Source organism: Eucalyptus grandis, chromosome 9 (assembly GCF_016545825.1).
Source record: "Eucalyptus grandis isolate ANBG69807.140 chromosome 9, ASM1654582v1, whole genome shotgun sequence".
Lineage (NCBI taxonomy): Eukaryota > Viridiplantae > Streptophyta > Magnoliopsida > Myrtales > Myrtaceae > Eucalyptus > Eucalyptus grandis.
Window position 1 is genome coordinate 41,231,054 of NC_052620.1, and position 72,089 is coordinate 41,303,142.

The 72,089-nt window shown below is 39.2% G+C and overlaps 3 protein-coding genes, 1 non-coding gene and 1 pseudogene across 5 annotated transcripts; 1 reads left to right on the plus strand and 4 right to left on the minus strand.

The window, feature by feature from the left end:
• Positions 1 to 18,338: 18,338 nt before the first annotated feature.
• Positions 18,339 to 21,932, minus strand: LOC104419837 (protein trichome birefringence-like 12). Of its 2 annotated transcripts, none has more exons than XM_010031628.3 (4): positions 21,285 to 21,932; positions 20,457 to 20,594; positions 19,383 to 19,632; positions 18,339 to 19,128 (listed from the first exon to the last, which is right to left on the minus strand). In XM_010031628.3, exons 1-4 carry the CDS (start codon positions 21,848 to 21,850, stop codon positions 18,847 to 18,849), a joined length of 1,236 nt encoding a protein of 411 aa, XP_010029930.2. In that variant the 5' UTR covers positions 21,851 to 21,932; the 3' UTR covers positions 18,339 to 18,846. The 2 variants fall into 2 exon arrangements, with proteins under 2 accessions (XP_010029930.2, XP_039157423.1); XM_039301489.1 differs by having other exon boundaries at positions 19,014 to 19,105.
• Positions 21,933 to 27,967: 6,035 nt separating this feature from the next.
• Positions 27,968 to 35,535, minus strand: LOC104419842 (fatty acid amide hydrolase). The gene is made up of 21 exons (XM_039302090.1): positions 35,069 to 35,535; positions 34,627 to 34,717; positions 34,367 to 34,476; positions 34,207 to 34,265; positions 33,493 to 33,682; positions 33,274 to 33,403; positions 33,051 to 33,128; positions 32,816 to 32,963; positions 31,883 to 31,995; positions 31,729 to 31,804; positions 31,541 to 31,612; positions 30,783 to 30,834; positions 30,505 to 30,585; positions 30,329 to 30,412; positions 29,989 to 30,092; positions 29,762 to 29,854; positions 29,386 to 29,454; positions 29,027 to 29,091; positions 28,786 to 28,847; positions 28,427 to 28,522; positions 27,968 to 28,337 (listed from the first exon to the last, which is right to left on the minus strand). Exons 2-21 carry the CDS (start codon positions 34,703 to 34,705, stop codon positions 28,278 to 28,280), a joined length of 1,821 nt encoding a protein of 606 aa, XP_039158024.1. The 5' UTR covers positions 34,706 to 34,717; positions 35,069 to 35,535; the 3' UTR covers positions 27,968 to 28,277.
• A 2,016-nt stretch (positions 35,536 to 37,551) lies between these two features.
• On the minus strand, positions 37,552 to 45,294 carry LOC104419841. The gene is made up of 21 exons (XR_005546617.1): positions 45,036 to 45,294; positions 44,748 to 44,947; positions 44,496 to 44,604; positions 44,334 to 44,394; positions 43,236 to 43,423; positions 43,021 to 43,155; positions 42,804 to 42,876; positions 42,567 to 42,714; positions 41,525 to 41,636; positions 41,372 to 41,447; positions 41,185 to 41,256; positions 40,305 to 40,356; positions 40,023 to 40,103; positions 39,845 to 39,928; positions 39,479 to 39,582; positions 39,233 to 39,325; positions 38,921 to 38,988; positions 38,551 to 38,615; positions 38,305 to 38,366; positions 37,937 to 38,032; positions 37,552 to 37,848 (listed from the first exon to the last, which is right to left on the minus strand). It is a non-coding gene; the product is annotated as a fatty acid amide hydrolase (transcript).
• A 1,858-nt stretch (positions 45,295 to 47,152) lies between these two features.
• On the minus strand, positions 47,153 to 54,754 carry LOC104419839 (annotated as a pseudogene).
• Positions 54,755 to 60,757: 6,003 nt separating this feature from the next.
• On the plus strand, positions 60,758 to 62,073 carry LOC120288561 (NAC domain-containing protein 100-like). The gene is made up of 4 exons (XM_039302625.1): positions 60,758 to 61,016; positions 61,123 to 61,199; positions 61,320 to 61,439; positions 61,792 to 62,073. The coding sequence occupies exons 1-4, from the start codon at positions 60,758 to 60,760 to the stop codon at positions 62,071 to 62,073; spliced, it is 738 nt and encodes a 245-aa protein (XP_039158559.1).
• Positions 62,074 to 72,089: the final 10,016 nt, after the last annotated feature.

The following is a 72,089-nucleotide window of genomic DNA, read 5'->3' on the forward strand; positions in this document are numbered from 1 at the left end:
CCATGTTGGAACCAATCTCGATCTCCAGCTCCGAAATACTCAATTTGGTCCTTCTTAGTAATGTTATCGAGTACTAGAAGGATCCTTTTATGGCAGAGCTTAGCTTTTATCTCGTTGATGTTGCTGTGAAGATCAAACGTTTCTAGACCTTGTACCTTCAGAACATCGTGGAGAAGTCTCTTCTGAAGAAGTAAAGCCTTATCTTGGTTGGCATCTCCAACATTTTCAAGTAAGCTAACACCTTCAAATTCCCTAATAACACGATCACAGACGACTTTGGCCACCGTTGTCTTGCCAATTCCTTTCATTCCCCATATTCCAATCACACGGACATCATCCTCCGACAAAATTTCCAGCGACGATATCACATCCTCTACAAAGGAATCTACCCCGATAACATTTTTGACCAAATAGGGCGAGATTGCTCTAGGACTGACCGTGAGGAGATGTTCTACGATTTGCTCGATGAAGTTTGATTGAACCCTGTAGTTACATGGGAAGAACAAGTCCAACATGAGTAACTATAGCATAGAAAGGCCATCAGCAGATGAGCGGTAAACCCATGAACTAGACTCGATCAACAGCATATTTCAAATCGACCTCTAATACGAGCTTTTTCAGGAGTGAACTTATTAAATGCTTTACCCATTAGCATCATTATTCAAGTGCCATCCTGACAACTTCCCAGCTTCTTTAAGCGCATCCCTCCACTTCTGCACAAGTAATTCGCCAGTGTGGGTGGCCAAATTTTTGAAACCATCCCCGAATTGCCCACTTTGTTTCCGAACGTCCCCTGGCTCGACATCAAAGAAAATGGGCAGAACCGCGTGACCCTGATGATCTCTGAACCTCCTGTTGCACTCTAGGATCTCCACCAGCTCGTTCAAGCACCAACGCGAGTCGGCGTATTTGGTGGTGAACACGACGAGGGCAACCCTAGAATTGCGAATCGCGTCAAGCAGCTTGGGCTCGATGAAAATCCCAGTCTCCACTTTGTCATTATCCCTGAAATAGTAGATACCCGCCTGCCTCAGCGCACGGAAGAGGTGGGACGCGAAGTTCTTCCTTATGTCCTCACCTCTGAAGCTCACGAACACATCATACTTCCACGGATGGATCGAAGCAGGAGACGAAATGCGTCGATCGATCTCTTCGGTTCCCATGGGGACAGCGCGTGATTGAGTGAGAGAATGGGAAATAGGCTGCAAACTTTTCTCGCAGGTGAAGGTATGTATCAGAGAGAGAGAGAGAGAGGACAGGCTCTGCTTCTCCAATTGAATCCTCGCACAAGCAGGCGAGCGAGACTCGATTCGTTCGAAGGACTGAAGAAAGACTTACTCGTTCGAGGACGGCTAGGTGTGAATCGTCACGCAAACCACATCCATGATTCGTACTCTCTTGAAAGCTTGACCTCGGTCTCCGTGACGGTAGACTTCAGTGCAATCTACACGGCTGCATGTACATGGCAAACGATAAGCTGACCGCACCGTCCATGTATTTTGTCAAGGACATTCGATGACTTACTTGTCTAGTCCAGGGGGATACCAACAGAGATCCCCTTGGGGAAAAAGATATTGAATACTTTGAAGCCCCACATCTGATTTTCCTTGCTACTTCGCACTACACTGCACTGCTATGCATAGGGGAGAAAAAGAGAGAAAGAGAAAGTCCGTGACGGTCTTTGTCTAAATAGCATGGACACACGATACAAACACACAATATGACATGTGGATACGTCAATACGTCATTCCTTAAAAATAAAGAATTTTTGACACATCGTTGAGACACATTATAAATTAAATAAATATTTTAATAATTAATTTGATTCAAATTCATATATATAAAAAAAAAAAAAAAAAAAGCTTACAATGAATTTACACTAATAATATTAATAAATCTATTCATAGGAAATTTGAAAGATATATTCATAGTTAATGCATACCTATATTTGAGAACATATTTCTAAATTTAACAAAAATTATAAATGAAACTAATGACTAACAAAAGATTATAATCAACCTATATATATAAATCTATGATCTTTTATAATGATCAAAATTTATCATTATTTAACATTCAGTATTTTTATTTTTGGAAACTATTATCAGCCAATTTATTTATTTTTCTAACAAAAATAATCTTGCCACCCAAAATTATTTCCCTCCCTCCTTTTTTTTCCCAAACCCTAATCCTCCAAAAATTATTTCCCTCCCTTGTTTCTCTCTCCCCCACCCCACCTCACCTCAATCCCCCTCTCAGTTTATTTTCCTCCTTTCTCCCCCTAATCATCTATCATTTCCCTGGATTCTCTCTCCCACCCCCCACACCACCCCCATAATCACCCTTTGTTTCTCCCCAAGTGCCACCCCAACCCCTGGGCCCCTTCTCCACCTCCGGTTCTTCCCCTTTCTTCCCCCTCCCCCATCACCTATTAACTGCGACCTCCTCCTCGCACGATCCTTTCTGCTCTCTTTCAATTGCCTCATCGCAATCGCTCACCGCCTCGCCTTCGGCCCTTCCTTTTTCGCAGTCATAGCCTTGCCATCAACCCTCCATCATAGCATCGCAATCGTGACCCTCTAGATCATCTCGATCTCTACTCTTCCTTTGACCCTCCCTCGCCGTCACGGCCTCACCTCCACTCCCTCGCCCTCACCTTCCCCCTCCATTGTCTTCTTTAATAATCCTCTCTCGGACACACGTGTTAGAACGTGTTGAGAAAAATTGATCATTTGTCGAAAAATTCGACACGTGTTGACCGCAAGTCTGAGCATGTTAGACATGTCAACACATGTCAAACACGACACAGAAGCTCCGACAGCATGTCCGTGCTTCATAAGTCTTTGCTCAATGATTCTATATTTGTCGAATGTCTTTTATTTTGTCTCTTTTGGTTGTCAATTGCATCTCCACTTAGTGTGGGGTCAAAACGGCACTATTATTCACAAGGAATAATGGTACCATCACCTTAGTAACACCTTTTTCTTTTCTTTTCTTTTCTTTATTTCATTGGAAACATCTCTTTATGATCCTTGCCCTTTTCTCAATGGAGAAACAATGAGTGTCGAGATAGTTGTTAAGGACTAATGAGTCTCCCATCATCTACTGTGCTCAAGCGTGACAACATATAACCTAATTTTACATAAAATTTCATAAAAAATTCCACCACATATATCCCGACATCTATCAAGTTATATATATATATATATCACCCATTGCGTGAAAAAATTAGAGATCGAACTTAATCCTTATACAATAATATGAATTTGTATAGTTTTGCATTTTGTATCCTTTATTGTATTTCTTTGCATTTATAGGTATTAATAGTAGGGGCAAAGCTATTTCCAGCTCATAAATAAGTACATCCACCCCTATTTATATTGAAATGACAAAACTACCCTAATTGCAGTTTAAAGTGATGACCCACTATTTCTTTTCTCAATTTTTAATTTTTCTATTTATGATAGCCACCATAATTGAACATTGCACATGTATTTTTTTTTTTTTTAGTGTACTAAAGAAAAGTGCATGCTCTCGTATTCCTATAACTAGGGGTGAGCGTGGTTCCCGATTCTAAGGGGACCGGTTCCGGTTCTCGATTCTTTTTTCTGGGAACTAACGGTTCCCAGTTCCCATAGGATCCGAAATTGGAGGAACCAGAACCGGCCAAGTTATTAAAAAAAAAAAAAAAACCCCTACTATAGCATTGCAATCGTGACCCTCTCAAGATCTCTACTCTTCCTTTGACCCTCCTTCGCCGTCACGGCCTCACCTCCACTCCCTCGCCCTCACCTTCCCCCTCCATTGTCTTCTTTAATAATCCTCTCTCGGACACACGTGTTAGAACGTGTTGAGAAAAGTTGATCATGTATCGAAAAATTCGACACGTGTTGACCGCAAGTCTAAGCACGTTAGACATGTCAACCCATGTCAAACACGACACAGAAGCTCCGACAGCATATCCGTGCTTCATAAGTCTTTGCTCAATGATTCTATATTTGTCGAATATCTTTTATTTTGTCTCTTTCGGTTGTCAATTGCATCTCCACTTAGTGTGGGGTCAAAACGGCACTATTATTCACAAGGAATAATGGTACCATCACCTTAGTAACACCTTTTTCTTTTCTTTTCTTTTTTATTTCATTGGAAACATCTCTTTGTGATCCTTGCCCTTTTCTCAATGGAGAAACAATGAGTGTCGAGATAGTTGTTAAGGACTAATGAGTCTCACGTCGCCTACTGTGCTCAAGCGTGACAACATATAACATAATTTTACATAAAATTTCATAAAAAATTCCACCACATATATCCCGACATCTATCAAGTTATATATAAATATATCATCCATTGCGTGAAAAAATTAGAGATCGAACTTAATCCTTATACAAAATATGAATTTGTATAGTTTTGCATTTTGTATCCTTTATTGTATTTCTTTGCATTTATAGGTATTAATAGTAGGGGCAAAGCTATTTCCAGCTCATAAATAAGTACATCCACCCCTATTTATATTGAAATGACAAAACTACCTAATTGCAGTTTAAAGTGATGACCCACTATTTCTTTTCTCAATTTTTTTATTTTTCTATTTATGATAGCCACCATAATTGAACATTGCACATGTATTTTTTTTTTTAGTGTACTAAAGAAAAGTGCATGCTCTCGTATTCCTATAACTAGGGGTGATAACTAGGGGTGAGCGTGGTTCCCGATTCTTAGGGGACCGGTTCCCGTTCTCGATTCTTTTTTCTGGGAACTAACAGTTCCTAGTTCCCTAGGATCCAAAATTGGAGGAATCAGAACCAGCCAAGTTATTAAAATAAAATAAAAACCCTAACCCCCCCCACGTGATTTCCCCCTTCTGTTCATTCTTCCCCCATTTCCCTTTCTTTTCTCTCTCTCTCTCTCTCTCTCTCTCTTCTCTTTCCCCCTCTCTTGGCCGAAGCCCCCTTCTTCTTCTTCTTCTCTTCTTCTTCTTCTTCTTCTTCCTTCTTCTCGCTGGCTGCTGCTTCACCCACCACCACACCGCCGCCCCACCCCACTCACCACCACCTCTTGGCCATCGAACCCTCACCACCCACCGCTTGCCCGACGAGCCGTCTCGCTGTTGAGCCTGACGAGCTGTCACACCGTTCGCACCACGGTCCGCACCGCCGTGAGGCACCACTACCATCCCCAAGCCACCATCACCACCTCTTGCCGCCACTCGCTCGGCCGTCCGGGCCGTCGTTGCTCCGAACCGTCACCACCTCTGCCCAAACCAAGCTCTTCCCCTCTTGACCGTGGGTTGAGCCGCGACCGCCATCGTCTTCGTTGCGTCGTTCGTGCTGCCGTTGGTGGCATGAGACTCGTGCCTTCGTCGTTGTCGCGCTGCTGTTGCCGCGTGTTTGCCGTCGCCGGACCTCCCTCGACACCGTTGCTGGACGCCATCACCCCTCACTCACTCGCCGCTCAAACGTAATTCATATTCCCTATATAGAGCAGAAAAGAATTGAAATCTAAGCTGCCAGATCTGTGGGGGAAAAGGGTTCTCTTGTGTTTCACGAGAGGAAGTCGCATTTTAACATCATGTCTATTCTGTTTTAGTAAGCAATTCCAATACTTGCAACAGTTGATGGAGTGAAATAATATGATATCATTGAGGGAAAGGGTCCAGTAGCTACAAAAGGATTGACAGTCCAAGTTTGTTGATGTTGGTTTTCTTTTTATATTTCCTTGAGCAATATATGAACTGGTAACATTCTGTGTTCAATCCTCTGTTACAGGTGCATTTTGACTGTATCTATGGTGGTATTACAGCTGTATCAAGTCAAGAATCTAAGCTTTTAGCTGGAAATCGCATCATTGCTTAGGTCTTATACTTTGGATTTTCTTTTTTCATTTCATTTTGTTTTTTGTTACAGAGAAATTTCCCTCATTTTTTACTTGTGCCTTATCTGGACAAATGCTTTGCTAATGTGCAAGCTTACTTGGCATTATTAACCATATGAATTCAAGGTAGGATCTCCTCCAGGAAAGGAACGCACATTGACTTGTTAACACTATCATATATCTAACCCACTGCACATTCTGGAATTCCCACTATGATATGTCACTCTTGTAGCCTTTCTTTACTAATTGGCTTGTTAACAACTTTCCCATCGATTGATGAATAGGGTGCCGAACTTGCTGCTGATGAAGGGAAAAGTGCAGCAACTTTAGCGGCTTACCAAACTTTGGTTGAAGAACTCACAGAATCACGATTTCCAGCTCCTAGAATACTGTCATTTAAGGTTTCTCCTCCTTCACACTTTTAATGTTTAATTCATCTTATGTTATTCATGTGATGAGAAGCTCATATTGGTTTTCCTGTTCAACAAGAAGGAAGCTCTCAAGCCCGGTATTTTGTTTCCCGTTTGAAAAAAATCCTTAAACACTATCCTCTATGTTCTCTGTTGAGGTAAGCTAGTGTTTTCTATTATGTCAATCTGGGATACCATGAGTCAAAGAACTTGAGGTGGAGACCACCGCCAATAATGTTAGGGACGAAGCAGGATTGGCAGGACAGATTGAAAAAACATGAGAATAGGGAGAAAAGGAGCCGATGATATTGAGAAATCTAAGAATTCGAAGATGTCCTTCCCAATTTTCAATGAAATCCTGTACATAGTGAATGAGAAGAATGATTCTGAATCAAGGGTGAGAGTTTTTTTTTTTTTTTTGGGTGCTTTTTACTCTTTTACACACTCAAAATGTTTATTTTATGCGTGTGTTATAGTAATTGAGTTTGGTGACCTGCTGGCTAACTCATTTGTTGCTACTAGCTCATATTATCATCAGTCATAGATGTCTTAGAAGTCATTGATGTGACAACTCGCTTACATGTATAAACATGGTGCATCAGATGTCCCTGAATGGCCAATAGAAAATGGCAATTCTGGGACAGCAGATTGATTAATTTTAAGCTGTGTTCTTGTTGTATAAATATCTACTATTGCACCAGCAAAAGATCATCATAGGAAAGGGCATGACTAAGTCTCTCTGCTGCGAGGTCGCTTGTGTTTCGTGAAAAGGAAGATAACATATCCAAGTTTCCAAATGAAGCGAAGCTTTATTCTTTGATTAGTTTGTTGTTTAATGCAGGTAAATCAATAATCAGATTATCAAATATACTAGTCCATGAAATAATACTCGTCCATTATAAAAAAAATTATCGGTTCTTTTTAAAAATTATCCTATGATGATCTTTCACTTTTGTTGTAATATCTGCAAGATATTTGTAGAGGGAAAGTTTCTTAAAAGAAAGATCAGTTCTGGTTCAGAAACCACTACTGCAACATTGCCGAGAGATATTCATGCAGTTCCACGTGAAAGCTTTGTTACTAAAGTTGCTAAAGTCATTGGAAGCTGTAAAACAATGAGGGATATGGCTTTATTTTGGTCCAGGGTTGTTGCTAAGGTAAGGCTGGGCTTTGTGAAAAGAGAAATAGTTCACATTCTAGAATATTAAACGCTTATGAGTATTATAGATTGTGTTTGTGTTATATTCTCTTTGATTAATGACAAGTTTGTTTATTATTGCTGCATTCATTTCCATTTTTTTAAACTAAAAATGAAAAAGAAAAAAAAAAAGAACTTGTTGGAACTTGGAACCGACCCCAGAACCTGTGATATGGTAGGTTCAAAGTTCTTGGTTCTGACGGATAGGTTTCAGGTTCCAAAAAATAAGGAACCTGTACCCGATGGTAGGTTCCAAGTTCCAAGCGGAACCTGTAGGGAACCGGGAACCGCTCAACCCTACCTATAACGTTCACATACCCTGTCTAAAATGATCTCGTTAATAGTAAGGTAAAAAGACATTTTTTGTCTCTTCTTTATCATTGATCTCCCAATAATTTATCTATTTTTTGTCCCTCTTATCTTAAAAGCTTACTTTCATGGTGAACTTTTTATTAATTTCATTAGTCCACAATTTTTAATCAAGTCTCTTTATTTACTATAGGGTTAATACCCTGAAAAACTCCAAACTTGTACACTTATGACAAATTTACCCCAAACCGGTATATCTTTGACAAATTTACCTCAAACCGGTACACTTGTGACAAATTTACCTTCTATTAGTTTTCGTTAAATTTTATTATCAAATTATTAAGTTAAATTATACGTGATAGTTGACTAGTATATCAATTTAAGATTTTACGCATCGTTTGTTACAGGTTTACAATTTTCTTTGATTTTCTTGTGATATTAATCTAATTTAGCGGAAGGTATATTTGTCACAAATTTATCAGTTTGGGGGTTTTTGCAATCGAATAAATTAGTTTAGGGTAAATTTGTCGTAAATGTACTAGTTAGATTTTTTAAGGTCAGTCAGGGTAAATTTGTCACAAGTGTACCAGTTTGGGGTTTTTCATGGTCAAAAAAATAGTTTGGGGTAAATTTGTCACAGGTGTACCAGTTTTGGGTTTTTTAGGGTATTAACCATTTACTATATAATGTTTTTTAATGTTTTTTCCCTATTATACTGGTGAAATAATTTTATACATAACGTGTAAAACATTAGAGGAATATATAGGAATACACTTAAATATTACACACAATAACGAATTTTGAAATTCTTTTGTTAACATTTCATTGATGATATTAATTTTTGTCAATAAAAATAATAATATTTCACTGGCATTTTCAAAAAGAAATTCTTACTTTATGCAATATTTTGATTTAATTAAATTTCATCTACTTAACAATTTATTCATAAATAGGATTGACAACACGAAAAGAAAACTAAATTTCTTCGAAATTTCTCTTTTCGACAATTTTTTTTTTTATGGAAGTAATATCTAACAATAAAAGAATGACTTTACCACCGCCTGCGGTGGCTCAGTTGGATAAGGCTCCCATGATCCTTTGCGAGGAGGAGAGGAGTTCGAATCTCGCTAGCCGCACGGAATCTTAAGTGTGACGTCGGGGTGGTGGATCCTTCGCTAGCGTTACCCCGGGTTTACCTCGCCGATCGCCGGCCAGACGGGGTTCCCGGTCATAAAAAAAAAAAAAAAAAACAGAATGACTTTGATATACATAAAAAATAAACATATGAAATTCTTAATTATGCAAAGTAGATCATACATAATACAGAAAAACTAGAAAAAAGGGAAAGTAAATAAATTTGGGACAACAAATTTAAATTAAAATTGAATGATAAAGGGTAGTTCTATATTTTAGGTTAAACAAATGGGTGAATTTAGTTATATAGGGAGTGGAAGTAGTGCCACCCTAAAAGTATTTAGGACTAATTTATTCGCATCAAGCGTGTCGCGTGGCAAGGTGAAGACCAAGCTTATAAAAGTAAATTTTAGGTGACAAGTTTCAAGATAAATTTTAGGACTTCAATCTTTAAGAACATTTGAAAATAAAGAGCTTCAATCTTTAAGAACATTTGAATGGCTTTGATTTTCCCTCAAGATGCTTTCCAAGCCCCATACGTTAACCTTGTACATTATGTATACGGGTCAAGAAACGTCAAAGCAACAAGTCAAGAAGCAAAAGTGAGATATGACAATTCTTAGTGTATGACCCACTCTCTTGACGATTGAGATGATAGTGCACGATCTGGAAAACAGTAGATTATCTTGCCTACTTCAATATCATATCAACATATATTAGATGAAATAAGAAAACGACAACCTACCAGTTTCTTTTTCTTTTCTTTTTTTTTGCGGTCAATCGATTATTCAAAATTTATTTTGTTAAAATTAATCAAATATATAGCTTACAAAATTGAATTAACGAAAATATTATCATCATCAATGAAAATATTTAAAAATAAATTATTATTGATAATGAAAATTCATTGACTAATTTTTATAAGCAATATAAATAATTATTATATGAACATGTCTTCCAAATTATGAATTTGCCACAACAGAAACGCACTGAGGTTGCAAAAATATATCTTGGACAAGTCCTTGCTAATGCTCCTTTGTCAGAAATAAAACTCGTTGTTGGAACACTATGCCCAGAGAGAATAAGTAGATTTGGTCTTACCGACCAAAATCCATAGATGGAGAAGAACAGTTGATTCACTGTCCCTTATCCATCGTTTCAAAATGCAAAACTTAAGAAGTGTTCGATTTAAGACGAATTTTTTAAACAAAACATTTTTCTATAAAAACTTGCTTCCTGTCGATGGTGTCATCCCTAAGCTACAAGGTTACTTGATGAAGATTTGATTCACTATAATAAATGCTTTAACACACCTTATTCTTAGAGGATACATCAAATAAACCTATTTGAGGTGGCTAGCAAGTATCACTTAAAGAGGGGTGAATAGGTGATTAAAAAAAATGATGATAAATTAATGTGGAATAGGATGAGTCAATATTAAAATCTGAATAAGGGTCATATTTTGAAATGCCGTAGAACAATCTATGAAGCACCCAGCAAGTGTGCGATAAATAATAGGAATGAATAGTGAGTGCATGCATGATATCCATTTTATATCTATTCTAGAACTAATATTTTGTTCCAGAAACAAGTTTAGAATAGGAATCCGTTTGGCAATGTAATTTCATTTTTCTATTTCTAGAACAAATTTTTAGTCCATAAATAGGTTTAGAATAGAAATAATAAATAAAAATTTGCTACTTCTCTATTTATGGAACATAAATGAAAAATAAAAAAAACTCTTCTCGTTGCTCATCTTTGCTACTAGCTGACCACCCACTCACCATCGCCCATCGCTACCATGCGCCATCTCGCCATTCGCCGTCGCCACCAACTGCTGCCGTCGCCACCAACTGCCACCCCACTGGCCACCCCTCACTGTCCGCCGCCACTGCTTGGGTGGGAGAAATCTTGAGTTGTTATCAAACGAATATCTATTTTAGGAATACAAATTTTGTGTCGTTATCAAACGCATATTTTTTTCTCAAAAACTCATCCTAGAATATTTCTGTTCTAGAAATCAATTTTTTGGTTATAATGGTTTTCATTCTCGCCCTAAGAATTTAGGGATAAAAAAATTGTGCACAAAATTTATAATGATTTGATTTAGATCAAGTCTACATCAACTCTTTCACAATGATAGTTTATTAGCTAGATTCCACTAGATAAGTTATGAAATGTTACGGTCAAGTTGTGCTACTTATACGCAAGTGCTTCTACTCAAAACTAGTGCTACTTATACCCAAGCCTATAAGACTTATACCAAAGCACACACTTATAACACTGTCAACAACTCTCAAATGATTACAAATCAAGGCTCACAAGACAAGTGTATATGGTCAAATTACACCCGGACTTTGAAACTATAGATTCTACGCTTTGTCTCTTACCTGTTCTTTCATCTCCTTAAATACTTCCACACTTCCAAATTAGTCATTGGACAGTATTTAGAGGATTATCTTCCAATATACTCGGACAAAACTATATCAAGAATATTGAGTAGCCGTTGAGTGATATAAACAAAATCTCCACTTGATTTTGGTCGCCTATATAACTAGAGTCTTGATTTCCATAAGTAGAGTTTCTCTATTTAGAAAGAGTTTGTCTTCTGGATTGATTGGTCAATCAATTTGATTGAGTTAATCAAATCTATTTTGCTGTGAAATCCAGACCTTAAAGTCTAAGTTTAGAAAGGACTTGTCTTCTGTATGTAAAGTCTAAGTATGTTCTAACTAAGGTAGACTTTATAATCTGGACTTAAGTCCAAACATATTTATCCTTAGAGTCTCTATCTAAATAGATTTAACCTTAAAGTTTGAACTTTGTCATAATACAATCTGAATAAGTTCAGCTTCAACATAGAGTCGAGAGAGAGAGAGAGTGAGAGAGGACTTGGGGATTAAAAAAAGAGGAAAAGAAGAAGCTGAAGCAGAATCGAGAAGGGGAGAAAGAGAAAATGAAGAAAAAGGAAAAGAAAGTTGTCACGCATAGTTGCCCTGGATACATTGACTGGTCAAATCAATTGCGAATCATAACCCTTGGTAAATTTTCAAGCCAATTATTCATCTAATCGAAGTAATTTTGGAGGTTAGGGTGCAAACTTTGAGTTATGTAGATCTTGAACTTTGAGGTTCAAACAAGGAGTTTTTGAGCTGCCATTTATATGGAAAGGTAGTCTGAGGCATTGTGGAGCTTTGGGGTTTGACAAACTTCGATTCCAAAGTACAATTTGATCATAACAAATTTTTGAAGATTCGCATTCAAGTTATGCGTAGTGGATAATTCGTGTAATGGAGAATGATGACGTTTGCTATAAATGAGCTTCTTTCATAGCGTGTAGGTATCATTTTATCGATGTATAAGAATAGTTTAGTCAAGTTGTTAATTAGACTAGCATATTATTTGGTCTTAATATCTTTTTTTCGATTAATTGATAATAATATGAGTGCATTGGCTCGAGTAACCACTTTAGGCTGATTTTGACTTTTCCAGGTGAGTAGTGCAATCTCTTCGAGAATTTATAAACTCATGTCTTCAAAATAAAGAATATTTATTATATTATGAATTATGAATAAGCATATTTGTTGCACAAAAATTTGGATAGGGCATTTACTACGTTTTGGTATTTGTGAATGATGTGAGATTTGTTAGTGAAAATATATATTATATATATTTTGTTTGATGAACGAAGTTAATAAATATTGTACATATCAATTTGTGAAATACATTATCACATGCATTTGATTTGATTCGGTTTACAAAACCGGGGTATGAGAAGAGTCTTGAAATGGTTTGAGAATGTTTTATGAAAGTGTTTCTGGTAGATGAGTCAAGTTGCGAAAGTTGTTGGTGATTGATTTGTGAAATGTATTTTGATATGTGAGATTGTTAATGGATTGGATTTCTCATATTAGAGGATGAGGTTGTGCTCAATATTGCCACGAGCCTAATGAGGGCCTTGTGGGTACATGCATAATAGTCTAGGATATCCATGTGGGCTGAGGCACTAGCTAATAATAGGTGAACACCTTGCCAAGATGAGAATTTTCATCACATTATCACTAGGTGTTATGTTGTGACCATGGTTTAATATTGAGTGTAGGATTGGTTGATGGATGGACCATTGACATGTGATTTCATAAGAGATGAATCAATGAAACAAAATATTGATATGTGGCATAGGATTAACCAACGGAACGGACCATTGGCATGTGAATGATGGGATTGATCAATGGATTGGACCATTGATATTTGTTACAAAATTATTGATTTAACAAGTGTTTTATGATATGTATATGGTTATGTAAAAGCTATATAACCTATTTTTATCTACTATGTGTATTATATTCTGGATTTGAATTAACTAAGCTGTGATTTGGTTTCGAACGTGCATAATGGATACTCAATCTGTTTAGAAGAGATACACACTACTTACTGAACTTGTGGTTGTTCACCTTCTATTTTCCGATTCTTTTCAAGTTCTTTAGTTAGCAACTAGTAGAGCAAGAGTTCTATCGATGGGGACATTATGGAAGTGGACTTTAGATATGATTTGAGGTTGCATCCATTTGGTGAAAGGATGGTCATGTCACCTCCGTCTCCACAGGATTTAGGGAGTGACAAAGTGAATCAACCCATAGTTTAGACCTCTTATGAAAACCGATCTTTTTACCAATTGATGGAAAAGAAATGTACTTCCCTCCCTTCCCGGCATTGCCAATGCCTTGTGTGCCATCGCTACCCGCCACCAACCACCACCGTAACTGAGCCACTGTATAGGGTAGTATGACAGCTATTTGCTAATTCAACATGCAGGGAAATATGAGGGTGTTACCTTTATGTTTTTGGATGTTGGGAAAGAAATTCATCAGGATTAAGCAATTTTCCAATGATTATGCGGACAGGAACATGAAATTGAATTAAATACCTGTTGGAAGTTGCGCGGAATGGCTGTCGCATCAAACTTCTTGCGAAAGGTGTTTTGTAACATTCGGCAGATTAAATAACCTCCATCTTTACTAAATAACTGCATCTAATGCTTAGTTGTAACATTCGGCAGATCAGGTGCATTTCTGAGCACAGTACAAGTGTGCATCCTATAATGTTCAACGATACAGAGACTGAAATCCCTCGAGACCCTGAATCTCTCTTTTTTCACAATCTCGCAATTCTAGATATCGTAACCACTTTAAGTTTTGAAAGGTTTGGAAGCTTTTCAATGTCTTTGCACCAAGAAATATTCCGCAACTCCAACGATTCCATCTCTTCAAACCCTTCAATCTCACGTAGACTCGTGCAACTTTCAAGATACCTTCACTTTTTCATAACAAAGAATGAGAAATTTATCATTCTCCAATATCTGCTCAAGCTCTTTGATCCCCACATCGATACTTGCAAATCAGAACGATCATCATTTAGGATGTTAGAGACCAGTGCACTCTGCAAATATTCTAAGACCCTGGTGTTGCAGGGACGGCTCTCAGATGTCTGACAAATATATGGCATGCAAATGGTTCAAGAAGTTGGTTGTAACACGACCTCAGCAACATTAGTCTTACCTGATTGGTGGTGGTTGTAGAGGCAATAGGAGTACAGCACGCTAGATTGGCTAGCTAGTGGTGGTGGTTAAAGCAGTGATAAACCACCGATAAACCACTGATGATGCGCTGTGTAAATGTCATACTTTATAGTAGCAACATGTCAAATGCAGATCAACGTTCCTGTATTGCTTAAGAGTTGAATGGGATGGGATTCTACACCATTTTACCTTATCACTAAGTTACAACGACAAGGATCTCTTCCCTAAACACATTCAAGCAAACCAAGTATGCATTCACATGGCCAGAAAATAGAAATCCACAACATCATAAGTCACGCAAATTCACGAGTCGACAAATTACCCATCGACCATGTTCTTTGGTTCCCACCTTGCAATGATCCAACCACATCAAGATCATTTCTCTATCCTTGGATGGTCTCACAGTTATAGTGCTTCTCGTGCTGTGAGAAGGCTTTTGCATAAGGTCCAGATTGGTGCCGAAGTGATGGAGCGTGATAGAAGATTGCAAAGATCATTTGTTTCCTTTCTTCTCTACATTCATCCGTACGTGCCACCTCCTTGAGGCACTTTCTACTAGAAACATATTCTCTACTCTTTAGAGAAAATGGGTAGGAAGATCCTTTCTTGATGGCTTCTAAAAGATCAGGGGCACTCTCTTCTCCCGCACGGAGGTCCCTCATTGTCTTTGAAGACCTTGACACCGGCATCTAAAAGGCTATTGTGAGTATCCGATCCCCTCAAGCTTGAGAAAACCTCATAATCATATCCTGGTATAGCAGAGACGTACAAATTGCTATTTACTTGGACAAGCATGAAGACAAGTCGCTATTGACTTGCGGTGCATCCAATTTGGCATTTTTACGAATGGATTGTGCCCTTCTTCTCTTGCAGAAGTCGATTCTCGAACGGAGAAGATTACTGAAATTACCGTCACAACACAGGAAATCCACGTTGACCAAGGAAAGCAAGACGTCACCACCAAAGTACATAGTTTTGAGGTCAATTCGCGATGAATGTAGACCAAGCAGCCCAAATGGCGAATCAGAGTGAAAGTACGACTAACGATGACACAGTCAAGGAGGTGGAAATCTTCTTTGCCTGGTTCCATTATCGCTTCAGTACGATGTTAGCTTTACTTCCACGACAGCCAAACCGGGGATTCCTCATCTGAGCACCTTTCCGGTCGTTCCCACAAGTCTTCTTCAAGTTGATTGAGTTGTCGGGTCGATAATCCAAGACATGACAGGAAGCAGAGGTCAAATGCTGCACTTATCAGCCGCTCAATCAAACCTCCCAGGGGCCAGGGGGATCGTTAAACATTTGAACCGTTTCCAGTTGATTCATTCTGCGTCGTATTCAATACCCATCAAACGCTATTGGCATAGAACCCGATCAAAAAATAAAATTTATTGCCGAATCTAATTATGGTTCGTTTTACCGATGACCATTGCCAATCAACAGAATTCAACGAACAAAACTCCATTTTTTTAAGAGGGTGGGTCAGAGAAAAAAAAAAGGGAAAGCGTGAGCAATGCAGAGAAAACACAAATCAACCGAACTCGGGTTGCCATGATAATTCCTGCATAAACATGTACAATCAATTGATCAAACGGACGTCGTGCACTCCAGTAACCACTCACTACTCTGCTCTTCCCATCCGAGAAAAGAAGGAAGAAATTGCAAAGCGAATAGGCACTTACCACCAACAAAACTATAACCCCAAGACACATTCACTTGTTCTCACCCAAGCCCATCAACCTCTTCAAACTAGGAAAAAACGCCGAATCGTCCGAGAAAGACGGCTTCTTTTCTCGCCGCAGGTGCTCCTCGACCATCTCCACGACGGACCTCGCGGACAGGGGATGGAAATCGGCGCTCAATTCGACACGAACTCCGCCGCCATATCCCTCCGCTCGCCGTCCTCCATCCTCTCCCACCTCCTCCTCAGCTCGTCCTCCCCCAGGGAGAAGTAGCCGCAGAGCTCGGCGAACAGGAGGGCCCGGCCCTTCCCCAGGGCCTCGTCCTTCTGCTTCTTCTGGGCGTGCACCCTCGCGACCTCCTCCGCCAAGGCGGACGCGATCTCGGCGTCGCCGGTGGGCCCCTTGGCCCTGCACGACACGGAGGCGGGGAGCGACTTGCGGGGGTCGAAACGAAGGGGGCGGAGGCGGGATTTCGGGGGGCGGGGCAGGGCATGCAGGGAAGGGCGTGGATTCTCAGCGCCATTGGAGGGTCGGACTGCTTCGGAGACGACGAGGACTCGAATGGAGGACGACGGTCGGGAAGGAGGATTTGGGGAGGGAAAATCGACTGAGTGCGGCTCCAAGGGGTTCTTAGAAAATAAATTGTAGATTTCTAAAGAAATTAACTTCTCATTCGCGTATAATTTTCATATTCCGACCAGAAAATATATATATATATATATGGCTTTCGTATGATATGCAAGATTGTTTCTGTGTTGTATGAAAGTCTATTACTGATCATCATGTGAATGAATTCTGATCATATTAAAAATCTTAATTTTTCTTCATTGAGAAATGAGAATGTTTAGGCTATGAAATTACTACTTATAAACATTTGGTAACTTTTAGAGAGTGTACAAACACTTGTTGCTGTTAATTATTTAGACATGTTTAGTGAATTTTGATGAAAGGAATAACGTTTCATCATTAATATTTGTAATGATATATACAATAATTGATGTTCCAACAAAAAAAATTAAGAGTATTTCCATCGTTGCTAATATCATGAGGCATGAAAATAAGTATAGACTTATATTTGTCTACTTTTTTCAAAATAGAAAGTAACTTTTAATAATTTAGTCACGCCTGACTTATTAGCTAGTTTTGACTCTTCACAACTTATATAAAACAAAGTATTGGTTAAATTTCCAAAAATTGAAATAATTTTGAGGGGCAGTGTATTAATTTGGGAAACATTTCAAAATGTTCTGATTTAAATACCAGCTAAAATGTTGATCGCATAAAATATTGGAAAAGTCAAAAATTAAAGTAGAAAACCCCTAATCATTATATGCACTCTCACGGAGAGTGTTTAAGTATTGTTTTACATCGCTTAATGATTCATTCTAAATGCTCTACATATTTATATGGTCTTCCTCTACTTATTAATTTAAGTTTTTGGGTTAAACTTTTAATATGATATCAAAGTCAGTGTTATTCCTTTCACAAATATGCATAGTCAAAATTCTATCATCGAGGCGTGCACGTGATCAGGGTTGTTGAAGTATTGTCTTATCACATACTACTGCCTCACATTGCCACGAGCATGCATGTGAGTGGTGTTGTTAGAAATATTATCTCACATCACTTGACAACAGTAAATACAATTGAGTTATTGAAGTATTGTCTCACATCGTTTACAATGAGAAATATTCTCTCACATTGTTAAGAGCGTGCACATCAATGGGATTGTTAAAGAATTGTCTCACGTCACTTGACAATGAATTGTAAATGCTCTATTGTTAAAGTATTGGCATGCACAAGAGTTGGATCGTCAAAGTATTATCCCACATCACTTAACAACCGATCCTAGTAGCTCTATTTATTCATGCAATCTCCCTCCACTTGTTAACTTACCATTTTAGATTAGACTTTCTAACAAATAAAAATTCAAATAGATCAAGGGGACCAGAACCATTGACAATATATATAACACACGAATCTAATTGCTACAATCGCATAGGGCCACCAACCGGGGTTCAAAATTCCAAATAGATCCCATCCCTGTGATGGATGTGTACTAACATACAAGACAGTATCATATTGTATGACAGTATCATATCAATCTACCAAAGAACCTTTCACATCGCACCAAATCATCTCACCGTGCATGAACATTGAACGAAAGAATAAACTATGCTCATCTATTTCTTAATTCAAATGTCGTCTTTACACAATGGTCGTGTCAGAGAGACCAACCTGGATATGTCCCCTTTTCTTCACCCACCTCCCCACTAAAACAAGAAAGAGAATAGCTCATCTACAAGGAAGAACAAACTTGAGATCTATGAGCCATAAGCTTTAAAAAATGACCGCCATGGTTAAGGCAAGCACACCGGCGACAATGGAGACCCTTGGATTCGGGTTCCTAACATGTTGTGATTGAAGTGTCTCGATGGTTGACTGGTAAAGCTTGTTGCTAGCCATGAAGCAGACGCTTCACTTTAAAATCGTCAGTTCCGAGTTCGTCACAAGTCATGGAGCAGCTGCAAGTCTACCAGCAAATAATTTAAGAATTTCAAAGATAGTTTCACATGATTAGGTGTGAAACGCCTTCTCAAAATTCAACCAGCTAGCTTCATCGCCATCTTCAACAGTCACCATTGCATGATGCTTCCTAGTTCGTCACTGTCTCTCCAAGCCATGACGGATTAGTTGGGACAAAATATCGGCCCATGTATCGGGCACACCTGGTAAGCACCAGTGCATGCAATCTTGGCCCCAAACAGCTACTGCGTCCTTCTTTCCCAACCAAATTGCTGGATGGGCATCAGCTCTGTATTCACTCAAATGTGTCAAATCCAGCAACTGAATATCCGATCCTTGCAGTATGCCTTTGATCAGATCATTCAGCAGTCTTGCTTCTTTATTCACCCCATTGTTGCTGGGATCAAACCACATATCAAGCTGTCTAGTTGTTAGTTCCCGATCCCAAGTAAGAACTGATCTTATTATTGTGATATATAGAGAAGTCTCAAAGTAGCTCAATAAAGAGAAACATCCAGAGGCAGAGCAAGCACAAATTTATGGAAAGTATTTACTTAAATGTGTTATTTGACGTGCAAGATATCTTTAAGTAGGGAACTTGATCAGCTAACATGCTGGAACAGAAGCATGAGAGAGCAGTGTGGCGCAAATAGGGCAAAATTCTATTTTCGTACCTGAGAATCCAGGAGTGGCTCATTGAACAGACAACTGCCATTCTGATTCCAGTCTCCACCGTGAAAATGCCTCGGCGACTGTAACCGCCAGAACTTGAGGGTCTTATTGGGGATTTTCCTTTGTATATGCAAAACCATATTCTCAAGAACAACTCTGAGTCCATCCAACATCTTGAGTGGTGGGAAGATGGGGCGTCCAGCCTGATAAAAGACTAGAGGTGTCTCTTCCGGGAACTTATCAGAACCCCACCTATCAAAGGAAAAAGGGTTCCATATAAGAGCTTATACAGGCCAGAACAAGTGACTAATATTAACAGTTCTTAAACAGGCTATTAGCGAAATGGCGGCAATTCAGATTCATGAGAACCACAGTGTAAAGATTAGTGGACACTTTTGACTATTTTCCAACCTATATTATCTCAGTTTGCTTCTTCAAAAAACCACCAATGTGAAATATAATGCTGAGTTTAACTTTTCTCCTAAGACTTCTCTTATTTCTTTCCTTTACTCTTGTCTTCTTCACATACCATACTCACTAATCTCAGCACTGATCCAACCTGACAATAAGGCTCCTTAAACCACCCATTTAAGTACTCACAGAGTTCAATTTAGTTCATAAAACCAAAAATAAATATGGCATAACTGGAATACACCAGTTGATCCAACCTGACAATAAGGCTCCTTAAACCACCCATTTAAGTACTCACAGAGTTCAATTTAGTTCATAAAACCAAAAATAAATATGGCATAACTGGAATACACCAGTTGATCCAACCTGACAAAGTTAAAGATAGCATAAACAGTTACCCTACACATCAGGACACACAAGAAATGACATGAACTAGCTTAGAAATGAGGAGATGAAGGTTTTCACGGCAGACAAAATCCTAAAACTAAGCAGAGTAATCATGTATCACCTGCACAGCCTAAATGTTTTAGATATTTAAAGGGCAAAGCCCACACATTTCATTAGAGAATGCAGGGAAAGAAATGAAAGCATTAAGACACCGAGAATGCAAAAGCATCAAAGAGATTGATCTTAGTGAACCAAACTAAGCAACGCAGGGAAATTACCAGTGACCAGTATTGAAAACAAGGACATCATAGAAGTCATTGATGTGGGCCCAATCATCAGCAGGTATGTCCACATCTACTCGATAAAAACCTTTTGATCCTTGTCCTTCAGCCAGAGTGGGCTCTTTCGGCTGCCACCTTCAATTAATCAGTTATAAGCACGTGAGGTTGCAAGTACAATGCAGACTGATTTAAAAGAAAATAAGAAACATTGATATTTTATACACTAGGTGATCAATTAAAATTAACACTTCCAGTTCCAGCTATCAAAAAGCAAGAGATCTTTATAGCTTAATTGCAGATACTTGAGTTAGACTCAGCATCAATCAGCAACTCTTCCAGATTACGGCATTGCAATCTGCTGGTTATGCTAGTCCATCGATCGCATACCCCTCGGGCTTTTCTAGCACATTCTCACAACAATGTTGACAACTACCTCTAAGAAAAAGTCAAAAGCTCTCTCTAGAAATCTTTACACTTGTTAAACAGCAGTTTCTACAAACAAAGTCTGTACATAGGAATAAGGTGCAGAGGCACCACGTGGTAACCAAATTCCATTCCAGAAAATTGATAGAAGTTCTGATGGAGAAGAAGCTTGTCTGATGAAAACAAAAGCCACTGGGGATGAGTATACTTGGGAGCTTTGTTAATTAATTAAATATGCAACAGACATGAACATTCATCAATAACGGTCTATTACTTGAAAACATTCATCCCATAGAATATCAAAACAATGGCCACATCAATCACTCAAGATCATCTCTTCAACAATGCAACGAGATGAACAGAAAAAAAAAAAAAAAACCACTGATCAATAAATGGTCTTACTCGTATTTAGCCAATAGCACCGCTCTGTGGTAAGCAACCGTGACATTAAACTTGGGAAAATGAGCCCCTCTCCACGCCCCTTTCCTCTTCCACTTCTTGGCACCCGCATCGGCCGCCCTCAGTATACAAAGGAACGAAACCAAGAAGTTCTCGTTCAAAGAGTCCCCCACGAACCCAATGTTCTTGTTCCTCATCAGACCCAGGAACCGAACCGGGTCGATCCGGTCCAAGCTGCAACCTTTGGGGACCCATCTCCAAGAATTGATCGTGACCATGTGCTCTCGCTGGTTTCTCAAGCAGTTCCAGGCGTTCCGGTGGAACGGGCACGTCTCGTCGTACATGGGTTTCCGGGTTTCCGGGTCGCGGACCCATCGGCCGTCGAAGAGGTTGCAGGATCGGGAGACCTTCTCTTTGGGAGGGGGAGGAGGAGGGGAGGCAGGGGAAGTGAGGAAAGTGGAGGAGAGGAAGATGATGATTAGGGTTAGGAAGACGGCGTACGGGAAGAGCGAGGAAGGCGACTTGAGAGAGGGCGCTTCCCTTTTCTTGGCAGCATCGGGCGAAGGCATGTCAGATCTCTCCCTGAATTCCCCTCAGATCACTCAGAGAGAGGGAGAGAGAGATATGGAACAGCAAGTAGGAGAAGATCCAATTACTAGGACTTTCGTATAACAGTCATGTGACAGTTATATCATATGGTTTGATTTTGAAAAATGTCATCCTTTTGATCAAATTTTTTTTTTTACCTGAAATTTAAATCCATTCTTTTACCACTTTTCTTTTCCAAAAATCCCTTAATATATTTGCGAAAAGTCACCATATTTGTCCTCTTACGAATCTCTTAATTTTTCTTATTGACTTACTCTTGATGACATAGATTAATGAAAAGAAGAATCGGTGACATGAAGGCTCATATAAGTTTAATAAGTTGAAAAGAGATTTGAAATGGATCCACACAAATCAAAAGATTTGATAAAAATGACTAGCAAAATGGAAAAATTAAGAACAAATAAAGTCCTAAAATTGCTAACACAAATGACATTGCTCATTGCCTCGAGCTTGAGCATCCATGGGCATAATAATGTCGAAGCTCAAGCAAGCAGCTGTGCTACCTACCTTAAGTTTCAAGCTTGAGCTAAGCATCCAAGGTTGTTGCAAGATTCCGAATCGAATAGTCATGGCTGTGAGACTGGTCCTAAAAGCCACTTGATCATCCTCCCCATTAGGACATTGCAATCATATTGTCATTATCATATTTATCGGGCGATAGTGGCATGAAATGCTTGCCTTTTTTTGCCCTTACACGCTTTACCTCTTAATATTTCCGTATATGTTAGTTTGTCCCCGAAAGGTAGGTAGATATCAACATGGTAAGTATAATTGTTCATGTGCGAATGGATTCTATCATCTATTGGACCATAGACATTATAAGAGGTCAAGTTAGCCACTGCGCCACAGAGCATCACAAGCCAAAACAACAACAATAATCACTCAAAGCATCACCACCATCATTGCGACAGTCTACCAGTCTACCACCAGCCGACGTTGGCTACTAGACATCGTCACAAGTCGACACCCCTGCCAACATCTTCGGTTAGCCGTCAGCACTGATGCCCCTGCTCCTTTCATCACCGCCTACTGTTGCCGCTGAAAAATAGCTGTGTTTTCGCTTTACATATCAAATATCTCATAATTTGAACTGGGAAACGAGAATTATATGACCACCTTAGCAGTAACCATGCAAATAAACAACAGTGAAAATGTGGATTAATTGAAGAATTGACATCTTTGGGGGAAAGTCATTGTCTATAAACGATTTATCTGATTAAAAGCGAATCTTCGTATCATAATCAAGCTTTAGGAAAGCCAAAATCTAACCACAAAAGTATACAAATAACTAAGTCCTTTCCGAATCGACATTAAAATAGAGAGGTCTCTGCTAAATCAGGAGCAATTAAATCACCGCAAAGATCTCCCCACGTGCCTCAGAACCCATACAATCAGCAGGAGAGAAGAATCAGCAATAGGAGCTAAGCCGGATTCAGCTTGTCTTCAGAACATCATAGAATGATAGAGGCCTCTTCTTAGATCCACAGAGTTCGTGAAAGCAAGAGAAAACTAGGCAAGTGATAACATTTGTCTCTCAAATTGCTTGAAGAATTGGCGCGTGAAATGAAAAAAGATACACCACAACTACAGAGCTAGGCGCAAAATTGAAGCTTCACCCCATGGACGGCCCATTTGTTGCAAACCAATTGGAAGGCCTTGCCTATCATACCCGATCTGTAATGTTCACAACAAAAGTGATGGGATGAGCTATATATAACTGTACTAAAGTTGATGGATAGAATGGGCTTAATGCAGTAACAAAGGGTACCGAGGCTAGTGCAATTTGTTCTTCAGCTGGCTCAATGAGTTATAGCTCAATTTCTTGGCATGATGTTAGCTGTCAGCAGCCTAAAGTGAATTTTTGTGCAAATGAAAAATGGAATTCTGGGCACTAAATCACAGAAATGGTAGGAAGACCTAGAAGATTTGCAGCAATGACGAATCACATGAGATAACCTGAAATAAAGAGAGTGTGCATAAACTACTCAAGAATTTTCCCTTGTGAAGAGTGTCACATTGAGTATCTGAAAACTTGTTATTGCTACTAAAGCAAGCATGTGCACGAAACTTACTGTTTCGATGCAATTTGTGTGAAAAGATGGTTACTATCAAACTGGAGGTTAATAATGCAACTGACAAACCTGTAACCTGCAAATCCATTTCCCTATATTTAAGGGCACTAGGAGGTATTTTAGGTACTGTCATTCTGTAATAAACAATTTTTGTGTCAGTTGAAAATCTACAAGAAGAATTAAGCTAACATTGAAGGACAGAAAACCCAAAAATTAAGTAGTGTGATTCTGATTCAGTCTGCCAGGCCATTGAAGCAGAGATCACAAATTTAAATCCAATTATGCATACTACCAGCTTGCTCCTCATCATACTTGGATGATTGAAAGGACAAAAACTATGCTTATATCAGGCTTGCCAAGTCCAATTACACATCATCAAGCATTGAAACTGTATCCTCGAAGGGAAACACCAAGTTGAGCTAGTCGCACTATGACATACCCAGTAGTTGGCGTCACTATGACATCATCTTTCTTGAAGATCTCCATATGATGGCACATGATTCTTCTCCTGAAATCAGATATCGGCATTACCACCATGTCTAAGAATAATTTAAGAAAGAACTGAATGAGATAGCGAATGCATTTTCAAATGACCACATGGAAGGCGTATACCTACACAGAATAAACTAGGTTCAACGGTTGTAGCAGCTTCAGCTATTATATAGCTAATCTAAAAACTAGACATGAATAAGTACAGGTTTCAGACTTCTGCCTAGTTAAAGACAGCAGGAGGACATGAAATAGTTACATGATGGGTGTAAATATCTCATGTCGAGAATTACATGCGATTTCTCTTTTATTTTCCTTTTTTGACCCCTAAGACACTGGGCAGCAACATAATCTGATGCAGTGAATAACCGGAACAGTGCCACACTAGTCCGCAAATCATAAGACAGCGGGAGGACATGAAATAGTTACACGATGAGTTTGTGTATTTTTTAAGTTCATGTATCTCTTGAGTTCATGTAACTCTTGAGTTCATTCATCACTTTAGTTCATATATCTTTTATACATGACTTTTCAAAACTGTATAAATTTGTTTGAACTATCTTTCATTCAAAGAAGAAGATAAACCTCGCATCTCTTCACTTCAATTTTATCTAAGTGTGCCAGTTTTGAGAAGTGTTTGTCAGAGTTCTATCTGCATAGTGCTAATTCAAATAGATTTGAGGTGTCGTATCTTGGGAAACATAATTCATCAAGTTACTTAGCACCATTGGCAAGAAGTAATCACCTTAAAGAGATTTATTTAGCCATAGTTGACCTTCTATTTAATTTTGTTATATTTTTATAACAATATTGCTACTCTATATTTGGTTTACATTGGTGTACTCTTCACTTGTTGAGAAGATTTGTTCAATTTATTTGCTTATTGACATGGTCATTATCAGAGTTATTATTTTTCTTATTACAACAAGTAGTGTCATGTATTTTCCTCTAATATGTTATATTTCCAATAGCTGAAGCTTCAGCATGTGCGCATTGGATAAAGGAAGAAGATTCTTCAAATTAGTTGACGCTTCTCGACGTAACGTGATATTCATGGCCACGTCTGATTTTGCAAAAGTTTATAAAATATCCGAAAAAAGACCACCACAAGTGCCATAATTTCACGGTGCTCATTTAAGTATCATAATTTTTTTGTTATCATTTGAGTGTCCTTACTTCTAGAAAGTGTTCATTTAAGTGTCATAATTTCTAATTTATCACATGAGTATCATAACTTTTTAATAACATTCACCCAAGTACCAAAAATTCCATATGCATAGCACTTGTAAGGAAATATTACAAAAAAATTGTAAAAATATTATACTTTTACCTATTCAATCATAAATATTTTAATTGTACCAATTAAAACCTAAATGTTGTCACGTTTTTTGTTAATTAAGATCATTTGACCAATTTTTGATAGGAAATTACTGACGTACGTCAATTGTCCCATGCGGCACTACCAATGTTGATATGGATTTTTTTTTTTTTTTTTTTTAAGGAAAAATTGTTATTTTTGCTTTTCTTTCCTTTTTCTAATCTTAGCCAGCAACCCTACTCATCGAGCGATACTAGGTTATGTATAGATTCCATTTGAAACCTAGAATCTATCCATTCGAATAGATTCATCATCTTACAAAACCTGAAACTTACCCTGCATACTTTAGAACTTAGAACCTATTCTATTATAGGTTCCAAAATCTACTCAAGTTCCACCTATAATTAAATGAATGATTGTAGTGAATTAAAACATTTAATGATCATCACTTACTGCTATAATTAAACTTACCATAACATATATTTAAATACACAAAAATATTAATATTAATAAAGTAAAAGTTTCAATCATAAAATGAAAGCCTAAACTAGTACTTTCAAATTATACATTCATCATCAGACGGCAAGGAATATCACAAGATCATGCGAAAACATGAATTAAAAAAAAAATATTAAAACTTATTTCAAATTCTAGTTTATAGGTTACAAGTTCCAAGTTCCTCAAACTAAAAATTTGGAACCTATCCATCGAAAGAAGTATCTCATTTTTTTAAACCCGAAATCTATTCTGCATACTTTAAAACCTGAAACTTATAGGTTCCCATAGGTCTGATTTTTAGGTTTCAGGTTCTATCTTAGAACCATACTCAGTTCAAGTGGCCAAGGTTAAAGATTCGAAAAGGCAAAATATATATAGAAAAATTTTGAAAAAAAAATTATAAAATTTTCAACGTGAGCGAAGAAGGGTTAGGAAGAAGGCATATGGGAAGAGCGAAGGATGTGACTTGAGAGAAGGCGCTTCCTTTTTCTTGGCGGCATCGGGAGAAGGCATATCAAATCTCTCCTTCAATTCCCGTCTGATCACTCAGAGAAAGAGAGAGAGAGAGGGAGGGAGAGCTGTAGAATAGCAAGGAGTGGATCCAATTGCCAGGACTTTCATGAACAGTTATATGGCAGTCATATCATACAGTTAGGTTTTGGAAAATGTCATCCTTCTGATCATTTTATTTTTGACCTGAAATTTAAATCCATTCCTTTATCCCTTTTCTTTTGCAAAAAACCCTCCAATAAATTTTTGAAAAGTCCTACTATTCGTACTCCTATTAATCTCTTAATCTTTTTTGGACCTACTATTGCTAACGTGAATTACTAAAAGAATAATTGGTGATAGAAAAATTAAAATTGAAATAAATCAATTAGATTACAAAATTTCATGAAAGCAATATGTAGAATGGAAAAGTTAAGAATAAATGAAGTCCTCAACCTACCGACGCCAATGACATTGCTTGCTACCTCAAGCTCAAGCATCCATGGCCATAAAAATCACAAAGTGTAAGCGACCATGACTACCTACCTCGAGCTTCGAGCACAAGCTAAGTATCTGAGGTGGCGGCAAGACTCTGGATCGAGTTCATGGCCGCAAGACTCTGGTCCTGGGAACCACTCGATCAACCTCCCCATTTGTACACATGAATATTGTAATCAGATCGTCATTACCTCATTAATTGTGCGATAGTGGCACGAAATGCTTGCCTTTTTTCCCCTTGCTCCCTTTACCTCTTATACTTTCCACACATGTAATTTGTCCCCGGAAGGTAGGTAGACATCAACATTTGTGAAGTTGAGCTGTCCTTTAAACGTGTGCGAATGGATGCTATCAATCATTGGAGCATAGACATTATTTGAGGTCAAGTTAGTCGCTAGAAGTTCATTTCATTTGGCAGTGGGAAGTCACTAAACTTCTGCTAATCCTCGCCAGCGCCACAGAACATCACAAGCCAAAATAACGATAACCACTCAAAACATCGCCACCATCATTGCCACAGGCTACCAGTCTACCACCAACCGACATTGGCCACTAGACTTCGTCACATGCCGATGCCCCTGCCAACATCTTTGGTTACCTGTGAGCGCTAATGCCCTTGCTCCTATCACCACCGCCAACTATTGCCGCCTGGAAATAGATTTGTTTTCGGGTTACAGATCAAATATCTCACAATTAAAACCAGGTAACGATAATTATCTAACAACCTTAGCAGTAACCTTGTAAATAAACGACAGTGAAACGGTGGATTCATTGAATAATCAACATCTTTGTGGGGAAAGTCACTGTCTATAAATGACTTATCTGATAAAAAAACATATCTTTAGAAAAGCAAAGGTCTAGCCACAAAAGTAGACAGATAACTGTCCTTTCCTGATTGACATTAAAACAGAGAGGTCCCTGCTAAACCAGGAGCAACAAAGTCACTGCAAAGATCTCCCCGCATGCTAGAAAACCCATACAAGCAGCAGCAGAGAAACATCAGCAACAGGAGATAAGCTGCATTCAGCTTGTCTTCAGAACATCGTAGAATGATACAGGCCTCTTCTTAGATCCACAGAGTTCCTGAAAGCAAGAGACAGATAGGCAAGCTTTAGCATTCGTCTCTCGCATTACTCAAAAGAATTAGCGATTGAAATGAAAAAAAGATATACCTCAACTACAGAAGCAAGGCGTAAAATTGAAGCTTCACCCCACGGACGACCCATCAGTTGCAAACCAATTGGAAGGCCTTGCTTATCATACCCAATCTGTAAAATTCACAACAAAAGTAAACAGGTGAGCTAGAGATAACTTTACTAGAGCTGACGAATACATTGACTTAATGCAGTTGCAAAAGGTGCAGACGGAAGGCTAATGCAACTTGTTCCTTCAGCTGGCTCGATGAGCTATGACTCAATTTCTTGGCATGAGGTTAGCTGACAGCAGTCTAAATTGACAATTTTTGTGCAAATGAAAGAAAGAATTCCCGACACAAAAATGAAATTGCATAAGTAAACCCAGTGTCACTCACAGGGACAGAAATTGCAGGGAGACCAAGAAGGTTTGCTGCAATGACAAATCGCATTAGGTAACCTGAAACAAAGAGAGTGCGCATAAACTACACAAGAATTGTCCCTTGCGAAGAATGTCACATAGAGTATCTGAAAACTTGTTATTGCAATTAAAACTATGCACGAAACTTATGGTTACAATGCAATTTGTGTAAAAGATGGTTACTATCAAACCGGAGATTAATAATGCAACTCACAAACCTGTAACCTGTATATCTGTTTCGCCATATTTAAGGGCACTAGGAGGTATTTTAGGTGCTGTCATTCTGTAATAAACAATTTTTGTGTCAGTTGAAAATCTATAAGAAGAATTAAGTTAACATTAAAGCACTGCAAACCCAAAATTTGAATAGAGTGTGACCCTGATTAGGTCTGCCAGGCCATTGAAGCAGAGATCACAAATTTAAATCCAATTATGCATACAACCGGCTTGCTGAGTGATTGAAAGGACAAAAACTATGCTTAGATTTTGCTTGCCAAGTCCAATTACACATCATCAAGCATTGAAAATGTATCCTCCAAGGGAAAGACCAAGTTGAGCTAGTCACACTATGACCTACCCAGTAGTCGGCGTCACTATGACATCAACTTTCTTGAAGATCTCCATATGATGGTACATTAATCTTCTCCTGGAATCAGATATCAGCATCACCACGAGGTCTAAGAATATTATATAAAAGAACTGAATGAGATTGCGAATGCATGTTCAAATGACCACATGGAAGACATATACCTAAACTGAATAAACTAGGTCCAAAGGTTGCGGTAGCTTCAGCTATGATGCACTTAATCTAAAAACTAGACATGAATAAATACAGATATTCAGACTTCTGCCTAGTTGACGACGGGGAGGACATGATATATTTGATGGATACAAGTATCTCATGTCGAGAATAACATGAAATTTCTTTTCTTCTTCTTCTTCTTTTGGCTCACCTAAGACACTGGGCAGCAACATAATCTGATGCAGTGAATGACCGGAAAATTGCCATGCTAGTCCGCGAATCATAATTCAACTCTGTACCTTTCCTGAGAAAAGTGAGAACAGGATATTCAGTCCCAAAATGAAATATCAATTACAGAGAATGAACATAACCTTCGTGTCCATTTCTAGGCAGACAGATGATGATGCTATTTCAGGTAGATTATAGCGGCAGACTTACCCATCCTCACAGTCAGGATTCAGTCCATTTAACATAGCAGATCCAATTGAAACCAGATGAGCAGTGCGCATCTCATGCAGCTCAGGTATAACAATCTCTACCACCTTGTACACATATAAGTCAAATTAGGAACTCAGCAATCCATATGAACAAAAAGACAGAATTTTCCTTGTGCAGTGAAGTCAACAAGAGAACAAACTCATTATAAGGAAAAAGAGAGTGGGAGAGAAACACGAGACAAATATGGAGAGACAAGAGTTACTTTAAGCTTTAGAGACATGCAACTCTATGGAATAATCATGTCACTTTGGAAGGGCTATTCAATTGAAGCAGAACTTACTTCACAACCATGGGTCTTGGATAGCTGATTCAGAATATCCTCACATTTGTCAGAGATGTCAGTTGAATGAACATCGTTGAACCACTGCAAATATCAATTTGTTCATGTCATTGGAAAGGGGGAAAAGGAAAAAAAAAGAAAAAGAAACCTTCTAACATATAGGAATCTGCTATTACTGGAGTATATTTTCCGAGACGCAATGACCCCACGGCATTCAAACTTTCAATAGATGGAAAATTTGGCAAGCAAGGTGGTGACTGCAAGAGCTGGCATAGGTTAGTAGTATTATGACAATTATCATACAAAAGAGGTTTAGTCTGCTCACAACCTACATAAAAGAAGACTTGACAGTAATAGATCAATCGAGTTAGTAGCATTAACATGTACTTCTTCAAAGTGCATGTCATAAATCAGGCATAGCTGCATTTTTTGCTAATGAAGATATTACACTTACAGGTTTCAAAATATTTCTGTCCATAGGATTGGATCCCAGGATTGCAGCATACCTGATGTAGCATTGCCAAGATGAGAATTATATGATAAATAAGAGAAATTAAAGAAGTAATTGAAGTTACACAGTAAGAACATCAAGAAAACAGCCGAAAACTCAAGCCACAAACATGATGTTGTTAGAGAGATCTCTGTGTGATTGTTGCTTCTACTAAGGTAGATGAGCCCCACTGTTATGCCTAAGGACTACGTCATATGGTCCTTTTGGCGGTTGAGATTGCGGGAGAGCTATAAATAATGGCAAGTGTGACCTGCTAGAGGTCGCTGGATGAAATCTCATAAAGAAGCAAAAGTAACTGTGAAGAAATTCAGATCTTGAATTGTAAGGACTTTATACGATTACATGGAACAGAAGTCACTTTAGCTTTTTAAATTCCAAAGAATCCAAATTAATCCTTTACCGCTCCTTTCTTTTACAGTTTGAACTGTTACTACAAAGTCAGAGAAATCACATGTTTCCCAAGTCAAATAATGCTCCCCATTGTCGGGATTCAAACTCAAAGGTTTCCCTGAACAAGCTCATCCCCTAATAAGTCAAGACAAGCAGTAAAGAAAAAGTGCCCACACCAATAAATAGATGATCATTTCAATGCCTACAACCACAAAAATTGTTGATTTCTACATTGAGATTATAAACATTAAAACTCTGTTGAGCTGAGTGAGTAGCGCCTAACATCCAGCTAACAAGTACAGAATACTTACACTAGCGTGACATCTTCCACTGATGATGCAAGTGGTCCAATAATTTCCACAGTCCCGGACTCACAGAGCGAACTGCAAAGAATGGCAGAACTCTTCTAATGAACACAATATCACCATGATTCACACTTTTGCGTACTGAACCCTATACTAGGTCCCTAACATATAAAAGGAAAAAGTTAAAATCTAACCCTCTAAGATCTGTTCGCCCATATGTTGTTTTCAGTCCAACTACTCCGCAAAGGGAAGAAGGTATTCGAACTGAACCTGTCTTGTTATGTGAAGTCAGTGTCAGCAAATAAAAAAATGGTAAGCACAAGCTAAACAGTAGGACCCTAGTACAACCTCCACCATCTGTCCCGAGTGCAGCAGAACAAATTCCAGAAGCAACAATTGCTGCTGGTCCAGAGGAAGATCCACCAGTGTACCTTTCTGGATCATGAGGGTTCCTTGTGGTTCTGCAGATACATAACCAATGAATTTTACGTTAAAAGTTTGCAAATAAGAACCAAATAAGAACCATATAATGCAGTGTGTATGAATTGAGAAATAGACATGGGCCAATTCGTATATATGAAAGAGGGAGGGTAACCAAATGAGATAAATCAAATTGAGTGGTGGGTATATCATTTGTTTTGATGAATAAAAGATGAGAAGGATACGCCATTTCATGATCATTTTGCACCCAAAAAAAAAAAAAAAAAAGAGGAGAGGAGTGAGAAGGCAGACACGTTCTCATGAGAAGAAAATTATTATAGTCCCTAGGATGAGCAGTATTATCATTGACCAATCATGTGGAACGTGGAAATGAATTCTTTTTTATTCAAAAATCAGCGTATGTGACATATCCAAACAATGCAGGTATTAACTTGTAGTTACATAGACTGATAGGAGAAGTTAAAATGAAATGGCTTTAAGTATGACAAGGTCAACATAAGCAGTCTCGAAGCACTTCAGAATTCCTTCAGAAAAAGTCACCTGTAAAAGAAAGTTCCTCTGGAAGATTGACTCACATCAGACACATACATTGACAACACCTCTACATTCAATGTAGTGATCTATGTAATTAATTCTGATGAAAGATGAGGGACAATTTCTATGGAATGTCAATTTTGACAAGTTCATGATACGTCAGCAACAAGCCAGCACAGCAACTGGTGAAATGAATTGGCTGATTTATAGAACATCAACTGAATTTAAAAAATCTCTTAAGACTTTCTTGCCCCATGCCTCGTACTTAGCTTGTGAATTACAAAATTTCCACGTAATAAATCTCACCCATAATTAGGATTGTTTCCAGTTGTACCCATGCCCAACTCATGCATATTTGCTTTGCCCACAAAGATCACACCACAGCTACGTAATCGAGAAACGCAAACTGCATCTTCATTATTCGAATTAGTTTCATCCTTCCAAGTTGTTGCACCTGTCAATAGAAATTGTCATATATACACAGACTAAAGAGATGGTGAACATTTTTTGAGAAACGACAAAGACGTAAACCAATTTTTACCCTTCATTATATAGGGGTAGCAACCTATGTCATCCTTTATTGCCATGAAAATCCCATCCAAGATAGATAATGGCTTCCCTGCATCAGAAATGCCAATAATTTATCAAGCCTCCCCTCCACCAACTAATGTCAGTGCACTGCACACCAAGCAGGAACCATACTTTGAAGGTCCAAAAACAACCATTTCAATGTCTTAAGCTCATGTTCCAGTAGATCGACCTACCTTCCTCAAACCTCTTTGTGGAAGCAGCAGCTTGTTTCCTGACTTCCTCAGCGTCAAAAGAAACTAGTAAAGGAGCTGGAGGTTTGTTATGGCTAAACTCCTCGATGACAGTAATAATCCGCTCTGCCACCTAATAATTGACATTAAGACATTGTGTCTTGCTCTAGCTGATTATATAGTGCTATTATAGACTCCTCATAGGTATCAATAGGGACTTACCATGGATGGGGTTACAAGTTTAGAACGATAACCATACACATAATCCCGTATTTTCCAGTAGCGAAATTGACTGAGATCCCCATTCCAGGAGCTGGCAGGATCATAGTCCGGAAGACATTTCAATGCTAATTCCACTCGGTCTTCAGGATTTCCATCTTCATCCAATAAGATGGTACCAGGCTCCGGATCTAGACATTAATAGATTGATCATAACTCATATTTCTCATGGGAAGGATGCACTCTACTTGAATCAATTCTGAGTTGCATGTTATCTGCAAATGCCCAGTGGGCCCTCTTCTTACTCTCCCTATACATTGCATTTGCCCGCACTGAATGCACTGCAAAGCATGCATAGGCTGAAAATAATAGGGAAAGAAAAGCAGGGAGAGCAAAAAATTACTTCAGAAAATGCCTCTCTTTTAAACTTATAATGGCTTTCTGAAATAGTCAGAAAAGTGATGGGAAGAGAGGGAGGAATAGAGAGAGAGAGAGAGAGAGAGAGAAGAAGAATAGTAAAAGTAGAAAGCATGCCAAGAAGGAATTTCCTCTAGTTTCTCAGTTGGAAAAAAAAAGTTCAGCAAACTTATTGTTTGCTCAGCAGCGAGATACATTTCCCCTAAGCTATCCTGAGTTCAGTTAAATAGATTAGTTCCCACCTGTTTTATGTTAGTACACAAGAAAACCACTAAAGCTAACTAGTTAAGGGAAAACCTTGGGGGAGGAAATTCAGGTTTATACATTGGTGGCTCTGGTATCACAGTACTCCTAAGAAACTGCCAATCACAAGAAAAGCCCAGTCACATTCAATAATCCAGCATTAAAGAAAGAAATTTTGCTCGAAGAATGCATTGTGCAAGACGAAACAAAACCCCACCTCAATCATTCGGTTCTTTTTCTTCATGTAAGAGATAATAGCAGCGCCAATAAGTGGTGCCTCAAGTATCTTGACAAACAGTCGGAACGTCAGACCGGTCAGATGTGGAGCTGCAACTCAGCCAAAAGGACTCATCGAAGTTAGAATTTTGGCAAAACTCATTTTTCAGATGACCCAAAAACTCATAATTTTGGTTTGTAAAAATTGCGAGGATAAGCATCAACACTTGAAAGGAAAATGTGGTAGAATAAGGGACTGACCGTCAATAACTTCAGGCTCATACTTAACCGTAGACAAGTCGAGTTCCTCGGCTGGTAACATTACACGCTTCTTGCCCATGTCGAAGTAATTCTGCCAGAAGGAAAAAGGGAAAGACCCAACGAGTAAAACAATGTTAGTAACCAACGGATCTTGGGGTAGCCATAGGGAACATAGGATCAATCATAGCTTCACACTCCATTAATCTTTAATGAAAAAACAAACAAATTAAGACGTGAATTCTCGACCAGACAACCAACTTGCAAACCGGTAACCGCGGAGAAGGACAAAAAATGGGGCCGACAGGGGACACAAAGTGCTCGTCGGTCAAACGAGCAAATTATCAAACACCCATTACACACAAGTTCGCGATCAGTTCTCCAGCAAAACAGACATCCCTCGCGGGCCAAAACCACGCACGATCGCTCTACTCGCCTCACGTACCTCGAAAGAAGAAGCCACTCAACGGCGCAGAGAAATCCCGGGTTACTCTGTTTTCTCTCGCCAGATGTGGAAAGAGGTTGGGAAATTCCACGGGGAGCGAGGCTGGTGTAGAAATTGGACGAGGTCAGAGAGAAAGAACCAATGCCGAGTCTCGCGATGGCGATGGCGTCAGGCGCAGGCTTTCCATCGCCGTATTAAATTCTCGTTTTAGGTGGGCCTTCACGTCCGAACAAACCGAACAGGGAACCGCGACTGTGAAGTCTTCGTCCAATTCGAGCAGTCCCGTCCATCCACTGCGTCCCTTCGAATCGGATCGACCGTCATCGGTCGCCGCGCTCATTGCCGCGTGATTCGAGGAACGATTCACTGGGGGAGGTGTGGGTTGGCGTGTGGAACGACGCTGGATGACCGCCGGGCAGTAGTGATTCCGCGAGTTCAAGCGTTGACTCCGAGCGCTCCGGAAGGCAAACTGAGAAAAAGACGGGCTACGGCATCATCACCAACTTGATGATTTTTTACCAAAGCGTAATATCTAACGATAACAATCAATGCCCATGTGAAATGATACGGCATGCGCACATGTTTCTCGTCATGTAAACGGAAGGGATGACCACATGAACCATCACGCTTGTTTGTAAAGGAATTGTGTTAGTGTTGGGATGCATGTATGAGGTTGTGATTGAAAAATATCACGTCGCAGAATTAGTATAATTTAGAGCAATTACTATATACCCTGGTTGGCTAATTAGTTTTTAAGTGAATGTGAATTTACCTTTATATTTTAATGAGTTCAGACTTAAGCTCCTCAAGTGAAGGTAGGAGACTTCTGCAAAAACCTATACTCGACTTTATTGCTCCCATTATAGAGACCGACAGTTGGCTTTATTGTGAGTTACTCCAATTATGAAGACCTACACTTGGCTCGGCTTGATCGAGGGCCACTCCCATTATAGTGACTAACACTCGGCTTTATCAAGGCCTACTGATTTTTTCGGGTCGAAGGACCCCTCGGCCCCGCTTCTTTATTGTTACTTTTATTATCACATTAAGCAATGCTCAGCCTGTTCTTTGAGCATACGTCTAAATCAGGTGGTTGCCTCCGACGACCGGTTCGGGATGGTTGGCATGGTACCTGACGATGCCATTCTGCTCGTCAACCGCCTCCAACCTCAAGGAAAAAAGACTGCCCGGCAAGGATACTGAAATTGTTTTGTGAGCCGTACACTGCCATGCCATATTCTTAACTGATGGAATGCCACTCATTTTCGGTTTTAGCAAAACAGGAAGCTAGACGGAAAACAGAGAGAAGGGACAAGATTGTAGTGCCGGGTTAGGTGAGCAGAGGGCGGTGCTCATTAAGTCAAAGGGCGTTTCCTGCAAATTCATAGCTCATCTACCGACACTCAACGAGTGCCACCTAAAGTTAGGAATCGGATGAACCAAAGCAGGACATCTAAAAGATTCAATTTATTTTCCTGAGTACATTTCCTCTTTTTCTCTTTTCATTAAAGTTCGGAAAAATCTGTTGGTTCACTTTCGATCTCATTTTTTTCTGGAAATTGTTGAGCACTCAGAGAATGGAGAGGATACTCTGAATTTTCTCGCGATTGGGCCGTGCGAAAGGAGGGAGGAAGCCCTCGAAGTATATTCATATGCAAATCCTATTTAAGTGACTTCCTAAATCTAGTGCCTCTCTTCTTATTTTACTTCATTTATTAAACTCTGTGGTCTCTTCGCTTCTGACCTCCGTGTGCTTGCCTATATTCCATCCTGAATTGTTCAGAAGTTATTGTTCAAAGGAAATCAGAGTGCTGGTCCTGATGTTCTCAGATTATTCCTCCAATCATGTGATATATGCTCTGTCATATCTAGTGCAACGCACATAATGCTTTAATAAGTGAAGCCACTTGATTGGTCCAAAGAGTACAATGTGGTTATATAAAGCCCGCAATCAATGGTCACAAATAGGCATTAAATTTAAAAAGATGACATACTGATCCTATTTTTAAAACAAGTGATTTACACCAACACTTATCCACAAAAAGTTACAAAAATCTTAAAACAGTTACCTATTGTCTAATAACACCTATCTAAGAAAAGTTACAAATCCGAAAATATCACTACCTTGAAGATCCATGTCCATGTCAATGACTTCATTATAGATTCTCATCAATAACTTATGTTTTCTAATGATAACTTCCTTAGCAAGTAGCAGTGCTTTTCAAGTTGTTGACTATTCGTTTAATCAATTACAACTGTTATTCACCACTTTCTATTATTATCAACTAAATCTGTCATGTGTCCTACCTTCACCGCCTACCGTTGCCGCTTGGAAATAGTTTTGTATTTGGTTTACAGATCAAATATCTCACAATTAATACCAAGAAAGAAGAATTATGTAACCATTTTAGCAGTGAACATGTAAATAGAATATAGTAAAACTGTGGATTCAATAAAGAATCAACATTATGAGGGGAAGTCACTTTCTATAAACAATTTATTTGATAAAAGATCGAATCTTCAAATCATAATGAGGCTTTAGAAAAAGCAACATCTAGCCACAAAAGTAGATAGATAACTAAGTCCTTTCCGAATCGTCATTAAAACAGAGAAGTCTGCTAAAACAGGAGCAATAAAGTCACCGCAAAGATCTCCCAGCTTGCTTGAAAACCCATACAATCAACGACATATAAACATCAGCAACAGAAGCTAAGCTGCATTCAGCTTGTCTTCAGAACATCGTAGAATGATACAGGCCTCTTCTTAGATCCACAGAGTTCCTGAAAGCAAGAGAAAGATAGATAAATGATAGCATGCATCCCTCAAATTACTTAAATAAATTAGCGCGCGAAATGAAAAGTGACATACCTCAACTACAGAAGCCAGGCGTAAAATTGAAGCATCACCCCACGGACGGCCCATCAGTTGCAAACCAATTGGAAGGCCTTGCTTATCATACCCGATCTGTAAAATTCACAATAGAGCTGATGAATAATACGATTTAATGCACCTTACCAAAAACATAATACGATTTAATGCAGTTGCAAGAGGTGAAGTTGGAAGGCTAATGCCATTTGTTCTTCAGCTGGCTCGAAGAGCTATAGCTCAATTTCTTGGGATGATGAATCGATGATAGCTATCAGCAGTCTAAAATGACAGTTTTTGCACAAATGAAGAAAAGAATTCCAGACACAAAAATCACATGAAACTGCGTACGCAGATCCAGCATCACTCACGGGGATAGAAATGGCAGGGAGACCTAGAAGATTTGCTGCAACAATAAATTGCATGAGGGAACCTGAAACAAAGAGAGTGAGCATAAACTTCATGAGAATTGTCGCCTAGGAAGAATGTCACATTGAATCTCTGAAAACTTGTTATTGCAAGTAAAGCAAACAGTACACGAAACTTAACGTCTCAATGCAATATTTGTAAAGAGAGAGTTACTATAAAACCAGAGATCAATAATGCTACCAACAAACCTGTAAGCTGCAAATCCGTTTCCCCATATTTAAGAGCACTAGGAGGTATTTTAGGTGCTGTCATTCTGTAATAAACAATTTTGTGTCAGTTGAAAATCTACGAGAAGAATTAGGCTAACATTGAAGGGCTGAAAACTCAAAATTTGAGTAGTGTGATTATGATTAGGTCTGCCAGGCCATTGAAGCAGAGATCACAAATTTAAATCCAATTATGTGTACTACCAGCTTGCTCCTTCTCAAACTTGGATGTGATTGAAAAGCCAAAAACTATGCTTAGATTAGGCTCGCCGAGTCAAACTATAATTCATCAAGCATTGAAACTGGATCCTCAAAGGAAACACTAAGTTGAGCTAGTCACACTATGACCTACCCAGTGGTCGGCATCACTATGACATCAACTTTTTGAAGATCTCCATATGATGGTACATCATTCTTCTCCTGAAATCAGATATCGGCATCACCACCATGTCTCAGAATGTTAGAAGAAAGAACTGAATGAGATTGCAAATGCATTTTAAAATTACCCCATGGAAGGCATATACCTAAACTGAAAGTACAGGTATTCAGACTTCTGCCTAGTTGAAGACAGTGGGAGGACATGATATATTTACATGATGGGTTCAAGTATCTCACGTCCAGAATAACATGCAATTTGTCTTTTCTTTTTCTTTTTTTAGCTCACCTAAGACACTGGGCAGCAACATAATCCGATGCAGTGAATGATCGGAACAGTGCCATGTTAGTCCGCGAATCATAATTCAACTCTTTACCTTTCCTGAGAGAAGAGAATGTGATATTCAGTCCCAAACTGAAATATCAATAACAGAGAATGAACATCACCTTCGAATATTCTGTACTCAGTTGTGTCCATTTCTGGTCAAACTGACAATGATGCTAGTTTACAGGTACATTGGAGCGGCGGACTTACCCATCCTCACAGTCAGGATTCAATGCAGTTAATATCTGGGATCCAACTGACACTAGATGAGCAGTGCGCATCTCATGCAGCTCAGGTATGACAATCTCTACCACCTTGCACACATATAAGTCAAATTAGGAACTCAGCAATTTATATGAATAAAAAGACAATTCATGCCTTGTGCAGTGCAATTGACAGAATTCATGCCTTGTGCAGTGAAATTGACAAGAGAACCAACTCATTAGCGCGAAAAAGATGGTAGGTAACACGAGACAAATATGGAGAGACTATAGTTACTTTAAGCTTTAGAGACACACAACTCTATGGAAGAATTATGTAACTTTGGAAGGCCTATTCAACTGAAGTAGAACTTACTTCACAACCATAGGTCTTGGATAGCTGATTCAGAATATCCTCACATTTGTCAGAGACATCAGTTGACTGAACATCGTTGAACCACTGCAACCATTACTTATTCATGTAATTGGAAAGGGTAAAAGGAAAAAAAAAAAAAAACGAGGAAACCTAATAATATATAAGAATCTGCTCTTACCGGAGTATATTTTCCAAGACGCAATGACCCCACGGCATTCAAACTTTCAAGAGATGGAAAATTTGGCAAGCAAGGCGGTGACTGTGACAATTGGCACAGGTTAGTAGTATTATGACAATTATCATGCAAAAACAGTTTAGTCTGCTCCCAACCTACATAATAAGAAGACTTGACAGCAAGAGATCAATCGAATTAGTAGCATTAACATGTACTTCTTCAAAGTGCATGTCACAAAAATCAGGCATGGCTGCATTCTTTGGTTAATGAAGATAATAGACTTACAGGTTTCAAAGTATATTTGTCCATAGGACAGGATCCCAGGATTGCAGCATACCTGATGTAGCATTGCCAAGATGAAAATTATTTACTATATAAGAGAAATTAAAATTGTGATTGAAGTTAAACAGTAAGGTCATCAAGAAAACAGCCAGAACTCAAGCCACAAACATGATATTGTTACAGAGATCTCTATGCGATTGTTGCTTCTACTTAGGCAGAGGAGCCCTACTGTTATGCCTAAGGACTACATCATACGATCCTTTTGGTGGTTGAGACTGCGAGAGAGCCTTAAATAATGGCAAGTTTGACCTGCTGGAGGTCATTGGGTAAAGTCTCATAAAGAAGCAAAAGTAATAGTGAAGACATTCAGATCTTCGATTATGAGCACTTTATATGAATACATGAGATAGAATTCACTTCATCTTTTCAAATTCCAAAGAATCCAAATTTTCCATTAAGTTCCTTTCTTCACAGTTTGAACTGTTACTGCAATGTCAGAGAGAAATCACATGCTACCCTAGTCAAATAAGTTCTTAACATGTCTTTATTTCTGCAGCGTTATCCGAAAGTTAAAAACTAAACTTGCATGCTAACCAGTTCCGACCTATGATACAACAACCTGGTTCCTATGACAATGGTTATAGGAAGAAACAATGCTCCCAAATGCTGTGATTCCAACTCATAGTTTTCCCTAAACAAGCTCATCTCCGAATAAGTCAAGACAAGCAGCAAAGAAAAAGTGCCAACGCCAAAAAATTGATGATCATTCAATGCCTATAACCACAGAAATTGTTGATTTTTATATTGGGGTTATAAACATTAAACCTCTATTGAGCTGAGGGAGTAGCGCCTAACATCCAGCTAACAAGTACAGAATACTTACACTAGCGTAACATCTTCCACCGACGATGCAATTGGTCCAATAATTTCTTCAGTGCCGGACTCACATTGCGAACTGCAAAGGATGGCAGAACTCTTCTAACACAATATCACCACGATTCACAATTTTGTGTACTGAACCCTATACTAGGCCCCTAACATTCATAAAAGGAAAAAGTTTAAAATCTAACCCTCTAAGATCTGTTTGCCCATATGTTGTTTTCAGTCCAACTACTCCGCAAAGGGAAGAAGGAATTCGAATTGAACCTGTCTTGTTATGTAGAGTCAGTGTCAGCATATAATACATGGTAAGCACAAGCCAAACAGTAGGACACTCGTACAACCTCCACCATCTGTCCCAAGTGCAGCAGAACAAATTCCAGAAGCAACAATTGCTGCTGGTCAGAGGAAGATCCACCAGTGTACCTTTCTGGGGCATGGGGGTTCCTTGTTGTTCTGCAGATACATAGCCAATGAATTTTCTGTTAAAAGTTTGCAAACAAAAACTATATAATGCAGTGTGTATGGATTGAGAATTCATATATATATATATATATATATATAGGAGGAGGGAAACCGAATGAGATAAGTCATATTGAGTCATGGATATTGGTGGGATGTGGTTCATATTCCCCATTGACAGGTGCATGGTGCTAATTATAGTGGAATCCTCTGCTAGATGTAGCCCTAGTTTAAGGGTAAACCAGGTTAAAACCTTGTGTCTTGATTTCTCCCTTGCTTTTACTCTCTATTTCCTTGTGATTGCGCACCTAATCCTAACAGATATAACATTTGTCTTGATGCATAGAAGACAAGAAAGACGAACCATTTCAAGATCATTTTGCACAAGAAAATAGGATAGGAGTGAGAAGGAAGACACATTCTTGCGAGAAGAAGAATACTGTAATTCCTAGGATGAGCTCACTGGCTGATTATGCAGAAGGTAGGAATACATTATTTTTCCTTCAAATTATTTAGTAAAAATAAAAATAAAATGAAACGGTGTTAAGCATGACAAGGTCCACATAAGCAGTCTCGAAGCACTTCAGAATTCTGCCAGAAAAAGTCACCTTTAAAAGAAAGTTCCACTGGAAGATTGATTCACATCAAGAACAAAATATTGACAACACCATTCTACATTTAATGTAGTGATCTATGTAAATGATTCAGATGAAAGATGAGGGACAGATTCTATGGAATGTCAATTTTGACAAGTTCATGATGCATCAACAACATGCCAGCACTGCAATTGGTGAAATGTATCTGCTGATCCATAGAACATCGACTGCATGTTTAGATGCTCTTTAAACTTTCTCGCTCGCATGCCTGGTACTCTAGCTTGTGAATAGCTTGTGAATTACAAAATTTCCACGTAATAAAACTCACCCATAATTAGGATTGTTTCCAGTCGTACCCATGCCCAACTCATGCATATTTGCTTTACCCACGAAGATCACACCACAGCTACGTAATCGAGAAACGCAAACTGCATCTTCATTATTCGAATTAGTTTCATCCATCCAAGTTGTTGCACCTGTCAATAGAAATTGTCATATATACACAGATTAAAGAGATGATGAACATTTTTTGAGAAACAACGAAGACTCCAACCAATTCTTTTACCCTTCATTATATAGGGGTGGCAACCTATGTCATCCTTAATTGCCACGAAAATCCCATCCAAGATTGATAATGGCTTCCTGCATCAGAAATGCCATTAATTTATCAAGCCTCCCCTGCACCAACTAATGGCAGTGCACCGCACCCCAAGCAGGAACCATTCTTTGAAGGTGCAAAAACAAATGTTTCAATGAGTTAAGCTCACGTTTCGGTAGATTGCCCTACCTTCCTCAAACCTCTTTGTGGAAGCAGTAGCTTGTTTCCTGACTTCCTCAGCGTCAAAAGAAACTAGTAAAGGAGCTGGAGGTTTCTTATGGCTAAACTCCTCTATGACCATAATAATCCTCTCTGCCACCTAATAATTGACGGTAAGACTTCACGTCTTGCTCAAGCCAATAGTAAAGAGACTCCTCATAGGTACTGATATGGACTTACCATGGATGGGGTTACAAGTTTAGAACGATAACCATATGCATAATCCCGTATTTTCCAGTAGCGAAATTGACTGAGATCCACATTCCAGGACTTGGCAGGATCATATTCCGGAAGACATCTCAACGCTGATTCTACTCGGTCTTCAGGTTTTCCATCTTCATCCAATGAGATGGTACCAGGCTCCGGATCTAGACATTCATAGCTTCGTCATAGCATTTATTTCTTATGGGAAAGATGCACTCTACTTGAATCTATTTTAAGTTGCATGTTAATCTGCTAATGCCCAGTGTGCCCTCTTCTTACGTAACGAAGGCATTGCAAAGCATGCATAGAAAATTTTAAAACTTATTGCAAAAGAATATTTCAATCCTAAAACTTATAAAAAGTGCAACAAAATCCTAGAAGTTGTGAAATTGGTGTTATGGAATAATCCCTTAACTCTGTCCAATTTTGTTGACGGAAAATACTAACATAATTTTTTTTTTTAATTTTCTCTATTCTATGTGATAACGATGTGGCTTATACGATATGTTTTTGGTCCAAATTTGATTTTTTATACAAATTTTATTTAAGTTACATTAAAAGATAACCAAAGTTTAAGAGAGAGATAGAGAGAGGGAGGAGGGAGGGTGAAGCCCTTGCCGCCACCGTGTTACCATCACTTGGACGGGCTAGCGATGGAGGGGGATGGCCAGTGACACTCGCTGACCGCAGACAATGTTCGGCAACTCTTGGTCGATTTGGAGAGGCCTTGATTTCGGCAAGGGCCTGCAGGCCTCGCTTGAGGCCAGCGAGGGTCGTCAGCCACCAGCCATCCCCCCAAACAATCAAACAAAATCACAGCCCTTCCCGGCCATGGTTGGGTGGGGGCAGTGAGTCCTCTCTCTCTTTTCGTTTCTTTTTTTCTTTTTCTTTTTTTAATTTAGGTTTTTTAGTTTAATTTTAATAAATTTTGTATTAAACTTACGGTTTGTTCAGCAGCAGAAACATTTTGACTGAGCTATCCCGAAAATTCAGTTTAATAGATTGGTTCCCAACTGTTTTACGTTAAAACACAAGACAGCCACTAAAGCTAAGCTAACCAGTTAAGGGGAAAACCTTGAGGAGGAAATTCAGGTTTATACATTGGTGGCTCGGGTATCACCGTACTCCTAAGAAGCTGCCAATCACAAGAAAAAGCCCAGTCACATTCAATCGTCCAGCATCAAAGCAAGAGAATCTGCTTGAAGAATGCAGCATGCAAGACAAAAGAAACCGCACCTCAACCATTCCGTTCTTCTTCTTCAAGTAAGAGATGATAGCAGGGCCGATTAGCGGTGTCTCAGTATCCTGACGAACAGCCGGAACGCAAGACCAGTCAGGTGCGGAGCTGCAAGTCAGCCAAGAGGGCTCGCCCAAGTCAGAATCTTGGCGAACTCGTTCTATACATGTTCCGGAAACTCACAAGGTCGATTGGCAGAAACTGCTGGGAAAAGCATCAGAAAGGAACATGTAGGAGGATATGGGACTGACTGTCAATAACTTCAGGCTCATACTTGACGGTAGACAAGTCGAGCTCCTCGGCCGGTAGCATCACACGCTTCTTGCCCATGTCAAAGTAATTCTAACATGAAAAAAAGGGAAAGACCGAACGACTGAAAAATGTTAGCAACCAACGGATCTTGAGGTAGTCATAGGAACATAGGATCAATCATGGCTTCATCTCTGTTGCTCTGTTCAATGAAAGGAAAAAACCAATTAAGAAATGAATTCTCGACCGGACAACCAACATGCAAACTGGTAACTGCGGAGAAGACTAACGAAAATGAAGTCGACAGTGGGCACGGAGTGCTCATCAGTGAAACAAGCAAATGATCAACACCCATTATACACGAGTTCGCAGTTAGCTCTCCAGCAAGATGGACATCCCTCGCGGACCAAAGTCACGCGCGGTCGTGATGCTTGCCTCGCATAACTTGGAAGAAGAAATAACTCAAAAGGCACAGAGAATTCTCCGGTGCCCTGTTTCTCTCGCCAGATGTGGAAAGGGCTCCAGAACGAGCGAGTCTGGTGTATGAATGGACGAGGTCAAAGAGTAAAGGGAGAAACGATGCGGAGTCTTGCGACAGCGATGGCGCCGGTCGTTGGCCTTCGATCACCGTATTAAATTATTTTTTACGGGGCCTTCCCGTCCAAACCAAATAGATGGGACTGCGACAGTGAAGTCATCGATGAAATGACCCGCGGAATCAGAATTCGAGCAGGCTCGTCCATCGCGCCCCTTTGAATTGGGTCGAGCGTCATGGTCACCGCGCTCACGGCCATCTGATTCGAGGAACAATTAGTTGTGGGGGGTGTGCGGAGGGAGGCTGGACGACCGACGGGCAGTGATTCCGCGAGTTCAAGCGTTGACTACGAGCGCTCCAGATGGTAAATTGAGATTAGGCAAATTAAGGCATCGCCCCCGTTGACCTGAGCGTAATATCTACCGATTAAGTTCAATGCGCAATTGAAACGATACGCCACACGCACTCGTTTCTGTCATGTGACGTGATCGGACGAGCCACATGAATCATCTTTGCTTGTGTCACAAGCCAGTAGTTCGTTAGCCACGAAATAACCCACGTGATGCCTGAGCTGTTGACTCTAGGCCAGCGCTTATTGCTTACTCGTTTTAGAGAACAATATGGCCAATAGCGATCTACCACACCAAGTTTAGCTCGGACGTTCAATCCATCTAGCGAGGCAGCAGATCACTTTAGGTTCAATAGCTATTGTGGCCTCATCAGGAGAAGGGCATCGGCTAAAGTTAATCTAAGATTCAATTTTTATTTTTTTGGCCAGAGTATATATCCTCTTCTTTTTTTTTTTTTCATTCAAGTTTCAGAAAAATCTGTCCATTTACTTTCAATGTCATTTTTTCCGGAAACTGTCGGGCCCTAGGAGAATGGAGGGCATACTGCGAATTTTCTCGTGATATCGAGCCGTGCGATAGGATGGAGGAAGCCCTCGAAGTATATTCAAATACAAAATCCTATTTAAATTACTTCCTATATCCAGTTCCCCTGTTCTTATTTTACCTCATTTGTTGAACTATCTGATCTTTTCGCTTCTGACCTCCGTAAGCTTGCCTTTATTCCATCCTGAATTGTTCAGAAATTGTTGTTCAAAGGAAATACGAGTGCTAGTCCTGATGTTCTTGTCTTTGTTTACAGATTATTCCTCCAATCATGTTACACACGCTTTGTTATATCTCGTACAACATCCATAATGCTTTGATAAGTGAAGCCACTTGATTGGTCCAAAGAGTACATCGTGATTATTTAAACCCTACAATTAATACTCACAAATTGTTATTATTTTTAAAAAGATAACATGAAAATCCTATTTTTAAAATAAATAATTTCCTAATCCTATTAGCAATTAGAAAAAGTTACACCAACACTTATCCACAAGAAGTTACAGAAATTCTAAAATACTAAATATAACCATAGTTACCTATTGTCTAATAACACTTTTCTATAAGAAATTATATCCAAAAATATCAATAAGTTACATGTTGATGTCAATGACTTCCTTAGCAAGTAGCAATTCTCTTCAAGTTGTTCGCTATTCTTTTAATCAATTACATATGTTATTCACCAAACTCTAATATTATCAACCAATTCTTGTCCTATCATCACCGCCTACTATTGACACTTGTTAATAGTTTTGTTTTCGGTTTACAGCTCAAATATCTCCCAATAATACCAAGAAACGAGAATTCTCTAACCATTTTTTGCAGTGAACATGTAAATAAGCGACAATAAAACCATGGATTCAATAAAGAATTAATATTTTGAGCGGAAAGTCACTGTATATAAAAGATTTATTTAATAAAAATTGAATCTTCGAATCGTAATTAGGCTTCAGATAAGCCAACATCTAGCACAAAAGTACACAGATAACTGTGTCCTTTCCAAATTGACATTAAAACAGAGAAGTCTCTGCTAAAGCAGGAGCAATAAAGTCACTACAAAGATCTCGCAGCTTGCTTGAAAACCCAACCAATGAGCGGCAGAGAAACATCAGCAACAGAAGCTAAGCTGCATTCAACTTGTCTTCAGAACATCGTAGAAAGATACAGGCCTCTTCTTAGATTCACAGAGTTCCTGAAAGCAAGAGAAAGATAGGCAAACGATAGCATTCTTCTCTCAAATTACTTGAAGTGCGCAAAATAAAAAATGAAATACCTCAACCACCGAAGCCAGGCGTAAAATTGAAGCTTCACCCCACGGACAGCCCATCAGTTGCAAACCAATTGGAACGCCTTGCTTATCATAGCCGATCTGTAAAATTCACAACAAAATTAACGGGAAGAGCTAGATATGACTGTACTAGAGTTGATGAATAATATGACTTAATGCAGTTGCAAAAGGTGAAGCTGGAAGGCTAATGACATTTGTTCTTCAGCTGGCTCAATGAGCTATAGCTCAATTTCTTGGCATGATGTTATCTGTCGGCGGTCTAAAGTGACAGTTTCTGTGCAAATGAAGAAAAGAATTCGAGACACAAATATCACACGAAATTGTGTACGCAAACCCAGCGTCACTCACAGGGACAGAAATGGCAGGGAGACCTAGAAGATTTGCTGCAACGACAAATCGCATGAGGGAACCTGAAACAGAGAGAGTGTGCACATAAACTACATGAGAATTGTCGCTCAGGAAGAACGTCACATTGAATATCTGAAAACTTGTTATAGTGTTTAAAGCAAGCATGTGCACGAAACTTATGGTTTTGATGCGATTTTTGTGAAAAGATGGTTACTATCAAACCAGAGATTAATACTGCAACTGACAAACCTGTAACCTGCATATTCGTTTCACCATATTTGAGGGCACCAGGAGGTACTTTAGGTGCTGTCATTCTGTAATAAACAATTTTGTGTCAGTTGAAAATCTACGAGAAGTATGAGGTAACATTGAAGGACTGAAAACTAAAATTTTGTATAGTGTGATTCTGATTACGTCTGCCAGGCTATTGAAGCAGGGATCACAAATTTAAATCCAACTATGCGTACTACTGGTTTGCTCCTTCTCAAACTTGGATGTGATTGAAAAGACAGAAACTGTGCTTAGATTAGGCTTGCAAGTCCAATTACGCATCATCAAGCATTGAAACTGTGGTAAACACCAAGTTGAGCTAGTCACACTATGACCTACCCAGTAGTCGGCGTCACTATGACATCAACTTTCTTGAAGATCTCCATATGATGGTACATCATTCTTCTCCTGAAATCAGATATCGGCATGACCACCACGTCTCAGAATATTATAAAAAAGAACTGAATGAGATTGCGAATGCATTTTCAAATGACCACATGGAAGACGAATACCTAAACTGAATAAACTAGGTTCAACGGTTTTGTTAGCTTCAGCTATGATGTAGCTCATCTAAAAACTATACATGAATAAGTACAGGTATTCAGACTTCTGCCTAGGTGAAGACAGTGGGAGATATATTTACATGATGGCTGCAAATATTTCATGTTGAGGATAACATGCGATTTCTCCTTTTATTGGCTCACCTAAGACACTGGGCAGCAACATAATCCGATGCAGTGAATGACCGGAACAGTGCCATGTTAGTCCGCGAGTCATAATTCAACTCTGTACCTTTCCTGAGAAAAGAGAACATGATATTCAGTCCAAAATAAAATACCAATAACAGAGAATGAACATCACCTTCGAATATTCCCTACTCAGCTGTGTCCATTTCTGGTCAGATTGACGATGATGCTATTTTACAGGTACATTAGAGCGGGGGACTTACCCATCCTCACAGTCAGGATTCAATGCAGTTAACATCTCGGATCCTCACAGGTACATTAGTGCTCATCTCATGCAGCTCAGGTATAACAATCTCCACCACCTTGCACACATAAAAGTCAAATTAGAAACGCAGCAATTTATATGAATAAAAAGACAGAATTCATGCCTTGTGCAGTGAACTCTACAGAAGAACCAACTCATGGAGAGACTAAAGTTACTTTAAATTTTAGAGACACAGTACTCTATGGGAAAATTACGTAACGTTGGAAGGCCAATTCAACTGAAGCAGAACTTACTTCACAACCATGGATCTTGGATAGCTGATTCAGAATATCCTCACATTTGTCAGAGATATCAGTTGAATGAACATCATTGAACCACTGCAACCATTAATTTGTTTATGTAATTGGAAAGGGGAGAAAGAAAAAAATAAATAAAAAGAAATGCAAGGAAAGCTAAAAACATATAGGAATCTGCTATTACTGGAGTATATTTTCCAAGACGCAATGACCCCACGGCATTCAAACTTTCAAGAGATGGAAAATTTGGCAAGCAAAGCGGTGACTGCAAGAACTAGCACATGTTAGTAGTATTATGACAATCATCATGCAAAAGCAGTTTAGTCTGCTCACAACCTGCATAAAAAGAAGGCTTGGCAGCAAGAGACCAATTGAAATGGTAGCATTAACATGTACTTCAAAGTGCATGTCATAAATCGGGCATAGCTGCATTCTTTGGTTAATGAAGGTAAGAGACTTACAGGTTTCAAAGTATTTTTGTCTATAGGACAGGATCCCAGGATTGCAGCATACCTGGTGTGACATTGCCAAGATGAGAATTATATTATATATAAGAGAAATTAAAGATGCGATTGAAGTTAAACAATAAGGACATCAAGAAAACAGCCAGAACTGAAGCCACAAACATCATATTGTTACAGAGATCTGCATGGTTGTTGCTTTGACAAAGGCAGATAAGCCCTACTGTGACGCCTAAGGACTACATCATATGATCCTTTTGGTGGTTTAGACTGCGGAGAGCTTTAAATAATGGCAAGTGTGATCTGCTGGAGGTCACCAGGTGAAGTCTCATAAAGAAGCAAAAGTAACTGTGAAAGACATTCGGATCCTTGATTATGAGGACTTCATACGATCACATGAGATAGAATTCACTTCAGCTTTTTAAATTCCAAAGATCCAAATTTTCCATTACTGTTCCTTTCTTCACAGTTTGAAATGTTACTGCCAAGTCAGAGGGAAATCACATGCTACCCTAGTCAAAGAAGTTCTTATCATGTCTTTGTTTTTGCAGTGTTATCTGAAAATTAAAAACTAAACTTGCATGCTAACCTGTTCCAACCATTCGACCTAAAAAAAAGAAAAATTCTCTTCAGACCTACATGACAACAATCGAACCCTATGACAAGGAATATAGGAAGAGACAATGTTCCTAATGTTATGATTCAAACTCAAAGTTTCCCCTAAACAAACTCATCTGCTAATAAGTCGAGACAAGTGGCAAAGAAAAAGTGCCAACACCAAAAAATTGATGATCATTCAATGCCTACAACCACAAAAATTGTTGATTTCCATAATGACATTATAAACATTAAACCTCTGTTGAGCTGAGGGAGTAGCACCTAACATCCAGCAAGTCCAGAATACTTACACTAGCGTGACATCTTCCACTGATGATGCAATTGGTCCAATAATTTCCACAGTCCCAGACTCACATAGCGAACTGCATAGATTGGCAGAACTCTTTAACAAACACAATATCACCATGGTTCACAACTTTGTGTACTGGCTAGGTCCCTAGCATTCGTAGAAAGAAAACATTCGAAATCTAACCCTCTAATATCAGTTCACCCATATGTTGTTTTCAATCTAACTACTCCACAAAGGGAAGAAGGTATTCGAATTGAACCTGTCTTTTTATGTGAAGTTAGTGCCAGCATATAATACATGGTAAGCACAAGCCAAACAGTAGAACACTAGTACAACCTCCACCATCTGTCCCAAGTGCAGCAGAGCAAATTCCAGAAGCAACAATTGCTGCTGGTCCGGAGGAAGATCCACCAGTATACCTTTCTGGGGCGTGAGGGTTCCTTATTGTTCTGCAGATACATAACCAATAAATTTTATGACAAAAGTTTGCGAACAAAAACCATGTAATGGAGTGTGTGTGGATTGAGAACAGACTTGTGCCAATTCATATATATGTAAGAAGGAGGGCAACCGAATGAGATAAGTCAAATTGAGTGGTTAATATAACATTTGTTGACGAATAAAAGAGAAGAAAGACGAACCATTTCAAGATCATTTTGCACAAGAAAAAGGAGAGGAGTGAGAAGGAAGACACATTCTTGCGAGAAGAAAAATACCGTAATCCCTAGAATGAGCAGTATTATCACTGGCTGATTATGTGGGACGTGGAAATACATTATTTTTCCTTCAAATTAATTAGTAAAAATAAAATGAAACCACGTTAAGCATGACAAGGTCGACAATAAGCAATCTCGAAGCACTTCAGAATTCCGCCAGAAAAAGTCACCTTTAATACAAATTTCCACTGGAAGATTGATTCACATCAAGAACAAAATATTGACAACATTACTCTACATTCAATGCAGTGATCTATGTAAATAATTCTGATGAAAGATGAGGGACAATTTCTAAGGAATCTCAATTTTGACAAGTTCATGATACATCAGCTACGTGCCAGCATAGCAATTGATGAAATGATTCTGCTGATCCATAGAAGATTTCCTGGTACTCTTTAAACTTTCTTGCTCGCATTTCTGGTACTCTAGCTTGTGAATTACAAGATTTCCACATAATAAAACTCACCCATAATTAGGATTGTTTCCAGTTGTACCCAAGCCCAACTCATGCATATTTGCTTTACCCACCAAAATTACACCGCAGCTACGTAATCGAGAAACACAAACTGCATCTTCATTATTCGAATTAGTTTCATCCATCCAAGTTGTTGCACCTGTCAATGGAAATTATCATATACACAGACTAAAAATTAGGGAAAATTTTTGGAGAAACGACGAAGACTTCAACCAATTCTTTTTACCCTTCATTATATAGGGGTGGCAACCTATGTCATCCTTAATTGCCATGAAAATCCCATCCAAGATTGATAATGGCTTACCTGCATCAGAAGTGCCATTAATTTATCAAGCCTCCCCTGCACCAACTACTGGCAGTGCACCGCACACCAAGCAGGAACTGTTCTTTCAAGGTGCAAAAGCAAACATTTCAATGAGTTAAGCTCACGTTTCGGTAGATTGCCCTACCTTCCTCAAACCTCTTTGTGGAAGCAGCAGCTTGTTTCCTGACTTCCTCAGCATCAAAAGAAATTAGTAAAGGAGCTGGAGGTTTCTTATGGCTAAAATCCTCGATGACCGTAATAATCCGTTCTGCCACCTAGTAATGGACAGTAAGACATCATGTCTTGCTCTAGCTGAAAATAAAGAGACTCCTCATAGGTACCCACATGGACTTACCATGGATGGGGTTACAAGTTTAGAACGATAACCATATGCATAATCCCGTATTTTCCAGTAGTGAAATTGACTGAGATCCCCATTCCAGGAGTTGGCAGGATCATACTCCGGAAGACATCTCAACGCTAATTCTACCCGGTCTTCAGGTTTTCCATCTTCATACAATATGATGGTAATAGGCTCCGGATCTAGACATTAATAGCTTCAACATAGTATATATTTTTAATGGGAAGGATGCACTCTACTAGAATCAATTGTATGTTGCAGGTTGATCTGCTAATGCCAAGTGTGCCCTCTTCTTACTCTCCCTATTCAGTGCATTTGATTGCCAACGAATGCACTGCAAAGCATGCATTGGCTGAAAATAATAGGGAAGAGAAAAGCAGGGGAGAGCAGGAAAATTACTGAGAAAAGTGATGGGAAGAGAGAAAGAGAGAAGAATTTTCAAGTGGTGATGGGAAGAGAGAGAGATGAATTTTCAAATAAAAGTAGAAAGCATGCCATGAATTAGAACCAATTTCCTCTAGTTTCTCAATTAAGGAAAAATGGGATAAATGCATTAAAGGTCCCAAAACTTATCATGAAAATATAATTTAATCCTGAAATTTACAGAAAATGTAATCAAATTCTAAAACTTGTCAAATTTGTGAAATCGAATTCTTTCGTTAACTCCGTCAACTTTTTTAATAGAAAATACTAATGCTGCTCTTTTAATTATTTTCTCTATCGTATATGGTAATGGCATGGCTTAAACAACTTCGTTTTGGTCTAAATTTAATTTTTAATGTCCTGATTTGGGAGAGGGCCTATAGGCCTCTCTTAAGATTGGCGAGGTTGCTAGACACTGGCCATCCCACACTATCGTGGCCCTTCTTGGCAACGGTAGGGCGGCGGCAGCGAGTCCTCTCTCTCTTTTCTTTTCTTTTCTTAGTTTAGTTTTTTTAATTTAATTTAAATAAAATTGGTATGAAAAATTAGATTTGGACCAAAGTAAGACGTTTTAGCTTTATCTTTCATGTAGCTTTATCTTTCATGTTTTAGCTACGTTATTAATGTTAGTCAAATTGAATGGAGTTAATGGAATGATTCGATTGTATCAATTTGATGAGTTTTAAGATTCGATTACACTTTCGTAACAAGTTTTAAGATTTCCAATATACTGATCCCACGAAAAATTTGCAGTTTGTTCAGCAGCGAAAAACATCTTGACAGAGCTTTTCCCAAATTCAGTTAAATAGGTTGGTTCCCACCGTTTTATGTCAACACACAAGGCAGCCACCAAAGCTAACCAGTTAAGGGGAAAAACCTTGAGGAGGATATTCAGGTTTATACATTGGGGGCTCTGGTATCACAGTACTCCTAAGAAGCTGCCAATTACAAGAAAAAGCCCAGTCACATTCAATCGTCCAGCATCAAAGCAAGAAAATCTTTTCGAAGAATGCAGTATGCAAGACCAAACGAAACCGCACCTCAACCTCTCCGTTCTTTTTCTTCATGTTGGAGATGATAGCAGGGCCGATTAGTGGTGCCTCGAGTATCTTGACAAACAGCCTGACCATGAGACCGGTCAGATGCGGAGCTGCAAGTCAGCCAAGAGGGCTCCCCCAAGTTAGGATTTTGGCGAACTCGTTTTTTGCATGATCCAGAAACTCACAATGTCGATTTGCAGAAACTGCTAGGAAAAGCATAATAAAGGAACATGCAGGAGGATATGTTGGACGCAAATTACGCAACCAAGATCTCCATAACCAGAATAAGAACATACATAATAGTAGAAAGCGCACCTGTTTTGGGATTTCAAGGATCCACGCATCAAATCCTTCTTCTCTATTGCCCTCTGTATCACCTCAATCACAATTAGCGTTAGGTAAACACCTTTAGGTGAGGATAATGTGAGAATTAGGGTTAAAGGAGAGAATTGACCACTATTTATAGAGTTTCCAGCTAGTCCCCTTCGTTACGGGCCGAGCTCAAGTCAGCCCACACTAGCCAGTTCTATATTAGACTAATTAAGAAAGCTTCTATCTCACCTTAGACCAATCATGTTTTTACGGTAACCGTAAAAATAGTAAATTATAATATCAATTAATTTAGTCTACATTAAGAAAACTCTTACAGGATATAAGACTACCGTTGATAACTTCAGGCGCATACTTGACAGAAGACAAGTCGAGCTCCTCAGCTGGTAACATTACACGCTTCTTGCCCATGTCCAAGTAATTCTACCAGGAAAAAAAGGGAAAGACCGGACGACAAAATAATGTTAGTAACCACCGAATCCTGTGGTAGTCATAGGATCAAATAGCTTCATACTCTATTAAAAGACATGAATTTCGACCAGAAAACCAACTTGCAAACTGGTAAATGCGGAGAAGGCGGACAAAAAAGAAGCTGACAGCGGAGACAGAGTGCTGGTCAGTCAAACAAGCGAATGATCAAACACCCAATACACGCAAGTTGGCGGTTAGTTCTCCAGCAAGACAGATATTCCTCGCAGACCAAAGTCACGCATGGTCGGAAAGCTCGCTCCCCTTTCATACCTTGAAAGAAGAAATCACTCGAAGTTACAGAGAAATCCCAGGTCCTCTGTTTCTCTCGCCAGGTGTGTAAAGAGTTCCACAACGACCGAGTCTGGTGTGGAAATGGACAAGGAGAGAGAGAGAGAGAGAGAGAGAGAGAGAGAGAGAAACAATTCGGAGTCTCGCGAAAGCGATGGCGCTTGGCGCTTGGCTTTCGATCACCGCTTAAATTCTTTGTTTTGGGGGCCTTCACGTCCGGACAAAAAGAAGGGACTGCAACTGTGAAGTCGACGTTGAAATTGCCGGCCGCGTCAAGAATTTGAGCGGTCTCGTACACTGCGTCCCTTCGAATTCGACTAAGCTTCCTTGTTCTCAATCATTGCTATTCGATTCGAGGAACAACTCACTGGGGGGGTTGTGGAGTGACGGTGGACGACTGTCGGGAAGTGATTCCTTCGCAAGTTCAAGCGCGCTTTGACTTCGGGCGCTCCGGATGGCAAATTGAGAAAAGACAAGCGACAGCATCACCAGCCATCAACCCCGTTGGCCTGAGGCGTAAACCTCTCTCGTTAAATTCAATGCCCAAGGGAAATGATACGACAAGCGCCCTTGTTTTCGTCATATAAAATGATTCGACAAGCCACATGAATCATCATGCTTACCTCAATCTCCATTGTCGAAGTCCCACGGTGAACAACAGCACGAGGATCGAGCAGCTACTCTCAATGTAAAGACATACATTCGGCTTTACCGAGGTCTCCTGATTGTTTGGGGTCGCAGTCCACCTCAATCCCGCCTCTTTACTGTTACTTTGCTTATCATAGGAAGCAGTGATGAGCTCGTGATCACTGAGCATATGTGTATAATCTAAGCACTGGCGGCTGCCTCCGAGGATCACTCTAAGGGCTGGCCGTGCTCTTTTCTCGTACTTTCTGAGGACCGGTTTGGGATGGTTGGGGCGGTACCTGGTGATGCCATTTTGCTCATCGACCGCCTCCAACCTCAAGAATGAAAGATTGCTTGGTGACGATTATAAAAAAATTTCCGTTAGCCGTACGTTGCAATGCAATATTCTTGACATACTCTTTTCGGAAACTAGGGAACGCTTGGAAAATGGAGAGTATACTCCAATTTCTCTCGGGATATCGAGCCATGCGAAAGGAGGGAGTGTCCCCTCGAAGTGACTTGCTCGATCTACGTCCTTTGCTCTTATTCACTTCATTCGTTGAACTCGTCATGGAGTTGGACCTCTCGCTTTTGACATCCGTATGCTTCCCTCGATCCATCCTGAATTGTTCAGAAATTGTTGCTCCAAGGAAATCGAGTGCTAGCCCTGATGTCCTTGTCTTCTTTACGGGTAGATATCCTCCATTCATGTTGATACATACGTCGTTCTGGCTAATACAATGGATTGAATGTTTTAATTTTTCCCCCTTCCCCTTGAGTTGGTGAGGGTTACCAGCCAACCCTCGTTGGCCACAGGCAAGGGCCACGATGCCCTCGCTGGCTCTGGATAGGCCTGCGACGCCCTCACTAGCCAGGGCGTGGGCTCACAGCCCCTCACCCAAATCTGGCAAGGGGGTCTAGCCAAGGGCCACAACAGCCCCAACCAATTTGGTCAAGCGAGGGCAGATCGGGTAAGGGTGTTGCGGCCCTCACCTGAGCGGCGAGAGCATCCTAAGGGGAGGGAAGGAGGAAAAAATTAAAGAAAAAAAAAAGAAAAAAATTATTTAATTATTATTTTAAAAATGTCTCATCAGCAGTAGCAGTGTCACGTTAGCACTAGCTGCCTAAAATTGGCCGGATGACTCAATTGGCACAAATGCAATGAGTACTAAATTGGTACAAGTATAATAAGTTTGGGATTTTTTGATAATTCTCCTTGAAAATATCCTCTTATCTTGTATGACACAACTCCACAAAGGGAAGATGTATTTTACGTCCATTCTTGGATATGCTTTTTAGGTTTAAATATGTCCCATTTCTAATGTCGCCTCTACGTCTCATTAATCTCCCCAAAAAAATTTCGAGCCGTTATGTGGGGTTAACATGGAGACCGGTAACAAACTAATACTAACTCTTGTATACAATACGTACTAGTATTTGTATCTGCGCTTTGCGCGGGTTTTCTTTACAAAGAGATGATTAAGTGAATTTCGATGCATATTTTTACTAAAAGATATCAAAGTTAGACTGATTAAGTATGCGAATTTTGATATCCAATTTCGTTTACTGCCAACATTCTTGGCATGAGTTGCGCAAAAATATATCTTGCCAAGAAAACTAATTCTTTTCATTCGATCGGTTTGTTTTTTCAGGTGCGGCCGGATAAGAGTTAAATTATTACTTATAGAAAAGACTTTCAAATCATCATGCAATGAACTTTCCACAATACGTCTAAATGTCAAAGGTCAAGGCATAATTTAGTTTCCGGTATCTAGGGCAATTTCTTGGTAAGATTGTTGACTACTAAAGAAAAGCACCACTCTCTATGGAGATATGGATCTCATTGCATTCAATCGGAAGACCCACAACATCTCTAATAAAAGCTATTCTACTTACAAAAATCGATTCTCGTAAAATTGAGAGTAAGACGGCATCGTTGAATTATTTTTCAAATATCTATTCATCATTATAACTTCAAAAAAATTAAAATAAATATATCGGTTATACAATTAAATCCATGCCACGCGCCCATATAAAGTTACATTCAATATAAGACCTAAAACCTGCAATTCTATGAGAATCTAAAAGAGAACCGGAAAAGGAGAAACGTGACAAACGAACTTTTTTAGCTATATAAATATAAACATAAATTTTTCCACACCCAACCACGGGCAGTGCAATTGGTGTGCATTCTCTCCCTTATCGCCAAAGTCGAAAGTTCAAACTCTCTCGTTGCTAAAGTATCTTAAGTGGGGAGGCCCCACCGGGCACTGGTGGGTTGTGTGAACCCGAATCGAATAAGCGAAAGGGGGCTCCGGCGAATCAATCACACATGGGCTGCCTTCAAATTAAGAGTTTACTTTCTGTTTGAGAAATCCCATATTAAATATGATGCTTAGAAGCACATCGTTTTTTTTCAATATAGCACCCCAAAATAGTGGAGGCACAAGTCGTTTTTTCCAAGCATAACACATAAGTAAGGCAAATTCATGTTGTTATATTTGATGCTGGACCATTCCGAGACAACATTGATTATATGAAAGTGTTACTGATCGCATAGTTACTGACTTTAGTAACCATACCGATACTTCGATAGCCGCGCATTTGAAGGGTGTCCACATTCATTGGATCAAGTAAGTTTTGGATACCTACACCCAACAACATTTATTTATTATATTTTCAAGATTTAGTAAATGTTGTTTAAAGTTTCCAAAGTCCTTATTTAATTGGCGATTCTATATGAGTCATTTTGTCTTTCGAAAGAGTCTTAGTAATTGCTAATGCTTGGGTTGTTCCAAACGTGTCTATATAAGCATGCTATGATGAATAAGAAAGTAGACTTGATTTGAATGATATTCATTTAGCCTTTAACTTGAGAACAAGAAGGATTTTTTTATTGTGCTCTTATCTCTTAGATTGATTCCTACAAGTAACTAGTGACTTATCCAATCTAGTTCTTACTTATTTTACCTCCTATCTTTCTACACTTTCTCGGACATCAATATTGTTGTAGAAACATTTATACTATGCAAAATGGGATGATTAATTTTTTTCTAATTAACATAAAGTAACACGTCTAATTAATTTTAAGGGAAGCGAGAGGTAAGGGAGCGTCGAGACGATGTCACTATACATGGGAATTCCATTCTACCAGACTTTATTATTTATTATTAATGGACATATGTACGATAAATTCGTCAGCAATATAGTAAGCGAAAAGGAGTAAATAATGAAACATGTGGGGGGAAAGAATAACCTCACTGAAAGTGCCATCGCATGTGGGTCCCGGAGAAAAAGTTCGACCCTTTGGGAGCAAGGCTTAGAACTTCCACAAGAAGGTCCAAAAAGATTTTTAGTAATTATATTTTCCACATGAGGACAATAGTGGTCTAATTTCGATCATTTTTTTCCTTTCAATATAAATAAAATAAGACCATATGATAAGATTCCTCGTCTGATGGAACAAAAGCGATTATATAAAATTCTATAAAAAATACACCATACCTTAAAGTTGAGTATATGTTCATGCATGCATTTTAGGACATATGAACTTCGTTAGTGTCCCAATTGGATTAATCCCCGCTCTAAAGGGTTATATAGCTGTGAGAATTCATACATACTAATCTTGATTATCTAATGAAAGAAATGATCAACTAGGGGTGAAGACTTGATGCCAAGTACGTAACCCTAGTTTTGATGAGAAAATCACTAAAAAATCATAAACCTATTGTAATTGTGTCAATTTAATCATAAATTAATTTTATTGGTCAATTAAGTCATAAAATTTTTTAATCGTGTCAATTTAGTCCTTCCTACCAAAATTGGCCAACCAACATTGACGTGGGCTAGCGACCAAAGCCGGCAACAATTTTTTAATAATTTTTTTTTTTGAATTTTTTGAATTTTTATCTTTTTTGCTTCTTTTTTTCCTCCTCCCTCTTTCTTCCTTTTGGCTTCAAAGCAATCGGCCGAGGGCTGGTCGATCACCAGACTAAGGCGGCCAAGCAAGCTCACCTCGCCATCATTGGGCGCGAGGGCAACTCGCTTGCCCACCACTAACGAGGTGAGCCCTCGCCGAGATCCTATGAGGGGACCTTGCCGTCGCTGGGTTTGGTGAGGTGAGCCCCTCGCCGAATCTAGCAAGGGGGACCTCATTGTCAATGGACCAAACGACGACAGGGCCCCCTCTTTGGGTCTAGTAGGGACTTGCCTTGCCAATAGTCAAGCGAGCTCAACCTTGCCAGCAATGGCGAGGCGAGTCACTGGCCACCCCAGTTGCAAATTGCAAAAGAGGGGAAATCGGTCATATTAAAATTACCTTATGGGGAGGTTCGTTTGAGGGATGAAGGAAAAAAAAAACATAAAAAGAAGGAAAAAAAAGAAGATCAAAATTAATAAATAAAATAAAATAAAATAAAATATTATTAAAAATTACCACATCAACGCTACTTGTGATTTTGGGGCCGGAAGGATTGAACTAGCACGACAGAAAAGGTTTTGATTCAATTAATTAAAAAATAAGTTTAGGATTAAATTAACATAATTATAATAAGTTTAAGATTTTTTTGGTAATTTTCGTTAGTTTTGATTCATGGGCTGAGAAAAAGATTGATGGATGCCGAAAAGAGGAGGCTGATTGGACTTTGGCATGTCGTGTGAACGCTCTTGATCATGCATATGGGGTCCAGCAATCAGCTTCCTCAAGTATGCTAAAAGATATTCCTACATAGGACGAAGTGGTCCATTCATGGGTGAACAGTGTGGTCTTGCACTTCTCAAGCAAGGGAGACAATTTCACTTCTGAAGGAAGGCGAACATTAAAAATATAAAAGAAAAACGTAAACCAAGTGACGTCAGTCAATGAGTCAAGGCACTATTTCACCCTATAAATTCCCTCACTGGGCCGATGTTAATCCTACCGCTCTCCCAAATCCACACACAAAATCTCTGTCCTCTGGTCTTCTTCTTCTTCTTCTTCTCTGCTTGCACGAGTTGGGAAATCAAATGGAAGACACGATCTCAGAAGTCATGAGCATACTCCCTCCAGGTTTCAGATTCCATGCCACTGATGAGGAGCTTCTGCTCCTTTACTTAAAGCCCAAGATTCTAGGGCAGCCTGAGGAACACTACTCCAACATAATTCCGGAGATCGATGTATGCGAATCGGAACCATGGCAATTGCCCGCCATGTTCGATCGCAAGTTCAACAGGAAGGAGCTGTTCTTCTATTGCCGCGTGAAGCGCAAGTATGTGAACAGCAGGCGCTCCGACCACACGACCAGAGCCGGTTACTGAAAGTGACCGGCAAGGAACGCGCCATCCTGGAGTGAGGACACCAACGAGCAGTTAGAATCAAGAAGACGTTGGTGTTCTATGAAGGTCGCGTACCTCAGGGCAAAGAACCAACTGGGTCATGCATGAGTATCACCTAAATTCCAAGTTTTTGGGCGGTAATCACGCCAAAGGCGAGGTAACAATTTTGGCTCTCATTCATTTGAACAGCGCAATTGATTATGAATAACAATTGAGACATGCTTTCTAGTAACGGTTGTTTTTCTGTTACTGATGTTGCTGATGCATATATTTGCAGATGCTACCATATGTGGCATGTCGGATCAAGAACAAGAAAGACAAGAAGCTGACGATGGGGCATGCTCCAGCAATCAGCCCAGAAGTCTATTCAAGTAGTCCTCTCACAAGCGCTAGCAATGTATCAGACCCCCTGTGAATCAAGAAGGGGATTTGCTGAGCTTCTGTAACACCCCCTAACAGTGAAGTTGTTGATAACCAACGAGCTGCTGATACCAACCCGAGGTGAGATATGCGTGTTTTATCCTGTAGAACTTTATGTGGGGTCAGATTTAGTCCCAAGTCCTGTAGGGCATATCAAAGTCACAGAGACTCATTGGTTTTCTATGGCCAAAATACTAATGACTGCAATATCACATAAGCAACATCTGGGGGACTATTTTCGTTTCATACTTCAAGATTGTTTCTGTAACAAAAGAAGGAAACATACTTAAGATGTGTTGGTTTATATAATCTACATGTTTTGAATGCAGATGTCAATGGGAGAAATTATGGATTCACTATGCCCAATTCAGCGACTGGACGATCGTTTACCAGACTACAACAACACTCCAACCTTTCAGCCACAGGTAGAAGCAGGAGCAGAGGAAGAGGAAGTATGGTCGTCCTACTTAGATTTCTCATATGACAACAACGGGAATGAGTTCGACTATGGACGCATCCTATCTCCATGCAGCAACTCGGCAAACTTTTCCGGTTGGGCTGCGGAAATGTTAGAGGACTTCTCCACAGCATCCTACAATGGTGGAGCATGATTTGGAAGGAGTGAGCGTGCGTTTTTTTCTTTTTTACTTACTTCTGATGTATCAAGTATTGCGAGTGTAGCTTGAAGTGAAGTGAAACATGTAGTTTCACACCGTGCGAGTCCTGGCTTCAGAGTCGTGCTTCTTCTTTTGTTTCAGGTTGTGTTTTCGGCTGATGGGGATGTAACATACTTAAATAAATGTGTTGGTTATTCAGGTATTTCTTTAATTTTTGTCCTCATTGATGATGATCCTAAATTGGTGGATGTGAAGGTGGATGTGAAGGTGGATTGTCTGCTGATTGATGTAATTGGTAGAACGATTAATGCTGTGGAATCTGGTAGTGGGAGTGCGACGGGTGGGATCAATCAGAAAAGGCCAAGAAAGAAAGAAAGTGAAATCTTTTTTGACTTTGGTGGGAAAGAAAATTCAACTTTTCTCCAAGCCTTCCAAAGGAAGGCCTTGAAACTTGGGTGACAAGAGTGAATATAGACTTTGGCAGGATAGAATCTGAACACCAAGACCTTCCCAGAGGAAGGCCTTTGAAACTTCCTCCACAAGTGTGAACATTACATACATGGAAAGAAAGGCCAACGATATATTGATATTTCCCACTCAATAGTAATGGCCACGGCTGTGCCAAGGCGGCCCGTGAAGACCTGGCACTTTTACGAGTCGTGCCAAGCACAACCTGTGATAATGACTGGCTATGTTAGCTTACGTGGCAACAATTTTTTTTTTTTTTTTTTTGGTAAGGTAAGATTAGTATTAACTTTTAACCAAACGGAATTTTACAAGAAAGAGATCTCGACATCAAAAAGCTTACACTCTTGGAGACAAACAAGTCATAAAGAGTGAAAGGTGCCAGTAAAAATGAAAGTAGGAATAAAAAAAGAGGCCCTCGGTCAAATTTTACAAGGAAAATTCTGACACATCAAAAGAAAAATAGAGGGATCGAGCCCTCAACTTCTTTGAATCTTCTTGTTCTTAGGCGTGTTCACAACGAGGCTAAACGACATAGCCTTGTTCTTCACGGCTTTAATGAGATGCTTCTTCAAAGCAAGCACGAACAGGACTTGATCCCGGAAGAAGATGTTCCTCGTCTTCCATATTAAGTGACACAGCCCCAAAAGCAAATAGAGCAATACACTGAATTTGTTGGCGCAATTAAATTTTCTAGTCCACAAGCTATTTTGCCAAGGGAGTTTACACCAAGCAGCCCAAAAAAATACGAGGCTAGCAGTAACTTGGCAACCAAAAAATAGATGATCAACATTTGGTCTTAGATTGCAAAAGGCACAAGATCCTCCACAATCCTACCATAAGAGAGAAACACTTGAGTGGGCAACCGGTTTCTAATGATAAGCCAGAGGTGAAACGGTAGCGAGGGGATAGTGTCTTGTTCCGTACGAAGGAGGACCATGGGATCGGGCTGCGCTTCAGTTGAATGGCTTCCCACGCCGACGCAATTGAGAAGGCCCCTGAGGAATGCTCCAGCCAACGGAAACGATCAGGGTGCTACGAGAGGATAGGAAGAGTACATGTCCATGAATCTATGATGGCCTTAGTGGCTTGGCCTTGACCGGAAAAGATATCCGAGACCGTAGCCTATCTAGAGAGTCCCAAACGGTAAATAAGAGAGTCCATGAAGAAACAATTCAGGGCCTCAAGGGTGCCATAGGTCAAATGGAAAACATCTAATTTCTTTTTTATTATGATTTTTTAAAATAATTTGAAATAGAATTAATAATTGGAAAACAAAGAAATGTAGATGGTAGTAAATTATATTTTCATAGGAAGACAACTGGTAGGAATAATTATGCAAAAATTAGTAAATGCAAAAGATAGTACGTAAGACTCAAACTTGGACAAATATACTAAAAAATTACTACTTAATAAGTAAAAACACCGTACCGAACAAATGCAAACAAACGCACCTTACTACTTCATGGGTCGTATTCTCCCAAGATCCAAAATCGAATCTTTCTTTGCCTGCGTCTCGGTGGAGTTGCAGCAGTTGCAGGTATAAGTCGACTCCGGTCTTTCTCGTTCTGGGCTTGTGCAATTTCCCAGTCGGGTGGAGTGAGTTTCCGGATCTCTGCTTTTCTAGGAAGGTTTCTGTTTCGTGTGCTTGTGCCGGTACCTCCGGGTCTGAATTGGAACTTGCACATTGCTGTATGTTCCGAAAATCTAGACAAGATTGCAAATTTTACCTTGGAACAGATGAAACTTGAGATGTTATATCAAACCCGAAAATTATGAATCAACATTCTTGTTCTTTCTGCTTTAAAAAAAAAAAAAAAAAATGGACCTCTTGATTTGTTTTAAAGAAAAGAAAAACTGTAAAAGTAAATCGGGCTTTTTGATAATCTTAAACTTCGCTTGAGATAGCCACAACTGATCTTTGGTTCTTATGTAACAATTCCTTTAGATGCTACTGTTGCTGGATGGCTCTTTGAAGACTGAAATTTGTTTCTTTTCCAAATGGTTTCGACTCGATTGCACCTTTATGTTTGGAAATTGTGATACTGAGCACGATCCGAGTAGGTTGTGATTGGCTCCTCTTCCCACGCCTTCTTCCCTCTCCCTCTTACATACTTGGGAGGCAGATGACACAATTCTTGTCACCTTAAATCCTTCTTGGAAAATTGACATGCTCTGAGCTGTTTTACTATCACAGATTCATGCCTGCTCTATGGTGAATCTGCAGGCGCATTGCTCTTCTCTACGTTGCATAAAGCAAACATTGAAACGAAGGGGAAAAGATTGATGGGTGATGTATTAATCCACCATGAACACGATTCAGACATCTCTCAACACTTCAACACGAGACTTTTATAGTTTCAGCTCTAGTGTAATAATTTGTACCCTGATTGCAGCATTCGTTTGAAGAAACGAGGGAATCACTTCCCCAAGCACAGCCACTGGCCAGCCTCCTTTATTTCGCAAAATGGCTTTGTTGGAAAAGGTTAGCATGACAATGACTCTGGTGACGAAATATTTCATCACATAGAACACTTTTAGACACCCAAACCATCGGAAGTTTGAATTGAAGCTGATTGGTTTGAATGTGGCTTTATAGTTTGCACTCTTTCCGTGGATGCTATCCTATTTCAGATGTCAAGTTTAATGGAGCATGCTGGTTTTAATTATCTGAATGCTATGGAGTAACTAGTGGCTTTAGGATATAAAAGCAATTTGTTGAGACGATGTTTGGATTATTCTCAAATCATATTGAACTTTAAAAGATAAGAAAATATGACTTATTGAATGTAGGATTATGCCTAGATTGTTTCATGGCTTTGTCCTCTGTTCTTGTTTGAAAATTACATTATTCTGTATCAGGGTGCTTATGTGTTGATTTGTAGGAGCGCTGCGTCACAGGCACATGTATTTAAGTCCTGAAACCTAATGAACTCCTACTATGCAGTACACAATTCAAAAGATTAAGAACTGAGCATGGATCACGAGCAATTTTGATTAATTCAGGCCTGAAAAATTTAGTTGAACTCCTAAAAGATAAGTACTCTTCTTACTGAAAGTTTGAGTGGAATTAATGCGTGAGGGAGCTGAAGACAACGACCTTGAGGGAATGGCTTTGACTGGGAAGTTTCATGGTAGGGTCGGAAAGAGAAGTAAACTTTCCAACGAAGTTTTGAAACTTGGAGAACAAGTCCAAAAATTTTCAGTTTAGAACAGTTTTTCTCCTTTCGGCAATCTCCAATGTCTATATATATATATATATATATATATATTTGGTATGCAAATGCTGGCAATCTCCAATTTTCAACACTGCTCTATCCTAAGCTCACTGACCTGCATGTATCTGTAGCACGCTCAATTGTGAGGTCGAAGGAGGCGGAGCAGTGTTTCTTGTCTTGTCCCTTGTTCAGGACTTGAAACAGTAGTAAGTATGACCGACAAACTCCTTCCGGTCATTGGAAAACAACCGGTCAAGAGAATAAGATCAGTGCCAAAGATACTAATAAGTTGATTGGGACTATGAGGAATTTAGTTTTCATAGAAAACAGAGGGTTCAAACGAAAGAGACGGTATGGGTAATGCATGAGTATCACCCATATGACTGCAATCCGGGACCAACTTTTTCTTGACCAGGTCCCCAATATTGCGTCATTCTCTTTTCAACTGAAAGTTGACCGGTGAAATGCTCATGTTACTTGCTTCCATGGCTTTCGATGGAACTTCATTAAAATCAGGTAATGAGCTAGTGTTGTTTGATATGGGATTGTGCGGGAAATGGAAGGCCTTTTAGTTCAGATTCTTGTTTGCTGAGGTCACATTTGGACCCTGGTGCACCTGTTTGAACTTATAACTCACAAGCTCTTGTAGTTGATAAGATCGGAAGATTTGGCGCCTAAATGATTGCTTTTAAGTTAGAATTGGCCATTGTTTTATGATTACCACAGCCGGCTGTTTTCTATTTGTCTCGATATTTCACAACATCCTCTACCGACCTTTGTCCATCTGCCAGTTCACAAACTTCCCGATCTGTACTGGAAAGGCTACGCTTTCTGGGCATGTGAGTTCCGTAATTTAGGTAACATTTCCTGTTGTCTCTTGGAAATGTTCAGCAAAATATCGTGCTCTGCCAACTTATAAACAAACGAGACATCATGCTATCACGGCTGTTGAAGTTGGATCGATGCCATCGTTCATGATCTTGGACAATGACAACGCTTGGAGTAACATTCCAGAGGTCCAGTACCAACATGCCTTGCGGTCTGCTTTAAGTGTAAAAACTCATCCAAATGGAACTGATAACCGAACTCTCCTGTAATCAATATCTCGTGGACATGGGTGCTCCACCTGACATCCATATCACAAATGACAATCAATTTGACCGGCTAAAATATGTGGCAGATAGGATTGAGAAGGATGGATCTATCGAAAGTTCTTAGATGCTTTTAATTGTAACGTAGATGAAATTTGCCAAGGGAGCGGTAACTGAACCTAAGACTATAGGGAAAAAATGAAAAATATTGAGAAAATTTGATAAAAATGGCAAATTTCATTTATGTCGGCATTGACCATATCATGGTCGGCATTGACTAGACCATCACATTAATAATTTCTAGTTGAAAGTGGTTAGAATGATTTTATTCACAAATTATTAAATAGTTTAAAAGTAAATTGGCAAATCATTAAAAAATGTTACGATTAAATGGGAAAATTGAAAAGGTTGAGATTGAATTAACCACGGTATAATAAATTTAGGATTTTTGGGACAATTATAATTTGAAGTCTCAAAGCAAATTTTTTCTTCAATACAATACCCTGGACTGTAGACCCGCAAGTTGTTTTCCCAAGAAAACACAAAAGAAAAATTTGATGTTGTTATTTTGAAATGAGTTGATTAAATTTTTCTAGTTATTATAAAGGGACATGTCTAATTAAAGTTAAAAAGAAGTGAGAGGTAAGAAAGCGTCGAGATGATGTGATTCTGTCGCAGAATTCCATTCTACCAAACTTTATTATTATTTATAAATATATCTATAAGAAATTCGTAAACAAAATATAGTAAGCGAAAAGGAGTGAATACTGAAACCCTTTTTTTTTTTTTCTTTGGGGCCGACCTAACTGAAAGTGCCACCGCATGTGGGTCCACGGAAAAAGTGCAAAACCTTTGGGAGCAAGGCTTAGAACTTCAACAAGAAGGTCCAAAAAGGTCTTTAGAGGACACTAATGATCAGTCTCAATCATTAAAGCGTATTATTGTTTTTCACCATCAATATTAATGAAATAAGACTATAGGATAAGACTCGTTATATGATGGAATGAGAGCATCCACATGAAATTCCAAAAACATCTACATATATCATACCTGAAAAATCAAGTATATTTTCATGCATGCGTGATAGGATGTGGGGGACTTCATTTATGTCCCAATTGGATTAATCCCCACTCTAAAGGATGCACTAACTTTATGATCCTATAGCAGTTGATATTAATAGTTACTAATCTTGATTATCTTCAATTATTAGAGACAAACCACAAGATCTCACAAGAAAAAATGCTGTTTATCTAACAAAAAAGAAATGATCAACTAGTGGTGAAGACTTGATGTTAAATTATAAAACCCTAGTTTTGATTTACTCTTACCAAGCAAGCGAGACAACTTACTTGTGGAGGTAGACGAACACAGAGAAGAAAAAGAAAAGGTATACAATGTAATGCCAGTCAATAAGTCAAGGCACGATTCCACCCTATAAAGTGCGAGCACTTGGCCGCCGTTAGTCCAGCCGCTCTCCAAACCCACACAAAAATCTCTGTCCTTTGGTCTTCTTCTTCTTCTCTGCTCGCTGAGGTGGGCATCCAAATGGAAGACACGATCCCAGAAGCCATGAGATTACTCCTCCACAATTTAGATTCCATGCCACCGATGAGGAGCTCCTCCTTCTTTACTTGAAGCCTGCAAGATTCTTTGGACAACCTGGCCACCTCTACTACAATATAATTCCTGAGATCGATGTATGCGAATTTGAACCTGGCAATTGCCCGATATGTTTGATCACATGTTCAACAGGAGGGGAGCTGTTTTTTTATTGCCGTGTGAAGCGCAATCACTTGAACAGCAGGCGCTCCAAACGCACGACCAGAGCCGGTTACTGAAAGTGACCGGCAAGGACCGCGCCATCATGAGGGAGGACACCAACGAGCAGATAGGAATCAAGAAAACGCTGGTGGTCTGCGAAGGCCGCATGGCTAACGTCAAAAGGACCAACTGGGTCATGTATGAGTATCACCTAAATTCCGAGCATTTGGGCGATAATCACAACAAAGGCGAGGTAACATTTTGGTTCTCATTCATTCGCACAACGTGATTGGTAGTGAATAACATTTGAGACATGCTTTTAGTAACGGGTTGCTTCTCTATTACTGACGTTGCTCACGCATATTTATGCAGATGCTGCCGTACGTGGTATGTCGGATCAAGAACAAAAAGACAATAAGCCGATGATGCGTCATGCCCAACAATAAACCCTGAAGGCTATTCAAACAGCCCTTGCACATGCAATAGCACGTACTAGAACCCCCTGGGAATCAAGAAGGGGACTTGCCGAGTCGCACACCCAATGTGAGAGACGTTTTATTTTGTAGAACTTATTTAGGATTGGATTTAGTCCCAAGTCCTATAGAGCATATCAAAGTCACAGGGATTCATTGGCTTGTTATGGCCCAAATACTAATGATTGCATTATCACATAAGCAACATCATTTTCATTTCCTACTTCAAGATTGTTTTTGTAACCAAAAATAAAATAAAATAACGAAAATATACTTAAGATGGGTCGTTTTATATAATCTACATATTTTGAATGCAGATGTTAGTGAGAGAGTTAATGGAGTCCTCACACTGGAAGACCGTGGATTAGACTACAACAACGCTCCAAACTATCAGCCACAGGCAGCTGTTTTTGCTCAACCAGAGGTAGAGACATATGTTTCATGCTGTAAAACTTATTTAGGATCGATTTAGTCCCAAGTCCTATAGAGCGTATATTGGTTTTCTATGGCCAAATTCACGAATGATTGCACCATCACATGCGCGACATCTGTGGGACTATTTTTTGTTTCATACTTTAAGATTATTTCAGCAACATAAAAAGAAAAATACTAAGATGGGTTGTTTGATATAATATACATGTTTTGAATGCAGATGTCACTAAAAGAGTTAATGATTTCGCTCCCCTCCATTGGACGCCCGGATGACTGTGTCAAACTACATCAGCTCTCCAACCTATCGACCACAGGCAAGGAAGGATTGTCGCTCTTTGAGTTCGTTTTTGGCTGGGACAATGTCTGAGGACTTACTCTACTACAACGTATGACAATGGTCGGTCATGATTTGGAAGGGCGTGTGTGAATGTGTGGGTTTTTACTTGTGATGTATTTAGTACTGAATGGATTCTGGAGTGACATGAAACCTACGTAGTTTCCATAATTTGATTTCAGGTTGTATTTTCTACTAATCAAGGTGTAATATTTATATAACTAGCGTTATGTTTTTGTTTTTGTTTTTGGTCTGAATATAACTGGCGTTATGTTATTCAGGGTATTTTCCTAACTTTTGTCCTCGTGGATGATCGTCCCAAATTGGTGGACACGATTGATTGGTGTAAATGGCAGAACGATTAACAAATGCTGTGGAATCTGGTAGTGGGGAGTGGGACAGGTCGAATCAATCAGAAAAAAGCAAAGAAAGAAAGAAAGTGAAATCTTTTGACTTTGGTATGACAGAAAATTTATTTTTTCTCCATGCCTTCCAAAGGAAGGCCTTGCAACTTGCGCAATAAGTACGAATATTTTCCAAAACTTCAAAGCAAAACTTCCCTCAACAAGTGTGGATATTTCATTCATGGAAAGCCTCTCGAGGTATTAAAATTTCACAAGATAAGAAATGGCCACGAACGTACTAGGGCATCCTGTGAAGGCCGGGCACTTTTATGCGTCATGATGGGCATGACCTATAGTAATCAATGACTCTGTCAACCAACGTTTGATTTCTTTTTATAATTTAGCTAATCAAAAATATAATTAATTAATGAAAAAACAAAGGAAATATCAATAGTAATAAATTTTTCCCACATGTTTTTTTCATAGGAAGTTAACAAGTAGGGATGATTATGCAAAAGAAATACTATAAAAGATGATAAAGAAGACTCAAGACTTAGACAATTATATCTAAAAAAATTACAATCTAATCTGAGCTGTCCTAGATTGTCATGCACAACTCATATCCTTTCCTGAATATTTTAGCATGCAGAAGTACAATTGAAATTTTCACAACATTCCTTACAAGAAATTGCACAATTTTATTGAATATCCATATGTTTCTTAATATTAACACTACTAATTATCAAATATAAATACATTACAAAAGTCCAAGGAAGGGTCGGTCACCTAAAACCATCATGCCACTCTTCCACCAAAACTTGCCTATACAAAAATCAAATATTCCCCTCTCTATGGATCAACCACCAAAACTTGCAGTGGTAGATGGTGATCCATCCTACAAAATTGAAGGAAAAAAAAAGTGAGACAAAGCTCATTAAATGAAATCTCAACTTCAAAGTATCCCAACTCATGGGACATCTCAACTCTCAAGGCATCCCAAACACTCCTTGGGATATCTTAACTCAGGCATTGTTGCCACTAATATGTAAGTAACAAAAATAATTTTTATGACACTTCCCATATTTAATCAAGTAGTAATAGTGTACATAATAATCCCATAATCACGTGATCACCCTTGCATCAACAACAAAATCAACACTCATTTCAACAATCCATATCTACACAACATCTTTATGCAGATCATTACCTTACCCTTTTAATGATTACATAATAATGACATACTTACCTCCTTGACATATTCTGAAAATTGACAAATGGTCATATTAAGCAAATGTGTATATTTGGCAAGTGGTTACACTGCAAATGGAGTGAGTACCAGTCTAGGTCAACTTTGAACCGACCTTGAACGGGCTGTCGGTCCTAATCCAATTCCCTAGGAGATTAGGTTGCCTCCTAGTCTTGGAATTCCTGAACCAACACCTGTACGGTTGGTCATCGGTCCTAGAAGTTTAGGGTCAAATCAACCTCACTCTATATATAATTTATAATTTTATATAAATAAAATCCAAAAATAAATGGCATTAATAACATTAAATAGCTCATTTGTTAGGAGTTCAAGTAATTTTACACTATTATCTAATAATTTAGATTTTTAATGTTCTTTACGGGGTCAACAACTATAATTTACAATTGAGGAAAATGTTTTTATGAGAAGTCCTCACGTCGTCCAAAAGGGCATGAACCACTCCTCACGGCATCCTTTTTCTAGTACTCATTCTTGTATGTCTTATTTGTTTCTCTTAGTCTTCAATTTGCTAAAATTGAAAGAAATAACTTCTTAGCTAGCCACTTGACATTCACTTTGGGTCACTCGTACCACTCGCCGCCGATGCTCACCCTGCTTGTTGCTCCCCACTTGACGCTCACCCTGC

What these genes read in the sequence shown, in the direction of transcription:
- LOC104419837 (XM_010031628.3), bottom strand. Translation starts at nt 21,850, where the DNA reads ATGCCTTCGCCCGATGCTGCCAAGAAAAGGGAAGCGCCCTCTCTCAAG. An exon ending in GTGCTATTGGCTAAATACGA is followed by an intron (nt 20,595 to 21,284) that starts GTAAGACCATTT and finishes GATTAATTGAAG; the next exon opens with GTGGCAGCCGAAAGAGCCCA. An exon ending in AGCCACTCCTGGATTCTCAG is followed by an intron (nt 19,129 to 19,382) that starts GTACGAAAATAG and finishes ACAACTAGACAG; the next exon opens with CTTGATATGTGGTTTGATCC.
- LOC104419842 (XM_039302090.1), bottom strand. Translation starts at nt 34,705, where the DNA reads ATGGGCAAGAAGCGTGTAATGTTACCAGCCGAGGAACTCGACTTGTCT. An exon ending in ACAGAAATATTTTGAAACCT is followed by an intron (nt 30,586 to 30,782) that starts GTAAGTGTAATA and finishes CAGCTCTTGCAG; the next exon opens with TCACCACCTTGCTTGCCAAA. An exon ending in GCCTTGCTTCTGTAGTTGAG is followed by an intron (nt 28,338 to 28,426) that starts GTATATCTTTTT and finishes TCTTGCTTTCAG; the next exon opens with GAACTCTGTGGATCTAAGAA.
- LOC120288561 (XM_039302625.1), top strand. Translation starts at nt 60,758, where the DNA reads ATGAGCATACTCCCTCCAGGTTTCAGATTCCATGCCACTGATGAGGAG. An exon ending in CGACCACACGACCAGAGCCG is followed by an intron (nt 61,017 to 61,122) that starts GTTACTGAAAGT and finishes CGCGTACCTCAG; the next exon opens with GGCAAAGAACCAACTGGGTC. An exon ending in CTCTCACAAGCGCTAGCAAT is followed by an intron (nt 61,440 to 61,791) that starts GTATCAGACCCC and finishes TTTTGAATGCAG; the next exon opens with ATGTCAATGGGAGAAATTAT.